Raw genomic sequence first — 60,948 nt, forward strand, 5'->3', positions numbered from 1 at the left:
CCCTATACAAGAAATATTTTGTAAGTGATTAATTTACATTGTCTTATATATTTGACTATTTTTGACTATGATTTGTGAGAATCAAAATCTGATAAAATATGACAGTTGGACAAGACAAAGGGCCAATTTTTTGTTACCATAAATTTATAAAGTCTATGCTACCCTTTAAAGAATATACTTGAGTGGTTATTACCTTGGAAAGTGCTTCTGTTTCTGCCAGATATGCTTTCCATCTAACCAGATTATCCAAATGGAGTTGGCTGAAGTAAATTCAAATGGTTTGTCTATACCCAGCAACTATTCTCCCTCACTGTCAGGCAAGATTAGCTGCTACCTCACCTCTACATCTTCAGTTTATAATATGACCCAGACTACGTGAATACAAGTAATTGTTATAACTATAATAATAACTTATTAAATTACTGAGCACTTACTATATTACTTGTCATGTTTTAGAAGTTTAACCTACATATAATCATAACAACAAATCCATGATTAAGTATAATTATTGTACCTCCTGTACATGTAAAAAATCTGAACCCCAGAGAAGTTTAAAATTTTCTGAAAATCTCAAGCTCATAAATGGCAGAGCCAGAGTACAGATCTCGACAGCTTGACTTCAGCGCATATATACTTAAGCAACACACTATGGCTATGGAACATGGAAGTGATGCTCAGAAATCAAAGAGAGGGTTTAATGATTGCTACCTATTCAAAGGTATGTCAATCAACATATTCTAACTGCTACTTTCATTGAACTTGGTGGCAGGAAGTTTCCTATCTCTTCCCATGAGCTGGAAAGAGTGAATTGAAGTCTACAAGGAACTGTACAATTCATCACATGACAAAAGATGATCTGTTATGAAAGAAGGAAACAAAATTGAAACAAATAATGAAATATATTAAAAACAGAGACAGAGGGAAGCTTTGAGAGAAATTATGAGCAATAAATAGTCATAATATAAACAAATCTATTTTTCAGCTCCTGAGCTAAACAGAGTTTTCATGGCCATTATGTGTCTACCTAAGATTTTAAATTTATTAAATAATTTTTTCTTAACCTGATTTTATTTTTAATATTTATCTGGTGACCAATATAATCTTATATAATACAATGGTCAAACCTTACCAAAGTTAGAGACACTAGTAAGAGAGAAAACAATACAATTAGCTAGTATTTGGATGGTTAAAGGCTTCCAAATCACAATGTTGGATAAATTAAGGTGGGCACAGAGGAGAGAGAATATTATTCCCAAACCAAATGTTGCTAGCTCCCTGTAAGAATATTGTATAGAAATATGCTTACATGCTACTTCCTTTTCTTTAAGTACTAACACTAATTATAAAAGTTCTACACTCATAAATTGTTCTTAAAGTTATAGTTTGTTGTATTATTATTTTTTATTTAAGGACCCATATATTAAGTTGCTCTAAAAATAAAAAAAATAGCAAAAATACTTTTACCATACTGATTTTCTACCTTGATGGCAAATATGTAATATGTTTTTAAAATTTTATATAGACTATTTGTAAATTGTGAGTTAAATTTCATGGTCAACATAAAAATTAACAACTTCTTCTTCCACATTGCTTAGCTCTTATTTTACTGTTTATTTTATGAGTTATTCCTTATTCAAGTAACTGAATTACCTCTTTGTTTCATTTTTAAAAAGCATATATGTGTATATATAGACATACACACAAATGCACAAATACGTATATACATATTTATACATGTGTGCATAGATACATATGTACATTTGAATCTAAGCCTGGTCCCTGATTGGGGCAGGTGCAAGAGGCAACTGATTAATATTACTCTCACACATCGATGTTTCTCTCCCTCTCTTCCTCCCTCCTTTCCCCTCTTTCTAAAAAGAAACAAATAAAATCTTAAAGTTATTTAAGAAGGATTTGCAATGTAAGGATTTTATACCCAAAATAGCATAAACAATTATAATTCTGGGAAGAAATAAAAGACAACAGAGAAGGTATTTTTAAAAATCATTCATTGGTTCTCTGTTTAAAACTGTGTATGTTTCAGTTATAAATTACAGCCAGAGAAATGTTTTTGAGGAGCGTAACTTTCTTACAACATCATTAAATGCTTGTTTCACCTGCTGGTTCCTTAAGGTGTAAATAAACGGATTCAGCATAGGAGCAACAGAGGTATTGAGCACAGCTATTCCTTTTGTCAAAGCAACCCCTTCCTTTGCTGATGTTTTCACATACATGAAGATGCAGCTTCCATAAGAGATAGAGACAACAATCATATGGGAGGAACAGGTTGAAAAGGCCTTTTTTCTTTGTTGACCTGAGGGGATTCTCAAAATTGTTCTGAGGATGTAAGAATAGGAAAGAATTATTAATGTCAAAGTGGACATAAGAGTAAGCACAGCTAAAACAAAGCACATGAGCTCTAAAGTACTTGTGTCCGTGCAAGAAATTTGCAGTACAGGAGCAGAATCACAGGTGAAGTGATCGATGATATTGGAGTCACAGAAATCCAGCTGTAGGCCCATGGTCAGTGGTGGAAAGACGACCAAGAAACCAGCCAGCCAAGAGCTGCCTACCAGCTGGTAGCAGATCTTGTTACTCATAATGGTTGTGTAATGTAGGGGTTTGCAGATAGCTACGTAACGATCATAGGACATAGAAGCCAAAAGAAAAAACTCTGTTGAACCGAGGAGGATATAGAAAAATAGCTGAGATGCGCAAGCATTATAGGAAATAGATTTGTCTCCACTTAGGATGCTGATCAAAAACCTAGGATTACAGACGGAAGTAAATGAAATTTCTAAAAAGGAGAAATTCCTGAGGAAAAAATACATAGGGGTCTTCAGGTGGGAATCCAGCAAGGTAAGAATGATGATAGTAAGATTTCCAGTGACACTCAGTACATACATGAGTAGTAAAAAGAAGAAAATCACGACCTGTACATCTGGGTTATCAGTCAGACCCAGGAGGATGAAATCTGTCAAGGATGTTCGATTTTTCATTTCTGTGGTTGATTTTTCAGAAATCTTACTGTCAAAATCAAGAAAGACAAACATAAATCAGTTTGACAAGCGTAAATATCTGCACCTATTTTTTAAGTAATGATTGCATTTTCATAAGAAGTACCTGAGGCTTAAAAAAATTCTTTCTGTACTTTCTATATAATCCCCATTTTCCCCAATTCTATTATACATTTTGTGGGTGTATCTTCTGTGCTTAATTTCAGTTGTATTACTCTGAATAATATCCTCTGATTTCTTGCTGCATGTTTACTCTGCTTCTGTTGCTTACAACCATTACATGGGAAATGTATTGATTAAACATAAACTCTTTTCATGCTTCATTGTTTAGCTAAAATGTGGAGGACCTGATGCTTTTCTTGTCTTTTTTTCCAGGCATGATTCCTACTGAATATAGACATCAGTACTCAACCGACCCTAAATAATATTTTTCAGTGAACTTCTAAATGTTTTTTTGAGGAGCAGTAAATATTTATTTATTTATTGCCCTTTTCTTTCTAAAAAATCAGAAACCAAGTCATTCTAACATTATATAATAAATTTTTATTTATATTAAACAGGGGTTTATATAAATACTACTTATATTTTTCAATTCACTACACATTTTATTTCCAGATATCAATGAACAATCTAAATGCCTCTTTTTATTCTTGATTTTCTAAAAAAAGATGTCTTTCCATGAAAATTCAGTTGACTAAGTTTTTTACTTTGTTTTAAAGTTTCCTATAAAATAGTTTTTAAAAATATAGTTAACAGTTGAGCATCAATCTGTTCACTAAATATGTTAGTGAAGTTTAGAATTACTTGCATATAAAGTTTAGATATGAAATATGCACTTTACAATGCCATTTAGAACTATCTTGGATACCCCACCAGGAATCTGCATCAGGTCTTTCTGAAGTGTAAATGTATCAAGGAAACCATGTCATGTTCCACATATTTCTGTTAGAGAAATCACTATTTTTTCATTTTTTAATTTCAGTTAATTGATACAACTAATGAATATATATTGTACATAGTATATATATTATATATAGAAAAGAGAGAGAAATGAAGTACAAGTGGAATCAATGCTATATAATGAAATACCAAATAAAAATAAACTGAAAACACATATGTTGTCAAAAGTTTGATGAATGGTATTAAATACTGAATGCAAACTAATGTGCTCAATATCTTAAATCAAAAGACAAGCGGTAGGCTACCACTTCATGGGGAATACCATTTTCCCTCGCATCCCAGGAAGCTCTATTTTTTTCTCATAAAAACCTTGATGTTCTCTCTCAAAACATCTCATGAAACAGTTTCCTCGTTTTTCCTCACCATTGTCCTGAATCCAAAATCCTGAAATATCCCACCTTCCTCCTTAACACAAAATCTTCAGATAAACTTTTGAAATAAAACAAATTTAGAATGATTTGTTGACAACCTGATATTTCACAGAAGATCACTTCCATTTATTTTTCCCAGGCAAAAAGTAAACCTAGCAGCTTTATTGTGCTTTCTACACTTTTTAAATTTTTTTGCTTCAGAAATATTCTTTGAGACTAAGTCGTAATGACCTTTGGGAACATAGTATCAGGGCACTGATGAATCATGCACACGCACACAAAACCTTTGGCAAGTATATCTTAATTGGTTTATTATGAGATCTATGTCCCAGGAGAAGTTTGAGGAAGTTATCCAGCAGAATGATGGCCAGATATTTCGAACTGGGGGTGCTTAGGAAAAATAAACCAACATTTAAAAATGTTCATATTCCTTTGGCTCATGTATCATTCTTAAAACCCTGGGCAATCAGTTTAAAATATGAAAGACAAAACAGGTAGAGGACTAGTAAGGAAAAAATATCTGATTTCACTGTCTATGAAACATTTAAAGTTATTGAAGACACTTGAGATATCTTATTCCAGGTAAAATTTTCTTAGGAAGTATTTCTTTATCAGTTAAGCTATATAACTAGTATACATCTAAATTTAAGAAGGATCTCAAATTTCACCTTTATGTTTCTATATAATTTTCAACAGTAGCATAAACCCACTATATGTTTTAATAATGTGTACCAAATCTATTCTTTACTAATAAGGAAATTAACCACAGTTCATTTATAGTGAATAAATTCAATGCTAAAGATATAACTTCTTTGAAAAAGCATCTTATTGTGAATTCATTATAAATGAACACTAGGATATTTAAATTACTTTTGTATAACCATTATGGTACTTCAAAAACAGAGGTTTAGTTAATAATTGAATTATTAGAGCCTTTATTGCTATATATAATTTTAGAAAATTACAATGTGTATCTTCTCATTTTAAAGTTGTCTTCAAATGTCTTTATACACAATATATAAAATTTATATATGTATACAATAAATAAAATTTTAAGCACTTGATACCTTAAAGGAAATCTTCATTTTAAGCAATAGGTAATCATTTGATATTAACATATGCATTTTTAGCATTGATATTTTTTATTGAATTTATCAAGATGACACTGGCTGATAAAACCATACAGCTTTCAGGTGTACAGCTCTCTAACCCATCATTGAATATTGCATCATGCATTCACTTCCCAGAGTCAACTCTCTTTCTGCCACCATTTATCCACCTCTCCACACCGCCTTTCTCTCTCTCACTGTACTGTTGTTAGTGTCTGTGTTTTTGGTTGGTCTGTTCAATGTATCTATGATTCTGTTTCTATTTTGTTAGTTTTTTTATTCATTAGATACCACATATAAGTGGAATCATGGTATTTGTTTTTCTTTGACTGGCTTATTTCACTTAACACAAGGTTCTCCAGGTCCATTCACACTGTCCCAAAAAGTAAGATTTCCTTTTTTCTAATGGTGGAACAGTACTTCATTGTGTATATGTTCCACAGCTTTTGATCCATTCATCTCCTGATGGACACTTGGGCTGCTCCTAAATCTTGGCTATTGTAAATATTGATAACATTGCAATGAATGTAGTGGTGCGTATATTTTTTCAAATTAGTGCTTCAGATTTCTTTGGATGTATTCTCAGAAGGAATCTCTGGGTTCAGAACAGATCCATTTTTAATTTTTGGAGGAAACTCCATATTGTTTTTCACACTGGCTCCACCTGTCTGCATTCCCACCAACAGTGTACTATGGTTCCCTTTTCTCTATAACCATTCCAGCACTTGTTGTTTGCTGATTTGTTTATGATGGCCATTCTGAGCAGTGTGAAGTGGTATCTCATTGTGGTCTTAATTAACATCCCTCTGATGGCTAGAGATGGTGAACATTCTTTCATATGCCTCTGGGCCCTCTGTATGTCCACCTTGGAGAAGTGTCTGTTCAGGTCCTTTCCCTGTTTTTTAATTGGGTTGTTTGTCTTCCTAGAATGGAATTGTGTAAGTTCTTTATATATTTTGGAGATTATTTCCTTGTCTGAGGTATCATTTGCAAATATATTTCGCGTAGGGTTGGTTCCCTTTTCATTTTATTGCTGTTTTCTTTAGCCACGCAGAAGCTTTTTATTTTGATGAAGTCCCATTTGTTTATTCTTTCCTTTATGTCTCTTGCTCCAGGGGACATATTGGTGAAACTATTGCTGTGTGGAATATCTGAGACTTTCCTGCCTATGTTCTCTGATGTGGATCCTGGCCAGCAGAATCCTGTGTTGTGGTGGCAATAGACAAATTCACATGTACTACCTAGTCCTGTGGAGGAAAAAGGATGGTGCGGCCACTCTTTCAAGAGGAGAGTGCCTCTGAGCACCTTGGCCACTCTCTCAAGAGGAGAGCAACCCGACCCTTGCCTTGACAGGCTTTTACTGCTTTTCTGGGCACATTACATTGAGGATGATCCTTATTTACTACGCACAGGTTGACTTTAGGCAGTTACAGAAAACAAAGGAGAGGGTGTTGCTAAGTTCATAAAAGAGGAAGGATATTTGCAAATGTAAAGGGAAAAGTGGTTAAGCTGGTTGCACTTGTCCTTGGAAGGTTTAGCATAGATTTTAGGAAGTTACTTTAAAGATATGCAGTAAACATTTGCTGCCTCAATTCAGGGTGATGGAGTTTTAGCAAGAGCAAGCCTCGTAGTGGTCTAGGTAAAATGCAGACCTGATTCCCCACGGGAGAACCTACCTGTGGGTGTGGGTCCTGCCCACTGAACCTCTCTCCCCACTGGCTTTTCCGAGTGGAGGCTGGGCCACATTTCCCATACTTGGAACAGTTCCTCATAGTTCTCCTCTAGGACTTTTATGGTGTCACGACTTATATTTAAGTCTTTTGTCCACCTTGAATTTATTTTTGTGTATGGCATAAGTTGGTGATCAAGTTTCATTTTTTTGCATGTAACTGTCCAGATCTCCCAACACCATTTGTTGAAAAGGCTATTTTTTATTTCACTTTAAGCTTCTGCCCCCTTTGTCAGATATTAATTGACCATAGAGACGTAGGTTTATTTCTGGGCTCTATATTCTGTTCCATTTTTCTATGTGTCTGTTCTTATGCCAGTACCATACTGTTTTAATTACAGTGAGCTTGTAATATAGTTTGATACCAGGAATTGTGGTCCCTCCTGCTTTGTTCATTCTCAAAATTACTGCAGATATTCTGGGTCATTTATGGCTCCATATAAATTTTTGAAATATTTGTTCTATATGTGTGAAATATATCATTGGTATTTTAATAGATAATATTATTAAACAACAATAATATAATTGGTGTTAAATCTTTAAATTGCTTTGGGTAGTATGGGCATTTTGATTATGTTAATTCTTCCAATCCATGAACACAGTATACGCTTCCATTTATTTGTGTCTTCCTTAATTTCTTTCTTCAGTGTTCTGTAGTTTTCTGACTACAGGTCTTTTACCTCCTTGGTAAGATTTATTTATTATTATTATTTTTTAGTTTAAATATATTTATTGGTTATGCTATTACAGTTGTCCCATTCCCCCCCCTCACTTCACTCCATCCTGTCCACCCCCTCCCTCCCACATTCCCCCACTATAGTTCATGTCCATGGGTCATACTTATAAGTTCTTTGGCTTCTACATTTCCTACACTATTCTTACCCTCCCCCTGTCTATTTTCCACCTATCATGTATGCTACTTATTCTCTGTACCTTTCCCTCCACTGTCCCCATCCTGCTCCCCTATTGATAACCCTCCATGTGATCTCCATTTCTGTGGTTCTGTTCCTGTTCTAGTTGTTTGCTTAGTTTGCTTTTGTTTTTGTTTTAGGTGTGGTTGTTAATAACTGTGAGTTTGCTGTCATTTTTACTGTTCATATTTTTTATCTTCTTTTTCTTAGATTAGTCCCTTTAACATTGCATATAATATCTCCTTGGTAAGATTTATTCATAGGTACTTTATTTATCTTGTTGCTATATCAAATGGGATTTTTTTCCTGATATCTGATTCTGATATTTTGTTGTTGGTGTACAAAAATGCCTTCCATTTCTGAATATTGACTTTAAATCCTGCTGTTCTGCCAAATTTACTTATTAGATCAAGGAGTTTTTTGGTGGAGTCTATACAACCTTCTATGTGCACTATCATAACATCTGCAAACAGTGACAGTTTTACTTCCTCATTTCCAGTTTGGATACTTTTTATTTCTTTTTCCTGTCTGATTGCTGTAACTAGGACTTCCAATATATGTTGAATGGAAATGGCCTTTTCCTGCTCTTAGTGGGAAAGGTTTTAGTTTTGCCTCTTAAGTATGAGTTGGCTGTAGGTTTCTCATATATGGGCATTATTATGTTGAGGTATGCTCTTTCTATTCCCACTTTGCTGTGTGTTTTTAGCATAAATGGATGCTGTACCTTCTCAAATGTTTTTTCCACATGTATTGATATGATCATGTGATTTTTGTCTTTGCTGTTGTTGATATGATGTATTATGTTTATTGATTTGCGAATATTGTACCATCCTTGCATCCCTGGGATGAATCCCACTTGGTCATGGTGGATGATCTTTTTAATGTATTGCTGGATGCGGTTTGCCAATATTTTGTTGAGAATTTTAGCGTCTATGTTCATCAGCGATATTGGCCTGAAGTTTTCTTTCTTCTTTGTGTCTTTATCTGGTTTTGGGATTAGGATGATGCTGGCTTCATAAAACGAGTTTGGGAGTCTTCCATCAGTTTGGATTTTTTCGAATAGTCTGTGAAGGATAGGGGTTAGGTCTTCCTTAAATGCTTTGTAGAATTCTCCTGGGAAACCATCTGGTCCAGGGCTTTTGTGTGTTGGGAGTTTTTTGATGACTGCTTGAATTTCGTCTGCTGTTATTGGTCTGTTCAGGCTTTCTGCTTCTTCTTCATTCAGTTTTGGAAGATTGTTTTTTTCTAGAAATGTGTCCATTTCACCTAGGTTTGGAAATTTCTTGGCATATAGTTTTTTGTAGTAATTTCTTACACTCCTTTGTATTTCTGTGGTATCAGTTGTAATCTCTCCTCTGTCATTTCTGATTGTGTTTATTTGTGTCCCCTCTCTTTTTCTTGATGAGTCTGCTTAAAGGCTTGTTGATATTCTTTATCTTTTCAAAGAAGCAGCTTCTGGATTTACTGATTCCTTGAATTGCTCTTTTAATCTCTATGCTATTTAATTCTGCTCTGACCTTGGTTATTTCCTTCCTTCTACTTGCTCTGGGCTGTCTTTGTTCTTGTAGATGTAGGATTAGGTTATTTATGTGAAATGTTTCTATCATTTTTGGTAAGCCAGTATTGCTATGCACTTCCCTCTCAGGACTACCTTTGCTGTGTCCCATAAGTTATGGAGTCTTGTGTGTTCATTTTCATTTGTTTCCAAAACCTCTTTGATTTCCTCCTTGATCTCATTATTAATCCATTCATTGTTTGATAGCATGCTGTTCAATCTCCATGAATTTGAGTGTTTTCCTTGAGGTTGGTTTCTAGTTTCAGGTTCTTAGTGTATGAGAAAATGCTTGATATATTTCAATTTTCTTGAATTTGTTGAGGCTTGTTTCATATTTGTATGATATGTCTATCTTTGAAAGTGTTCTATGTGCATTTGAAAAGAATGTGTATTTTGCTTCTTTGGGATGAAAAGTTCTATGTATATCTGTTAAGTCATTTGATCTAGGGCATTGGTCAATGCTGCAATCTATCTATTTTTGACAGTGGGGTGTTAAAATCCCCTAGTATAAGTGTGTTGCTGTCTACATATTTTTTGAAGTCCTCCAAGATTTTGCTTATGTGTCTGGGGGGCTCCTATGTTGGGTGCATATATGTTTACTATGTTTATGTCTTCTTGATGGATTATTCCCTTGAGTAGTATGAAGTGTACTTCAGCGTCTCTTTTCATGTCCTTTGTTTTAAAGTCTATTTTGTCTGATATAAGTATTGCCACACCAGCTTTTTTTTTTTTTTCACCTGTGCATTTGCTTGGTATATTTTTTTTCCAACCCTTCACTTTCAGTCTGTGTAGGTCTGTTTTCTGAGGTGGGTCTCTTGTAGGAAGTATATGTATGGGTCATGTTTTTTATCCATTCAGCTACCCTATGTCTTTTGATTAGAACATTTAATCCATTAACATTTAAGGTTATTATTGCTAGGTTCTTATTCATTTTTCCCCATTTGTACCTGTGTTCCTCTGTCTCTCACTCTTTTCCTTCCTCTTCATATAGCAGTGACTTTAGCATATCTTGCAGTGCTGGTTTGGTGGCAGAGTATTCTTTCATCCTTCTTTTGTCTGGGAAACTCCTTATTTCACCATCCATTGCAATTGAGAGACTTGATGGGTAGAGTAGTCTTGGTTGCCCACCTTTGCTTTTCATTAGTTGGAATATTTTTTGCCATGCTCACCTGGCTTGATGTGTCTCTGTTGAGAAATCAGCTGTTAGTAACAGGGTGCAGCTGGGGCCCTCCCAAAACAGAGATTTGTAGTGGTGTCCAGAACTCAGAGTGTCCAGGAAATATTAAAAATATAGAATGTCCTCATCCTAGAAGTCTGAACTGGGTGATGGGACACATGGAGCAGGGCCATTGAGTTATTTAGCATATCAACAGTTTTGTAAATAACCTCTAGAATGGTCATTTAATATATCTATAACTTTTGACCGGTTTCATGGATACGTTAAATGGCTGTGGCTGTGCTTTGAGCCAGGGAGATGGGAGTGACTTCCATCCAGGATGTAACTGGGAGGCAACTCCCCCTGGTTTTAGCACCTGCATGAGAGCTTGGAGATGGTTGGCTTCATGCCATGGGGCCACACTTGTGTGTATTTACTATGGTAGCACAGAAAAGCTGGAAAAATATGGGATGCTGGCAGGTGTAGTCGATGTAGAAGGAGTCAGAAATAGGGATGCAGAGGAAGATTGGCGACAGGGTTTAAATCCAGGCGCAGCAGCCATGCAGGTTGGAACCACGAGGCTTTGGTGCTCTCTTTGCCACACAGCTTAGAAAGCCAGGAAGCAAGATGTAGCAGCGATGCAGAGCTATCTCTTAGCAGTGTGGAAGAATGCAGGAGATACTTTGTAGGAAGGAAAGGGGAAAAGGACTCTTGCTGGTGGGCCATGAGGGGGTGCCACGTGGGTTTGGATTAAGAACTAGAGATTCTGGCAACACAGCTGATGGTGCTGGGAACCGTGGGAGGGCTGCCAGCTGAGCATGGATTACTGGTAAGGAGTGGGAGGCAGCAGAGACTTGGACTTCTTTGTTTTCTTGAGATAAGGTACCCCAGGCTGGGCAAAGGGGCAGAGAAGGAAGGACTGTGGGTGTTTTAAGGGACTTTGGGATTTGAACAAAGACATTAAGTCATTACTCTAAGTTGTATAAGTTTTGAATAAATAGTTCCTTTCCTTTTCACCAATCTCTGGCATTAAGAGCTATAATTCCCTGGTAGTGAGCAAGGGGAACCTAGTACAGGGGGGCCCTGGGAGAAGGGGAGATTCATTTGGTAATAGTATATGGTCTCCCCCTCTGGTCAATTCTGTAACATTATCAGAGCTCCTTTGTATGTTACCTTTTTTTCCCCCCTTTGGTACTTTGTCTTTAAGGCTTGGCATTTTAATTATGATGTGTCTTGCAGTAGCCGTGTTTTGGTTCATCTTGATTGGGACCCTGTGTCCTTCCTGAACTTGTGTGTTCTTTCCCCTCTCCAAGATCAGAACGTTTTCTGTCATTATTTTTTCAAACAGAATTTCTATCCCTTGCTCCTTTTCTTCTCCTGATATTCCTATGATTTGAATGTTTTTGAATTTCATGTTGTCTTGTAGTTCCCTTAAGCTATCTTCATATTTTTTGAGTCCTTTTTCATGCAGCTGCTCTACTTTGGTATTTCTTTCTACCTTGTCTTCTAGTTCACAGATTTGGTCCCCTGCTTCATCCAGCCTGCTTGTAATTCCTTCTAGTGTGTTTTTTATTTCAGAAATTGTGTTCTTCATTTCTTCCTGGTTCTTGTTTATAGTTTCTATTTCCTTTTTCATACTGTAGTAATTCTCACTCAGTTCCTTGTAGTTGTCTGTGAGATATTTAAGAATCCTTTTAACCATCCTTTTGAATTCTGTATCTATAGAATTGAATTCTATATCTGATAGCTATATTCTATATCTGAATTCTATATCTGAGAGTTTGGATGCCTCCATTTCATTTAGCTCTTTCAGTAGGGAGCCTTCCTTTCCTTTCAATTGCAGGTTCTTTCTTTTTCTCCCCATTTTAGGGTGACTCTTGTTGTTTGTTTCTCCATTTCTGATGCTGTGCTTTTCTTGCTGTCTTCATAGGGTGAACTTCTATGGTAGGAGTTCTATGAGACTCAGTGGTGTGGTCTTTTTGATCTCCTTGTGTGGATGCTCTAGGGCTGTCCTTTTTGCTGTTTAAGAGGGCTGTATTGTTGTACTTGGGTTTTACACATCAGTGGCTTCTTTTTCGGTGGGTTCTCCTCTCCATTGGGTTTACTGCTATTCACAACTCCCACCTTGTCTTGTATGTGATCTAAGGCAGGGTGAAGGTAGAGTGGATTATGACAGTGGGAGAGTATTCTATGGGATTAAAAGTACCAACAAGTAGAAAACAGGAGATCATTTGGAGAAGCACAGCAATAACCATGATATTTCACCCAAGTAGCCACTTTTTATAAAAGGTGAAAAAGAGATAAGACTCTTGTTAGAGGGGAAAAAGAATGTGACTCCAGAAAGCAGAGCACTTATGCTAGGTTAGATGGTGAGGTATAGGGAGAGTAAGGGATAGCAACTTGGCGTAGTATGGAAGAGAATGAAGTTAACCACACAGTAATAAAGCTCAGGAAGATAGTTAAATGGACCAAGACTAGGGAAGTGTCCTGTGTGGGAATGTAAACAACAATAATATGGAATGAAATATATGATCTGAATAAAAAGAATAAGAAATAAAAGACCAAGGGTAATGTGTTACTGGAATATGAGTAAAGTGAAGGAAGAGAATTTAAAATGCAATACGAAAGGGAGAATAAAGAGAACCAGTCAAACAATGAAATCAAACAACAACAAAAAAGAAAAGTAAATGGAAGGAAGAGAATAAAAAATAAAATAATTATAATAAATCATAATAATATAAAAAAATAAAATGCCAGTTCTGTAGGAAAGCAAAGTGAATTTTGTGCCAGCTGTGGGTGTTAGCCTTCTGATCTCTCTCTGAATCTGTCTTTGATCTTTTTACGGCTCCAGGTCCTATTGTCTTACACTTGGAAGAAAAAAGGGAAAAAAAGCAAAAAAGCCTCTTGTTGACTTTGAACCAAACTAGGGGCTTCTGCTGGTCTTCCTGGATGCTGCAGGCAGAAAGGGGCTAGGCTTGGTTTTTCTTTCCCTTTCCTGTGGTTCTGTGTTGGGGATCTGTCTGGGCTCCAATATTCACAGGTGTCCAGACTCCTGCCCAAGCCCTCAGAGTGCTGCGTGGCCCCCACTGTCCATATATGCCAGGCTGGTGCCTTTAATCCACCTCATTGTGCCACCCCTTGATTAGTTCATGAGGTGCATCAAGTGGGAGCAACTCGCACCCCTCCTCCCTCTTTGCTGTTCTGGCCACTGCACATTAGAGTTCCTTAAACAGCGGCTGAGAGTCTTTTTTTGAGCAAATTCCCTTTGATTGGGCCAAGACAGCCCCACTTTCTGACCAGTCCTGAGACTATTTGGGCCAGCGTTTGTTGCAGTCCAACTTTTCTCCCATCTCCAGGTGTCACCTGACTCCCCAATTTCTCTGATACTGTCCCAGCTAACAACCACAGTCCCAGCTGGGGAACACTACCTCTGTGTGTTTCCCAGTGTGTCTTTATCCCTCCCAGTGACTTTAAGCATCGAGGTGACTCCTGGTGTGGGACTGACTTCCCTGCCCTGGGAGGGAAGAGAGCTGTGAAGTTATAATCGCTGATCTGGCTCTCCTCCGAAGCTCTTGCAGCAGCCGCCATCCCTGGTGCCAGGCCAGAGACCCCAGTAGTCATTGCCCTGGCCAGGGTCCCTGGGACTAACTTACTATTCCTAAACAATCTCCTTATCGTCTGTTTTGCAACGTCCTCTGCAATCTTTAGCTTCCAAATATCTTATAAACTGGGATTCCATTGGCTGTTCACTCTGTTCTTCAGAAGATTGGGTAGGCGTCCCAGTTGGGTGCACAAGCCAGTGGGTTCAGCTCCCACCTACCTCACTGCCATCTTGCATTCCCCAGATTCTATTGTGAACACTTTAATAGTTTCTGTGATGCTTAAGACTAGAAAACCTTTCTTAACTCCTCCTGATCATTTAAAATGATAACCCACACCAATGTTTCACAAAGTTATAGGATTACAGACTCTGTTGTTAAGTATTAAAACCCAAAACATGTATAAAGCTCAAAGCCTAGCCCATAGAATTTATGAAGGTTTTTAATTACATCTGCAGGGTGTTCTGGTTAGTGAACTCTGATATACTTTAGTAAACTAGTTTGTGGAAGCTCTCACACACATATAAATAGTTTGTGTATCTTGAAAGCACAACTCTTAGAACTTTGTTTATTTTTAGTACTTCCTTCCATAGTTAAAATGTGTATTGAGATTATTTGTTGCCTTAGGAATATTTGCTAATTAATGCTACATCCTAAAAATTTAAAAATGTTTTATATAATTGCGTATAAAACATAATTGCATTAGTATCACACAATTATACAATATTACTGTTTTGTCATTACTTCAAATATTATGAATTGATAAGATTTATGGTTGTCTCACATTTTTATATTGTAATTGCAAAAGCTTCTTCCTTTAATTAATTAACCTTTGCATCAAACATACTATTTTCTTTATTTTTGTTAATTTCCATATATCTTTACTTTCTTTGTTTTCACACACTGAATTTTTCTTTTTTAACTATTAGGGTTTTGAATTTTACCTTAACATCAATATTCTCAGTTCTACTAATTTAATAGAGAGGGCACTTAGGGTGATTGTTTGAAAACATCAGGCAGATGACTTGTCTATTTGAGTACCAATGAATGTTTTCTCTGGTCCTTATGTTCATGTTAAATAGCCTGTAAAAATTCTGCACTGATTTCAGTAACTTCATGGCCCGAGTCTTTATGATTTCCGACTTCTATTTCTGATAATATGCTGTGTCTAAAAATGTCACTGCATGCAGGGTAAAAGCAATCATCCCTAATAACCTTATAGCCCTCTTGTGAGTGCTATAAACTCCGGGACCACTGTAGCCTCTCATAATTCCAGTTTATTGTTTAATAGAACATGTATAACCTGAAAATATCTAGATAAATATTTCTGGTGGAGCAGAGTTTGTGGGAAAGTACCTGACAGCTTAAAATTACCCATTTTCATATTCATTGATAATTATTCATCAATTATTTATTTCCCTGTACAGCTCCTGAATGTCTGATTCAACAGAATGAGAGTCAGTCCATTGCCAGACATTGTCATAAAATATAGTGCTCTAAGTATTCCATTCATTAGCTCTGGGTTGCCAGCATTTTATTTTGGATCACTGATTTTGATGTAAGATTTAAATAGGTTATCTGGAATTTGCTATTCATATTTTGAGATTAAAGACCAGTACTTAGTTAAAGTCACACCTCACAATCTCCTTATGTTTTACCTGTGTAAAATAGATGGCTATATAGACTTGGGAAAATTTCATAAATGAAAAAAGATAAAGAAGACAGAAAAATACATTTGAATATAGAAAAATGAAATTAAAAAAGAACTATAAAATGACTTTGAAGTTTTTCACCACCCAATATTATTTGCTTAAAGTATTTTATTCTTTTCATAACATTTACCACCATTAATATACCAGTAATTAACTGATTAATATATGTCCCCTCACAATGGCTAAAACTTTTGCATGCTTTGTTCCCTTTATATTCCTACCACCTAGAACAATGATTTGTACTTATGTGTGGTTTATTTGTGGTTTACAGATTTTATAATAGTTAGTGTTGTTTGGTATTATCTTTTTGGTGAAATCCTCAGGGGCCTATGTCACCTGCTGGTTCCTTAAAGTATAAATAAAAGGATTCAGCATGGGAGCAGCAGAGGGATTAGGTACCGCTATGCCTTGGCTCAAAGCCACATATTCTTTGGCAGATGTTTTTACATGTCTCCCACAAGAAATGGAAATTCCCATGAGAAATGGGAACCAGCCCTGGCTGGTGTGGCTCAGTGGATTGAGCGAGGCCTAAGAACCAAAGGGTCTCCGGTTCAATTCCCAGTCAGGGCACATGCCTGAGTTGCAGGCCAGACCCCCAGTAGGGGGTGCATGAGAGGCATTCACACCTTGATGTTTCTCTTCCTTTCTTTCTCCCTCCCCTTCCCTCTCTCTAAAAATGAATAAATAAAATCTCTATTTTTTAAATCTTTTCTTTACCTTTTAAAAAATTTTATTGTGGTTCAAGTACAGTTGTCTGCCTTTTCCCCCCACTGGTTCCCACCCACCCCAGCCATCTCCACCTCCCTCCCCTGAATCCACACCCCCTTGGTTTTATCCATGTGTCCATTATATTTATTCCTGAAAACCCTTCACCTTCCCCCGCCCTATTATTCCCTCCCATCTCCCTTGTGGTTACTGTCTGTTTGTTCTTCATTTCAATGTTCTCGTTATTATTGCTGGCTTGTTTATTTTGTTAATTTGGTTCCACTTAAAGGCGAGATCCTATGGTATTTGTCTTTCACTGCCTGGCTTATTTCACTTAGCATAATGCTTTCCAGTTCCATCCATGCTGTCAGAAAGGGTAGAAGTTCCTTCTTTCTTTCTGCTGCATAGAATTCCATTGTGTAAACATAACATAGTTTTTTGATCCATTCATTTACTGATGGGCACCTAGGTTGCTTCCAGCACTTGGCTATTGTAAATTGTGCTGCTATGAACATTGGGTGCATAGGTTCTTTTGGATTGGTGTTTCAGGGTTAGGATATAATCCTAGCAATGGAATTGCCCGGTCAAAAGGCAGATCCATTTTCAGTTTTCTGAGGAAATTCCATACTGTTTTCCATAGGGGTTGCACCAGTCTACAATCCCATCAACAGTGCAACTAGGGTTCCCTTTTCTCCACAACCTCTCCAACACTTGTTGTTTGTTGCTTTGGTATGATGGTCATCTGATTGGGTGTGAGGTGGTATGTCATTGTGGTTTTAATTTGCATCTCTCTGATAGCCAGTGATACTGAGCATCTTTTCATATGTCTCTAGGCCCTCTGTATGTCCTCCTTGGAGAAGTGTCTGTTCAAGTCCTTTGCCCATTTTTTAATTGGGTTGTTTGTCTTCTTAGAATGGAGATGTGTGAGTTCTTTATATATGTTGGAGCTTAAACCCTTGTCTGAGGTATCATTGGCAAATATGTTTTCCTGTACAGTTGGTTCTCTTTTTATTTTGATACTGTTTTCTTCAGTCATGCAGAAGCTTTTTATTTTGATGAGATCCCATTTGTTTATTCTTTCCTTTATGTCCCTTGCTCCAGGGGACATATCAGTGAAAATACTGCTGCGTGAAATATCTGAGATTTTCCTACCTATGTTCTCCTCTATGACTTTAATGGTGCACCAACTTATATTTAAGCCTTTTGTCCACCTTGAATTTATTTTTGTGTATGGTGTAAGTTAGTGCTCGAGTTTCATTTTTTTGCATGTAGCTGTCCAGCTCTCCCAACACCATTTGTTGAAGAGGCTATTTTTACTCCATTTTATACTGCTGCCCCCTTTGCTGAAAATTCATTAGATATTTGGGTTTATTTCTGGGCTCTCTTGAACCAGCACCTTTTGCTTTGTGGGACAACACCCAATCAACTTAGCCACAGTGATCAGAGCTTTGCCATTTATTTTAAGACATTGTAACTATATTCATTGTTGAGATTAGGCACTTTTTTTCCATGTAATGTGTATTTTCTAGTTTTGTATAAGGATAATTCTCCTCAGAGGATAAGTTAGAAAATATTCTCTATTCTAATATATTCTGGGATAGTGTACAATTATTAGTTTAGTTTTCTGAAAGAATAGTATTTACCAGTGAATGCAGAGTTTTCTTTGTAAAATATTTATTAATTTTAAGTTTAATTTCTGTAATAGACATAGGGCTATCATATCTATTCTTTGAGTGAGCTTTTATTGTTTATGTCTTTCAAAGAATTTTTCATATTATTTATTTATTTTTAATTAATTAGCATAACGTTGTTCAAAAATCTCCATGTTATCCATTTAATTACTGTGGAATATCAGTGGTATAACCTTGGCCATCCCTGATACTGGTAATTTCTATTTTCTCTGTATTTTGTATCATCAGTCTGGCTAAAAATTTATCATATTTAGGGTATTTTTAAGTGGCCAGATTTGGTTTAATTGATATTTTAAAATGTATTTTTCTGACTTTTATTTCATTAATTTCCCCATTAGTCTTTATTATTCCCTTTCACATTTTGTGTGATACTGGACAGAATAAATACCCTGTTGTTGTTTGGTGCAATATTCTGAAAATGTCAATTAGATCAATTTGGTTCATTCTGTTGTTGAAGTCTTCCATATCCTTACTTGCTATTTTTATAATTTTTTCTATAAGCTATTGAGTGTATTGACACATCTGACTATAGTTGTGCATTTGCATGCCAAGCTGAACTACATAGTGTTAAATTCAACTACATTTGTCAAATTGTGGTTGGTTTTGGATATGCAATTGTTAAAAATCAATGAAATAATTTTGTAGAAATCTATTGGATATATAAAATTTATAATGAATTTTATTGTATATTTTATTTGTAAATTATATTTTGAATTTTATAGAATGTGTATGTATATCTTTCTGACAACTGGTTGGTACGCACTTACTAGCTCACTATTTCTCTCTGCCCATATGCACTGAAGGACTTGGACTTTACCGAGCACTACATTGCTTGAGTCATGTCTTCATCAATAGATGCACAGCAAGTATTTGGATTTACATAGATTCTCCCAAGCAACAACTGAAAAATGAAAACCCTTATAAAGCAAAGAGAGAAAATAAAATAAAATTCTGTTATAGCCAGAAAAGTCACATGTAAAAGAGAGTCTATTTTGCTTCTCAACTCTCACTGAAGTTGAGCAAATCAAGTTGAGCAAAATCCTTTTTGCAAGCAGATGTAGTAAATGATTTTGCTAAGATAGAAAAATGTAAATATCATGTGGGTGTTTTAGATATTAATACTCTGCAATAGTTTGTTAATTTTTACCTGCTTTTGATTAAGTAGGACCCTGTTTCTATTAGCACTTGTTAGAAGAAGCCATTTTTAATGGTAAAAAAAGCATTCCCACCAACAGTGCACTAGGGTTCCCTTTTCTCCACATCCTCTCCAACATTTGTTTGTGGATTTGTTTATGCTGGCCACTCTGACTGATGTGAGATGGTACCTCATTGTGGTTTTAATTTGCATCTCTCTGATGGCTAGTGAGGCTGAGCATCTTTTCATATGTGTCTGGGCCCTCTGTATGTCTTCCTTGGAGAAGTGTCTGTTCAAGTCCTTTGCCCATTTTTTAATTGGGTTGTTTGTCTTCCTGGAGTGGAGTCGTTTGAGTTCTTTATATATTTTGGAGATCAGGCCCTTGTCTGAGGTATCATTGGCAAATATGTTTTCCCATACTGTTGGTTCTCTTTGTAATTTGGTGCTATTTTCTTTAGCCATACAGAAGCTTTTTATTTTGATGAGGTCCCATTTGTTTATTCTTTCCTTTATATCCCTTGCTTTAGGGGATATGTCTGTGAGGATGTTGCTGCGTGGAATGTCTGAGATTTTCCTGCCAATGTTTTCCTCAAGGACTTTTATGGTGTTACAACTTATATTTAAGTTTTTTATCCATCTTGACTTTATTTTTGTGTATGGCATAAGTTGGTGATCAAGTTTCATTTTTTTGCACGTAGCTGTCCAGATCTCCCAACACCATCTGTTGAAGAGGCTGTTTTTGCTCCATTTTATGCTCCTGCCTCCTTTGTCAAATATTAATTGATCATATAGACTTGAGTTTATTTCTGGGCTCTCTATTCTGTTCCATTGGTCTATGTGCCTGTTTTTATGCCAGTACCAGGCTGTTTTGATTACAGTGGCCTTGTAATACAGTTTGATATCAGGTATTGTGATCCCTCCTGCTTTGTTTTTCTTTCTCAAAATTGCTGGGTCGTTTATGGTTCCATATAAATTTCTGAAATGTTCACTCTATATCTGTGAAATATGTCATGGGTACTCTAATAGGGATTGCATTGAATCTATAAATTGCTTTGGGTAGTATGGCCATTTTGATGATGATAATTCTTCCAATCCATGAACATGGTACATGCTTCCATTTGTTTGCGTCTTTCTTAATTACTTTCTTCAGTGTTGTGTAGTTTTCTGAGTACAGGTCTTTTGCCTCCTTGGTTAGGTTTATTCCTAGGTACTTTATTTTTCTTGTTGCTATATCAAATGGGATTTTTTTCCTGATTTCTGTTTCTGCAGTTTCATTGTTGGTATACAGGAATGCCTTTGATTTCTGAGTATTGACTGTGTATCCAGCTGTTTTGCCAAATTCATTTATTAGGTCGAGTAGTTTTTTGGTGGAGTCTATAGGATTTTCCATGTACACTATCATGTCATCTGCAAACAGTGACAGTTTCATTTCCTCCTTTCCAATTTGGATGCCTTTTATTGCTTTTTCTTGTCTGATTGCTGTGGCTAGGACTTCCAATACTATGTTGAATAGAAGTGGTGAGAGAGGGCATCCTTGTCTTGTTCCAGATCTTAGTGGGAAAGCTCTAAGTTTTTGTCCATTGAGTATGATGTTGGCTGTAGGTCTCTCATATATGGCCTTTATATGTTGAGGAATGCTCCCTCTATTCCCACTGTGCTGAGTGTTTTTATGAGAAATAGGTGTTGTACCTTCTCAAATGTTTTTTCCACATGTATTGATATGATCATGTGATTTTTGTCTTTGCTGTTGTTGATATGATGTATTATGTTTATTGATTTGCGAATATTGTACCATGCTTGCATCCCTGGGATGAATCCCACTTGGTCATGGTGGATGATCTTTTTAATGTATTGCTGGATGCGGTTTGCCAATATTTTGTTGAGAATTTTAGCGTCTATGTTCATCAGCGATATTGGCCTGAAGTTTTCTTTCTTCTTGGTGTCTTTATCTGGTTTTGGGATTAGGATGATGCTGGCTTCATAAAAAGAGTTTGGGAGTCTTCCATCCGTTTGGATTTTTTCAAATAGTCTGTGAAAGATAGGGGTTAGGTCTTCCTTAAATGCTTTGTAGAATTCTCTTGGGAAACCATCTGGTCCATGGCTTTTGTGTGTTGGGAGTTTTTTGATGACTGCTTCAATTACCTGTGCTGTTATTGGTCTCTTCAGGTTTTTTGCTTCTTCTTCATTCAGTTTTGGAAGATTATATTTTTCTAGAAATGTGTCCATTTCACCTAGGTTTTCAAATTTTTTGGCATACAGTTCTTTGTAGTAATTTCTTACACTCCTTTGTATTTCTGTGGTATCAGTTGTAATCTCTCCTCTTTCACATCTGATTGTGTTTATTTGGGTCCTCTCTCGTTTTTTCTTGATGAGCCTACTTAAAGGCTTGTCAATTTTGTTTATCTTTTCAACGAACCAGCTCCTGGATTCATTGATCCTTACAATTGTGCTTGTAGTCTCTATGTCATTTAGTTCTGCTCTGATCTTGGTTATTTCCTTCCTTCTGCTTGCTCTGGGCTGTCTTTGTTGTTGTTCCTCCAGTTCTTGTAGGCATAGGGTTAGGTAGTTTGTTTGAACTGTTTCTAACTTCTTGAGGTAGGCCTGTATTGCTATGAACTTCCCTCTCAGGACTGCCTTAGCTGTGTCCCATAGGTTTTGGGTTGTTGTGAGTTCGTTTTCATTTGTTTCCAGAAATTTTTTGATTTCTTCCCTAATCTCGTTCTTGACCCATTCGTTGTTTAATAGCATGCTATTCAGTCTCCATGATTTTGAGTGTTTTGGGTTTTTTCCTTTGGGGTTGGTTTCTAGTTTCAACCCCTTGTGGTCAGAGAAAATGCTTGATATGATTTCCATTTTCTTGAATTTGTTGAGGCTTGCTTTGTGTTCTATCATGTGGTCTATCTTTGAAAAAGTTCCATGTACACTTGAAAAGAATGTGTATTTTGCTTCTTTGGGATGAAAAGCTCTATATATCAGTTAAGTCCATTTCCTCTAGGGTATTGTTAAGTGACACAATATCTTTGTTGATATTTTGTTTGGAAGACCTGTCCATTTTTGACAGTGGGGTGTTAAAGTCCCCTACTATAATTGTGTTGCTGTCAATATCTTTCTTGAAGTCCTCCAAGATTTTCTTTATGTATTTGGGTGCTCCTATGTTGGGTGCATATATATTTACAATGTTTATGTCTTCTTGGTGGATTCTTCCTTTGAGTATTATGAAGTGACCTTCTGGGTCTCTCTTTATGGCCCTTCTTTGGAAGTCTATTTTGTCTGATATGAGTATTGCTACCCCTGCTTTTTTTTCCTGTCCGTTTGCTTGGAAAATTTGTTTCCAGCCCTTCACTTTCAGTCTGTGTAAGTCTTTTGTCCTGAGATGGGTCTCTTGTAGGCAGCATATGTGTGGGTCATGTTTTCTTATCCATTCAGCTATTCTATGTCTTTTGATTGGAGCATTTAATCCATTTACGTTTAAGGTTATTATCGATAGGTAGTTATTCATTGCCTTTATTCCTACCTGTGTTCCTCTGTCTTTCTCTTTTCCTTCCTTTCCTTAAAGCAGTCCCTTTAGCATCTCTTGCAGAGCTGGTTTGGTGGAAGTATATTCTCTCAGACTTCTTTTGTCTGGTAAACTCTTTATTTGGCCTTCTATCTTGATTGAGAGTCTTAATGGGTAAAGTAGTCTTGGTTGCAGGCCTCTGGTTCTCAGTACTTGGAATATTTTTTGCCATTCTCTTCTGGCTTGGAGCGTTTCCATTGAGAAGTCAGTTGCTAACCTTATTGGGGCTCCCTTGTATGTTACTTCCTTTTTCTCCCTTGCTGCCTTTAAGATCCTCTCTTTGTCTTGGAATTTTGCCATTTTAAATATGATGTGTCTTGCAGTGGGCCTCTTTGGGTTCCTCTTGCTTGGGACTCTCTGTGTTTCCTGGATTTGGGTGACTTTTTCTCTCCTCAGATTAGGGAAATTTTCCATCATTACTTTTTCAAACAGGTTTTCTATCCCTTGCTCTTCTTCTTCTCCTTCTGGTATTCCTATTATACGGATATTGTTACGTTTCATGTTGTCCTGCATTTCCCTTATTGCCTCTTCATTCTTTCTGGGCCTCTTTTCCTTTTCTTGCTCTTTCTGGGTGTTTTTTTCTACTCTGTCCTCCAGCTCGCTGATCCGATCCTCTGCTTCATCAAGTCTGCTTTTCATTCCTTCTCCTGTGTTCTTCAGTTCAGAAATTGTATTCTTCATTTCCTCTTGGCTCTTGTTGATAGTTTCTGTTTTGTTTTTCATGTTGATATAGTTTGCAGTGAGTTCATTGTAGTTTCCCTGTAGTTTCTGGTAGTTCTCTTTGAGCTCAGTGAGCTTCCTGATGACCATTGCTTTGAATTCAGTATCTGATAGTTGACTTGCCTCTTTTTCAGTTAGCATTCTTTCTGAGGCTTCCTCTTTTCCTTTCATTTGGGGATTGTTTCTTTGTCTTCCCATTGTTTGTGAGACTGTTCTTGTTAGCCTCTGCTTCTTAAATTGCTCTATTCTAACTCCCTGGGTTTATGGTATGAACTTCTATGGTAGAATGCCAATGGGATTCAGTGGTGCTGTCTCCTTAATCTCTTGTGGTCACTGGTATTGAGCTGACATTTATGGGTGGAACATGGTCTAACTCTGGTCTTTTCAGAGCTCCAGGTTTTATTGTCTCACCTGTAGGAAAAAGAGAAAGAAGGGGCGGGAAAAGGAGAATGGAAGGAGGGTAAAAGGGAATGGAAAAGGAAAGGAAGGAAGGAAGAAGGAATGAAAAAGATTGGGGGAAAGATAAGAAGGAATTTTAACACAAATTAAAACCAAAAAATAAATAAAAGAAGGCAGGAAGAAAGAATAAAAAAGGTAAAGGATGGAAGGAAGAAGGAATACAAAAAGAAAGAAGGACAGAAAGGAAGAAGGAATTTAGGGGGAAAGGAGAAAAAAAAAAAGTCTTTTGCTGGCTTTAATCCGGTCAGGTGAGTTCTGGTGGTCTTCCTGTCTGTGAAATGGCAGGGGGTGGTTTTAGGGATTGGTTTAACTTTTCTCCCTTTCTGAGTCACACTCTTCGCTGTTGTCAGCCTTCAGTCCAGTTCCTCAGGGTCCTTCTGCTCCCCATTAGGCCTTTAGTTCACCAGTTGTGCTGTCCTTGAGTTGCACCAATTAGGGGCAACTCACACTCCACCTTCTTGCTCTTTGCTGTCTTAGATGCTAGGGGCTGTCAGTGCTCCTTTGGGGTAGGTCAGCCCCCTACTGGGTCAAGTCTTTCTGGGGAATGCAGTCTCCCCTAGCCCTGCAGCTCCCCTGTGCTGGGCATTCTGCCATCTTCCTAGAGAGCCAGTAGGCCCTGCAGGGCTCTGTGCTCAGGGGCTAGGTAGGAATTTTTCAGAACCTGTGCTTTTAGGTGTGGTCGCCCACAGGCAGCCAGGGCATTGATCGGGTTGCGCGGCCCATCCATTGCTTTGGGTCTGTTGTGGGTGGCAGCCAGCCACTGATCCTGTTGCTCACCCAGTCGAGGTTTCTGGTGTGGGTGCCAAGCTGGGGTTTTAGGTGTGCACTCCAACCCAGGTGCTTTGTGTCTGTGCGCCCAGGCAGCCGGGCCACTTATCAGGGCAAGCACCCCCTCACCCAGGGTTTCAGGTGTTGGCCCCAGGCCCCTGATTGGGGTACGCACCCACTGAGGCACTTGGGGTCTGGTGCCCAGGCAGCTGGGCCGCTTATCAGGGCTTGTGCTCACCCGGGGTTTCAGGTGTGGGCCCCTAGACCGCTAATCTGGGTGCATGCCAGCCGGGCTTCAGGTGAGCGCTGGGGCTGCTTTTCCATGCTCACAGTCCAGGGGCTGAGGGGAGAGGGGCGACAGAGGCCGTGGCTGCTGCGGAGAGTTCTCTAGCTAGCCGCTGAGTGCCTCTCTTTTCTCTTTTTTCTTTTGGAGAAATTCTTCCTATTCAAGCCCCCTTGGTCCAAACAAGCACCTGGCCTCTCACACAGCCCAGCCTGGCTCTCTCCCAAGAATCCTGCAGCAGACCCTGCACCCAGGCCGGGGCTTCAGCCGCCCTGGTCCCCACGCAGGTCCCGGGGACCTTATTGTCCTTAAGCACTCTTCTTACCATCAGATCTTTCAATGTCCTCTATCTTTGGTCTCCGATCTTCATATATGCTGGAATACCGTTGGCTGTTCGCTCTGTTCATCAGATCAGCTAGGTGTTTCACTGCTGCTGAGGGGAAGTGGACTCTGCTCCCACCTATCTCGCCGCCATCTTCCCCCAATCTCCAGTAACCATGTTTAGAGCACTCACAAGACATCACCCTCCAGGACCACTGTAGCCTCTCATAATTTCAGTTTATTGTTTAATAGAACGTGTGTAATCTGTAAATATCTAGATAAATATTTCTGATGGAGCAGAGTTTGTGGGAAAGTACCTGACAGATTAAAATTACCCATTTTCATATTCATTGATAATTATTCATCAATTATTTATTTCCCTGTACAGCTCCTGAATGTCTGATTCAACAGAATGAGAGTCAGTCCATTGCCAGACATTGTCATAAAATATAGTGCTCTAAGTATTCCATTCATTAGCTCTGGGTTGCCAGCATTTTATTTCGGATCACTGAGTTTGATGTAAGATTTAAATAGGTTATGTGGAATTTGCTATTCATATTTTGAGATTAAAGACCAGTACTTAGTAGGGGGTTCGTGAGAGGCATCCATGCATTGATGTTTCTCTTCTTCTCTTTCTCCCTCCCTTAATCCTCTCTCTAAAAATGAATCAATAAAATCTTAAAAAAAAAAGAAATGGATTCCATAATCATATGAGAAGCACAAGCAGAAAAGGACTTTTTCCTTTGCCGAGCAGAGGGCATCTTCAGAATTGTTCAAAGGATGATTGTCTAAGAGAGAATCACCATGGCCAAAGTTACCATGAGTGTGAATACTGCTAAGAAAAATGTCATAATCTGTAGAAATTTTGTGGAAGCAATTAGCAGCATAGGAAAAAAGTCACAAGTGAAGTGGTCAATAATATTTGACTCACAGAAATCCAGCTGGAGGCCCATACTCACAGAGGGACAGACAATGAGGAAAGCAGCCAGCCAGGAGCTAATTTCAAGTTGATTACAGACTTTGTTACTCATGATAGTTATGTAATGTAGAGGTTTGCAGATAGCCACATAACAATTATAAGACATTACAGCCAGAAGACAAAAATCTGTGGAGCCCAGAAGCATTAAAAAAAAATTGTGTCGCACGAGCATTATGGGAAGTAGTTATGTCTCTTGTAGTGATACTGACCAGAAACCTGGAAATGCAGACAGTTGTGAATAGAATTTCTAAGAAAGAGTAATTCCTGAGGGAGAAATACATGGGAATTATTGTTAACATGATGATGGTCATGTCTCCAGTCACACTGAACAAGTAGATGAACAGCAGAAGGAAGAACATCACTGCTAAGTTTTGTAACTAAGTCCCAGAAGAATGAATTTGCTTACTGATGTCTTCTTTGGCATGGTTAAATTCTTCAGTCTGTAGGTTAAGATAACCATGGATATCAACTCCTGATATGATCTTTTTTTCCCATAGATGATAAATTTTAATTGGCTTCATTTCAAAACTTTATTTTGTCTCCATTTTTCCCCACCACAGCCCCCCACCCCACCCATCCCTGCCTCTTACCCTTGAATCTACCCCCTTTGGCTTTGTCCATGTGTCCTTTATACATGTTCCTTGATAGCCCTTCCCCTATTTTCCTCCATTATCCCTCTCCCCACTCTCCTCTGTTTACTGTCATTTTGTTCTTTATTTCAACGTCTCTGGTTATATTTTGCCTGCTTGTTTGTTTTGTTGCTTAGGTTCCACTTATAGGTGACATCATATGGTATCGGTGATTTCAGATATATTTGTAGTGTTCTTATTCAGCACAACGAACAATAAAATATGCATTAACAAAATGTGACAACATAGTTATTCATCAAATTTGCAAATCCATATCAGCAATTAATTTGCTTTATATTACTAATAAATCTTAGATTTTAATCACAGCTTTTATAATTCTGATATATATAAATATATGTATATTTCTCACCTGAGGATATATTCATTGGTTTTTAGAGAGATAGGAAGTGAAAGAGAGAGAGAGAGACATTGATAAGTTGCCTCCTATATGTACCCCAATGGGGGATTAAACCTGCAACCTAGGTATGTGCCCTGACCAGGGCCCCTGTTACATATTTTTGATTACTTACTTACTTAATGCAGATAAAGTCTCCCTTCTTTAAAATGATGATTTGAAGAAATATTTGAAAAATGCTTAAGGAAGAGATAATTTTTGATCAGTCATTTCTTCTGCTTCATGCAAATTCTAATATTATAGATAGAATACTATATTCTGTCAGGATGGGCAGGGATATCCTCCTGGCAACTTAAGCCCGCCCTTTATCCTATCAAAGAGGTCAGAATGTCAGGATGGGCGGGTATATCCACCTGGCAGCCTGAGCCCGAGGGGAAACACCAATGATGGACTGCAGCTTTCTTCCAGGAGACCAATCCCTAGCCCCTGAGGGGAGCCAATCAGAATTTAGTGCAAAAACCCCCAACATATTCCTTGCTTCTGCATGACTTCCTCGGCCCCTCCGTGGGACTGGAGAATCTCGCGGGGTCGCAAACCTCAGTAAAGCTCTGTACTGCCTAATTTTGTGGCTGATTGGCATTTCTTCCTCAGCAGAGCCTAAGAAAACCTTTCATATTCCTCAAATACCTAATGCCTAAAGTGTGTTGCCAAAATTAATTGCATTATAGATGCACTATATTTTTTTGTCTCCAGGGAGATTTGTATAATGTTTCCCTTAATCAACAAACCTAATCAACAAAACAAATACACAAAAAGCAAAATAGAACCAAAGACATGGAAATAAAGAGCAAACTGACATTGCCCAGAGGGGCATGGTGGGGGGGATAAAGGGGAAAAGAAGGGGAAGAGTCATCAAGGAATATGTATAAAGGACACACGGACAAAGACAACGGGGGAGGAGGACATTGAATGTGGGAAGTGCGGGTGGGTAAGGTGGAAGAGAGTAATGGGGGGAAAATGAGGACAACTGAATTTGAACAGCAATAATAAAGAAAATAAAGACAGAAAGAAATCGAACAAGATACAAATGAAAAACAAAAATTAAAACAATTAGAGAAAATCATCTTTAACATTATACTCAAAACTTCTTACAGTGTGTCTATTTTTTTTTTTGATAAAATGTTTTTAGAAAACCTATATTTTAAGCAATACCAGCAAAATCATAAAATGCATGATCTTTAAATTCCAAACCAAAATATTTTTGGAAGTGTGCTCATTATATTTCACAGATTGAATTTTTTGATTGAGACATGGATAGTTTATGACAAGGGGGATGTTGAACAAATCTTTAATTTTTAAATCATGAGTGTACAAAAGTGAATTAGTTTTATAAAATAAGTAAAAATGAAGGAATCATTTCTTATCTAAAACATTAACATAAAAATATTTTTTATTTAAGAAAAATATTTAAGTGTAAACTATGACTCAAATCAATCAGGGACTATTATAAAAATGACTATGTTTTCTGTTAACCCACATTTTAATTTATCTTCTAAATCATATAACTACCACAATTCCTCTCTTTGAAATGCATCATGAGGGAATTTTGTCAATTCTTGCATTATTTGCTCTCCCTATAGCTTCCTAAATTTATCAGAGCTGAGCTCATAAATGTATCTCACTTACTTCAGGAAGGAATCAGGTAGCATTTTTTTTTGTGCCTAACCAAGCTGTTAACAGCAGCTTTTCCACATGAATAGCTAGTCTTGGCTCATGCCTTACAACTTCCTAAATCCTCCCAAACAAGTAACAGCTGGTCTCAGTGAACCCCAAACTCCCTCACCTCTTGCTAAATGGCCCCAGATTCAACACTTGGCAACAGCCAGCTTAGGTGCACAGCTTTGCTTCACCTGGGAAACTCCAAGTCCAGCATGAGTAGCAGCCATCTTAGATTGCTTTATTGCCCATGCAGAGTGGCCCTGGGCATAAAAAGGTGGGGGCTGACCTAGGCTTGCACCACCTGGGAAAGCCCTGAGCCTGGACACCCAGTGGAGAGCTACAGACCACACTGGAGCACCATTACTCTGTCCCCACACAGCTGATCTGCCACAGAAGGTGGAGGTTGGTGGTCAGTGGTAACAACCAGTCCTTGGAGCTGACTGGTCTGGGTAAAGCTCTCCAATTGACCTGCCAGCAGCCACCAAGGCTCAACAAGAGGAGGATGTACTCAGCCCACATGAGGGCACACCTCAAGTACCCTGCTTGGGTGATAGAAGAGGCCAGGCCACTGGATCCAACAGGACACCTACTATATTAGGCCATGCTACCAAGACAGGGAATGATAGCAGCTCTACCTACTACACAGAAACAAACACAAGGAGGCTGCCAAAAAGAGGAGACAAAGAAACATAGCCCAAATGAAAAAATCAGATCAAAACTCCAGAAAAAGAAGTAAACCAAATGGAAGTAAATAATCTATCAGATGCAGAGTTCAAAATACTGGTTACAAGGGTGCTCAAGGAACTTAGTGAGGACATAAAAAAGACAGCATAAAAAAGAACCAGTCAGAAACAAAGCACACACTAGTTGAAATAAGGAACAATTTACAGGAAAGAACAATAGAATGGATGAAGCCGAGAATCAAATCAATGATTTGGGACATAAGGAAGCAAAAAACAACCAAACAGAAACATGAAGAAGAAAAAAGAATCCAAAAACAAAAACAAAACCTGAGGATAGTGTCAGCAGCCTCTGGGACAACTTCGAGCATTCCAATATTTACATCCTAGGGGTGGCCAGAAGGAGAAAAGAACAAGAAACTGGAAATCTGTTTGCAAAAATAGTGAAAGAAAACTTCCCTAATTTGGTGAAGGAAATAGACATGCAAGTCCAGAGAATCCCAAACAAGATGGATGCAAAGAGGCACACTCCAAGACACATAATTTAAATGCCAAAGTTTAAAGATAAAGAGAGAATCTTAAAAGCAGCAAGAGAAAGGAAGTTTTTCTTTGTTTTTCTTGTTTGTTCGTTCATTTGTTGCTTTCAGTTATATCCCACACGTGAGTGAAATCATATGGTTTTTTTATGTTTTTTGTCTGACTTATTTTGCTTAGAATGATATTCTCAAGATTTACTGCAAACAGCAGCTCCAGCAAGGGGTTGATATTCAAAATATAATTAGAACTCACAGGACTCAACATGAAAAAAACCGAAGAATCCAATTAAAAAATGGCAGAGAATCTGAACCGACAGTTCTCCCAAGAAGACATACAAATGGCCATGAGATATAAGAAAAATGCTCAGCTTCACTAGCTATTAGGGAAATGCAAATCAAAACTACAATGAGAAACCACCTCACACCAGTTACAAGGCAAGTAATGACACTGTTGGAGAGGTTGTGGAGGAAAAGGACCCTCATTCACTGTTGAGATGTAAACTGGTACAGCCACTATGGAAAACAGTATGGCGGTTCATCAGAAAATTAAGAATAGAATTACCATATGAACCAGCAATCCCTATTCTGGTTATCTACCCCAAAATTTTGAAAACATTTATTTGCAATGATATGTACACCCCTACATTCATTACAGCATTATTCACAATGGTCCAGATATGGAAACAAAAGAAGTGTCCCTTGGTAGATGATTGGATAAAGAAAAGGTGGTACATAAATACAGTGGAATACTACTCAGTCATAAGCAAAGATGAAATACTGCCATTTGTGACAATATGAATAGATCTTGAGAATATCCTGATTTTTTGGATGTCTTTTGGTATTTGCTGCTAATTAGATACCCTTGCTGGAAGGTTTTTGTTTATTGTCAAATATACATGTTAGATGTTTTCAGTTTTTTCTCTGCAACTATTGAGATAAGCTCCATTTGACAAAAATTAGTTAAAAGTTTTATATATTATTATACTTTGGCCATTTATTTTATTAATTTTTAAAAGATTTTCTTTATTTATTTTAGAGAGAGCAGAAGGGAGGAATAAAGAGAGGGAGGGAAACATCAGTATGGGAGAGAAACATCAACTGGTTGCCTCTCATATGCTCCCTAAGTGGGTACTGAACCCACAACCCTGTTCCCTGACCACCAATTGAACAAGCAACCTTTTTTTCTTCTTCTCTAATTTTATTGTTATTCAAGTACAGTTCTCTGCCTTTCCCCCTCCCAGCTTAACCCCCAGCCCTCCCCACCTCCTTCCCATTACACCATCCCACCCTACCCCCTGTTATTGTCCATGTGTCCTTTATAGTTGTTCCTACAAACCCTTCCCCTTTTTACCCTGAAATTCCCTCCCCTCTCCCCTCTGGTCACTTTTGGCCTCTTCTCAATTTCAGTGTCTTTGGTTATATTTTGCTTGCTTCTGTGTTTAGTTGGTTAGGTTCCTGTTAAAGGTGAGATCAAATGGTATTTGTCTTTCACCACCTGGCTTATTTCACTTAGCATAATGCTCTCCAGTTCCATCCATGTTGTTAGAAAGGGTAGGAGCTCCTTTTTTCTTTCTGCTGCATAGAATTCCATTGTGTAAATGTACCATAGTTTTTTGATCCATTCATTTACTGATGGGCACCTAAGTTGCTTCCAGCACTTGGCTATTGTAAATTGTGCTGCTATGAACATTGGAGTGCATAGATTCTTTTGGATTGGTGTTTCAGGGCTCTTAGGATATAATCCTAACAGTGGAATTACCAGGTCAAAAGGCAGATCCATTTTTAGTTTTCTGAGGAAATTCCATACTGTTTTCCATAGGGGTTGCACCAGTCTACAATCTCAGCAACAGTGCAGTAGGGTGCCCTTTTCTCCACAACCTCTCCAACACTTGCTTGTTGCTTTGGTATGATGGTCATCTGATTGGGTGTGAGGTGGTATGTCATTGTGGTTTTAATTTGCATCTCTCTGATAGCTAGTGATACTGAGCATCTTTTCATATGTCTCTAGGCCCTCTGTATGTCCTCCTTGGAGAAGTGTCTGTTCAAGTCCTTTGCCCATTTTTAATTGGGTTGTTTGTCTTCCTGGAGTGGAGTCAAGTGAGTTCTTCAAATATTTTGGAGATTAAACCCATGTCTGAGGTATCATTGGCAAGTATGTTTTCCCGTACAGTTGGTTCTCTTTTTATTTTAATACTGTTTTCTTCAGTCATGCAGAAGCTTTTTATTTTGATGAGATCCCATTTGTTTATTCTTTCCTTTATGTCCCTTGCTCCAGGGGACATATCAGTGAAAATACTTCTGTGTGAAATATCTGAGATTTTCCTGCCTATGATTTCTTCTATGACTTTAATGGTGTCAAAACTTATATTTAAGCCTTTTGTCCACTTCAATTTATTTTTGTGTATGGTATAAGTTGGTGCTCGAGTCATTTTTTTTGCATGTAGCTGTCCATCTCTCCCAACACCATTTGTTGAAGAGGCTATTTTTACTCCATTTTATACTGCTGCCCCTTTGTCAAAAATTAATTGACCATAGAGACTTGGATTTATTTTGGGGCTCTGTTGAACCAGCAACCTTTTGCTTTGTGGGACAATACCCAATCAATTTAGCCACAGTGATCAGAGCTTTGCCATTTATTTTAAGACATTGTAACTGTATTCATTGTCGAGATTAGGCACTTTTTTCCATATAATGTGTATTTTATAGTTTTGTGATAAGGATAATTCTTCTCATAGGATAAAATAGAAAATATTCTCTATTCCAATATATTCTGGGATAGTGTTAGTGTTAAACTAATAAACAATTATTAGTGTAGCTTTCTGAAAGAATAGCATTTACCAGTGAATGCAGAGTTTTCTTTGTCAAATATTTTTTTTAATTTTAAGTTTAATATCTACAATAGATATAGGCCTATCATATCTATTTTTTGAGTGAGCTTTTATTGTTTATGTCTTTCAAAGAATTTTTCATATTATTTATTTATTTTTAATTAATTAGCATAGCATTGTTCAAAAATCTCCATGTTATCCATTTAATTACTGTGAAATATCAGTGGTATAACCTTGGCCATCCCTGATACTGGTAATTTCTATTTTCTCTGTATTTTGTATCATCAGTCTGGCTAAAAATTTATCAAATTTATGGTATTCTTAAGTGGCCAGATTTGGTTTAATTGATATTTTAAAATGTATTTTTCTGACTTTTATTTCATTAATTTCCCCATTAGTCTTTATTATTCCCTTTCACATTTTGTGTGATACTGGACAGAATAAATACCCTGTTGTTGTTTGGTGCAATATTCTGAAAATGTCAATTAGATCAATTTGGTTCATTCTGTTGTTGAAGTCTTCCATATCCTTACCTGCTATTTTTATAATTTTTTCTATAAGCTATTGAGTGTATTGACACATCTGACTATAGTTGTGCATTTGCATGCCAAGCTGAACTACATAGTGTTAAATTCAACTACATTTGTCAAATTGTGGTTGGTTTTGGATATGCAATTGTTAAAAATCAATGAAATAATTTTGTAGAAATCTATTGGATATATAAAATTTATAATGAATTTTATTGCATACTTTATTTGTAAATTATATTTTGAATTTTATAGAATATGTATGTATATCTTTCTGATAACTGGTTGTACGCACTTACTAGCTCACTATTTCTCTCTGCCCATATGCACTGAAGGACCTGGACTTTACTGAGCACTACATTGCTTGAGTCATGTCTTCATCAATAGATGCACAGCAAGCATTTGGATTTACATAGATTCTCCCAAGCAACAACTGAAAAATGAAAAGCCTTATAAAGCAAAGAGAGAAAATAAAATAAAATTCTGTTATAGCCAGAAAAGTCACATGTAAAAGAGAGTCTATTTTGCTTCTCAACTCTCATTGAAGTTGAGCAAATCAAGTTGAGCAAAATCCTTTTTGCAAGCAGATGTAGTAAATGATTTGCTAAGATAGAAAAATGTAAATATCATGTGGGTGTTTTAGATATTAATACTCTGCAATAGTTTGTTAATTTTTACCTGCTTTTGATTAAGTAGGACCCTGTGTCTATTAGCACTTGTTAGAAGAAGCCATTTTTAATGGTAAAAAAAGAGAATCCAAGCACTGAGAATTTAGATGAATATTAGGAAAAGTGTCCTGATGGTAAATTAAATGATCTTTTGTGTTCATGCATCACTTGTGAAAGAAGATGGGAAAGAGGCAGATGGATGAACATTAAATGAAGGTTTATTTTTAGAAGTGTAGATCTATAATTAAGTACTTACAGAAAAAAATTGGGTAAAGGTTTGAACAGAGCAAACATAAGTAAAACCACAATCTCCAATGTTAACAAGAATTCTGGAAAAGATATATTTTTAAAAATACTGTAACCATACAGACACTGAAAAGCATTTTAGGGTATCATCAATATACCAGAAAATGGAAGAACTATCTGGGAGATAGAGAGCATAATGTTTTAATTACCAAAAGTGTCAAAAGGGAGGATATTGGATCTTAGGAAACCAAAGACATGCCAGGTTATTCCCAAGGGAAACCTTAGATGTGCTCTAGGCTCAGCATCAACAAATAAAAAGAAAGTAATAGGTTATGGACTGATAGGTTCATAATCATCAGTGTTGTTTATTAAAGATGCTTTGTGGTGAGAGCATTGGGGTCTTACAGAAATATCAATGCCATACATGTAGTAACATTGAAATTTTATCTGAAAAACATTAAACAAGATATGTTATAATATTAAAGGATGGAAGTGGCAATGAAGATATAACACCTATAGCCCAAGTAGCATAAACATTCATAATGTAAAAACTAAAGGAAGGAGATACAAGGACAAATAGAATGACATTAGAAGTAGGAGACTTTTCCTCACGGAAAATCTCATTTTAATACTCTGTGCATATCCACTGGAATAAATAACTTTTCAGAATTCCTTGATGATAACTTTTATTTAGCTTTTGATTAGTGTCCGAAGGGAAAGTTCTTTGATGATTTTTTAAACTAAATTCTGGCATTCTTTGGAAATGGCCTTCTCATTTATGGAACATCAAATTACTCATGCTCAGAAAATTTTCAGGGCATGTAAATTTAAAAAGATAGTTGAAAATGGTGGAAAGAAGGGACTAGTCAAAAGACATCTATGAATGACCCATGGACATGGAGAACAGTGTGGAGATTGATGGTGGGAGCAGGGGGTAGGCTGGGGACAGGAGGGCAAAGGGGCAAAAATTGGGACAATTGTAATAGAATAACAATTACAATCTGAATAAAGATAGTTGAGCTAAGAGAGGTCAAAATGATATAAATGAAGAAAAAACTTGAAAGAAAAGGCAGTAGAGTACAGTAATGGATGGAGAGATATATTAATGTTTATTTTATGTAAGGCACAAGGTTCCATTTAAATAAAGTTCAGGCCTTAAATTTCTTTTTTTTTTTCAGGGACCAACTATACACACTTTATTTTATTGTTTTCATTTTAGGTCTTTAAAATTTTTTTTTATTATTTATTGGTTTTGAGTTACAGTTGTCCCACCTTTTTCCCCATTCCTCACCCATACTCCATCCCCCACTCCCACAGTCACCCCCTGCCTTTGTCCATGTCCATGAGCCCTCTATTCATGTTCCTTGACTTGCCCCTTCCCCTTCTTTCCCCACTTAGCCCTCTCCCCCCTTCCCTCTGGTTGTTCTGTATTTCCAAGTCTCTGGTTCTATTTTGCTCATTTGTTTTTTGGTTGATTAGGTTCCTCTTATAGGTGAGATCATACGGTATTTGTCTTTGTGATAAAAATTCATTTGAGAAGCATTTTTTTTACCAAGTTCTTAAAGGACTGCTTTACCTGTTGGTTTCTCAAGGAGTAAATAAATGGATTTAGCATTGGGGCAACAGAAGTATTGAGCACAGCTATACCTTTGGTCAAAGCCACTCCCTCTTTTGCTGAAGTTTTGACGTACATGAAAATGCAACTTCCGTAAGAAATAGAGACCACAATCACGTGTGAGGAACAAGTGGAAAAGGCCTTTCTTCTTTGCTCAGCAGAAGGGATTCTCAGAATTGTTTTAAGGATGAATGCATAGGAAAGAATCACTAATGTTAAGGTTACCATAAGTGTGAATAGTGCCAGAAAAAATCCCATGAGCTCTAGGAATGCTGTGTCTGTTTAGGAGATCAGTAGCATAGGAGAAGAGTCACAGGTGAAGTGGTCAATGATGTTGGAGTCGCAGAAATCCAGCTGAAGTCCCATGATCACAGGTGGAAAAATAATGAGAAATCCAGCCAGCCAAGAACGGATCACGAGCTGGTTGCAGGTTCTGCTATTCATTATTACGGTGTAATGCAGTGGCCTACAGATAGCCACGTACCGATCGTAGGACATAGCAGTCAAAAGGAAAAATTCTGTTGAACCAAGGAGAATGAAGAAAAACACCTGGGCCATGCAGGAATTATAGGAAATGGTCATGTCCCCTGTTACAATACTTACCAGGAATCTAGGAATGCAAACTGTTGTGAATAAGACTTCTAGGAAAGAGAAATTCCTAAGGAAAAAGTACATGGGGGTTTTGAGGTGCATATCCATCAGAGTAAGGGTGATAATTGTCATGTTTCCAGTTATACTCAGTATATATGTGAAGAGCAGAAATAGAAAAATCAAAACATTTAGCTGTGGGTCATCTGTTAATCCCAGAAGAATGAACTCTTTCACAGATGTTTGATTTTTCATTTCTTATTGCTGCCTTCTTCCACGTCTGTCAATGCATACAAGAAACAATGGCGTAGTGTGTGCATGATTACTTTTCTTTAAAATCAACTCTGCTGGCTTAAGAAATACATAATGGAATGGGCCAATAAGTTAGCTGCCAAGTTCTACTGAATTATGAAAATATATGTGAGCCGGGATAAAAACAGTTATACATAACATCTACCTTGTATATCACTACTTATTTAATATTGAGTCACTTGATAGGTCTAATAAATGCATCTGTATTAGAAATATATACTTGTCAGATTGCTGAAGATGGCGGCAACATAGGTGAGAGCGGAGTCCACTTCCCCTCAACGCCAGGGAAATACCTAGCTGATCTGAGGAGCAGAGCGAACAGCCAACAGTATTCCAGCATATACGAAGATCAGAGACCAAAGATAGAGGACACTGAAAGATCTGACGGTAAGAAGAGTGCTCAAGGACAATAAGGTCCACGGGACCCAGGACCGCGCGGTACAAGGGCGGCAGAAGCGACAGCCCTGGCGCAGGGGCTCCTGCAGGAGTCTTGGGAGAGGGCCAGGTTGCGCTGTGAGCAGCCAGGTGCTTGATTAGACCAGGGGGGCTTGAAAAGGAGGAATTTCTCAAAAAGAAAAAGAAAATAGAGACACTCAGGGGCTAATTAGAGAACTCTCGGTAGTAGCCGAGGCCCCTGGCGCCCCTCCCCCTCCACCCCTGGACTGCTACACTCACCTGAGGTCCGGTCTCGCGCGCGAGCAGATTAGTGAACGGGACCCACACTTGAAACCCCGGAGGGGCGCCCACACCTGAAACCTCCGAGATAATTTGGAGCAGAGACTAGCTGCTCCACCCACAGGCCCAAAACCTCGGAACCCAGTGCCGCGTGGTTCAGTCCCAGGGCGGCCCCGCCCGCCCGAGAGACTCAAGCCCCGGGCGGCTGGATCCGGCCCCCAAGCACAGAGCCTGTGGCTAAGCGGGCTGCGCGCGCTCACCAAGCACAGGGCCGGCTGGGTGCCTGTTTTCTAAATACAAAGCTGCTGGCGAGTGTCCTAACCCCAAGGCGGCTGAATCCGCCACCTGCGCGCCAGCCTTCCAAGCCCTGGTGGCTCGATTGGTCCGCCGGCTGCGCGCTCAGGGCACAAAATAACGTCACAGACCCAAAGCGGCTGGATTCCCCTGCTGCGCACGCACGCGTCACAAGCCAAAGCGGCTGGATTGGCTGATCAACGGACTGATTGACTGCCAGGGACCACACCTACAAAACAGCGAAGAGTGTGACCCAGGAAGAGAGAAAAGTGAAACCAATCCTTCCAACCACCCCCTCCAGTTGCACAGACAGGACTCCAGCAGAAATAACCTGACCGGTTTAAAGCCAACAGAAGATTTTTTTTTTTTTTATCCTTTTTCTTTTTTTTCCTTTCCCCCTGAATTCCTTCTTCCTCTCTCTTTTTTTCTTTTTTTTCATTCCTTCTTCCTCCCATCCTTTACCATTTTTATGTCTTCTTCCTGCCTTCTTTTATCTATTTCTATGTTTTAATTTTTGCTAAAATTCCTTCTTATCTTGCCTCCGATCTTTCTTTATTCCTTCTTCCCTCCTTCCTTCCTTTCCTCCTTTCCTATTTCCTTTTTCCCTCCTTCCCATCTTTGTTTTGGTTTGTTTTGTGTGTGTGTGTGGTTTTTTTTTTTTTTTTCTTTTCTTTTGCCCCCCCTTTCTCTTTTTCCCACAGGTGAGACAACAAAACCTGGAGTGCTGAAAAGACTAGAGTTAGACCGTGTTAAACACATAAACGTCAGCTCAAGACCAGTGAGCACAGGAGAGTAAGGAGACAGCACCACCGAATCCCATTGGCATTCTACCATAGAAGTTCATATCATAAATCCAGGGAGTCAGAACAAAGCAATTTAAGACGCAGAGGCCAACAAGAAGAGCCTCACAAACAATGGGAAGACAAAGAAACAATTCCCAAATGAAAGGAAAGGAGGAAGCCTCAGAAAGAATACTAACCGAAAAAGAGGCAAGTCAACTATCAGATACTGAGTTCAAAGCAATGGTCATCAGGAAACTCACTGAGCTCTCTGAGCTCAAAGAGAACTACCAGAAACTACAAGGAAACTACAATGAACTCACTGCAAACTATATCAACATGAAAAAGGAAATAGAAAATATCAACAAGAGCCAAGAGGAAATGAAGAATACAATTTCTGAATTGAAGAACACAGTAGAAGGAATTAAAAGCAGACTTGACGAAGCAGAGGATCGGATCAGTGAGCTGGAGGACAAAGTAGAAAAAAACACCCAGAAGGAGCAAGAAAAGGAAAAGAGGCTCAGAAAGAATGAAGAGGCAATAAGGGAAATGCAGGACAACATGAAACGTAACAATATCCGTATAATAGGAATACCAGAAGGAGAAGAAGAAGAGCAAGGGATAGAAAACCTGTTTGAAAAAGTAATGATGGAAAATTTCCCTAATCTGAGAAGAGAAAAAGTCACCCAAATCCAGGAATCACAGAGAGTCCCAAACAAGAGGAACCCAAAGAGACCCACTGCAAGACACATCATAATTAAAATGGCAAATTTCCAAGACAAAGAGAGGATCTTAAAGGCAGCAAGGGAGAAAAAGGAAGTAACATACAAGGGAGCCCCAATAAGGTTAGCAACTGACTTCTCAATGGAAACGCTCCAAGCCAGAAGAGAATGGCAAAAAATATTCCAAGTACTGAGAACCAGAGGCCTGCAACCAAGACTACTTTACCCAGCAAGGCTCTCAATCAAGATAGAAGACCAAATAAAGAGTTTCCCAGACAAAAGAAGTCTAAAAGAATACAGCTCCACCAAACCAGCTCTGCAAGAGATGCTAAAGGGACTGCTTTAAGGAAAGGAAGGAAAAGAGAAAGACAGAGGAACACAGGTAGGAAATAATGGCAATGAATAACTACCTATCGATAATAACCTTAAACGTAAATGGATTAAATGCTCCAATCAAAAGACATAGAACAGCTGAATGGATAAGAAAACATGACCCACACATATGCTGCCTACAAGAAACCCATCTCAGGACAAAAGACTTACACAGACTGAAAGTGAAGGGCTGGAAACAAATCTTCCAAGCAAATGGACAGGAAAAAAAAGCAGGGGTAGCAATACTCATATCTGACAAAATAGACTTCCAAAGAAGGGCCATAAAGAGAGACCCAGAAGGTCACTTCATAATACTCAAAGGAAGAATCCACCAAGAAGACATAAACATTGTAAATATTTATGCACCCAACATAGGAGCACCCAAATACATAAAGAAAATCTTGGAGGACTTCAAGAAAGATATTGACAGCAACACAATTATAGTAGGGGATTTTAACACCCCACTATCAAAAATGGACAGGTCTTCCAAACAAAAGATCAACAAAGATATTGTGTCACTTAACAATACCTTAGAGGAAATGGACTTAACTGATATATACAGAGCTTTTCATCCCAAAGAAGCAAAATACACGTTCTTTTCAAGTGTCCATGGAACTTTTTCAAAGATAGACCACATGATAGGACACAAAGCAAGCCTCAACAAATTCAAGAAAATTGAAATCATATCAAGCATCTTCTCTGACCACAAGGGTCTGAAACTAGAAACCAACCCCAAGGGTAAAAACCCAAAACACTCAAAAGCATGGAGACTGAATAGCATGCTATTAAACAATGAATGGGTCAAGAATGAGATTAGGGAAGAAATCAAAAACTTCCTGGAAACAAATGAAAACGAACTCACAACAACCCAAAACCTATGGGACACAGCAAAGGCAGTCCTGAGAGGGAAGTTCATAGCAATACAGGCCTACCTTAAGAAGTTAGAAACAGTTCACACAAACAACCTAACCCTACGCCTACAAGAACTGGAGGAACAACAACAAAGACAGCCCAGAGCAAGCAGAAGGAAGGAAATAACCAAAATCAGAGCAGAACTAAATGACATAGAGTCTAAAAGCACAATTGTAAGGATCAATGAATCCAGGAGCTGGTTCTTTGAAAAGATAAACAAAATCGACAAGCCTTTAAGTAGGCTCATCAAGAAAAAAAGAGAGAGGATCCAAATAAACAGAATTAGAAATGAAAGTGGAGAGATTACAACTGATACCACAGAAATACAAAGGATCGTAAGAAATTACTATGAAGACCTGTATGCTAAGAAATTTGAAAACCTAGATGAAATGGACACATTTCTAGAAAAATATAATCTTCCAAAACTGAATGAAGAAGAAGCAGAAAACCTGAACAGACCAATATCAGCAAAGGAAATTGAAGAAGTCATCAAGAAACTCCCATCACACAAAAGCCCTGGACCAGATGGTTTCACAGGAGATTTCTACAAAGCATTTAAGGAAGAACTAACCCCTATCCTTCACAGACTATTCGAAAAAATCCAAACTGATGGAAGACTCCCAAACTCTTTTTATGAAGCCAACATCATCCTAATCCCAAAACCAGATAAAGACACAACGAAGAAAGAAAACTTCAGGCCAATATCGCTGATGAACATAGACGCTAAAATTCTCAACAAAATATTAGCAAACCGCATCCAGCAATATATTAAAAAGATCATCCACCATGACCAAGTGGGATTCATCCCAGGGATGCAAGGATGGTACAATATTCGCAAATCAATAAACATAATACATCACATCAACAACAGCAAAGACAAAAATCACATGATCATATCAATAGATGCGGAAAAAGCATTTGATAAGATACAGCACCCATTTCTGATAAAAACACTCAGCAAAGTGGGAATAAAGGGAGCAGTCCTCAACATAATTAAGGCCATATATGAGAGACCTACAGCCAACATCACACTCAATGGACAAAAACTTAGAGCTTTCCCACTAAGATCAGGAACTAGACAAGGATGCCCTCTCTCACCACTCCTATTCAACATAGTATTGGAAGTCCTAGCCACAGCAATCAGACAAGAAAAAGCAATAAAAGGCATCCAAATTGGAAAGGAGGAAATGAAACTGTCACTGTTTGCAGACGACATGATAGTGTACATGGAAAACCCTATAGACTCCACTCAAAAACTACTCGACCTAATAAATGAATTTGGCAAAACAGCTGGATACAGAGTCAATACCCAGAAATCAAAGGCATTCCTGTACACCAGCAACGAAACTGCAGAAACAGAAATCAGGAAAAAAATCCCATTCGATATAGCAACAAGAAAAATAAAGTACCTAGGAATAAACCTAACCAAGGAGGTAAAAGACCTGTACTCAGAAAACTACACAACACTGAAGAAAGAAATTAAGGAAGATACAAACAAATGGAAGCATGTACCATGTTCATGGATTGGAAGAATCAACATTATCAAAATGGCCATACTACCCAAAGCAATTTATAGATTCAATGCAATCCCTATTAGAGTACCCATGACATATTTCACAGATATAGAACAAACATTGCAGAAATTCATATGGAACCATAAACGACCTCGAATAGCTGCAGCAATTTTGAGAAAGAAAAACAAAGCAGGAGGGATCACAATACCTGATATCAAACTGTATTACAAGGCCACTGTAATCAAAACAGCCTGGTACTGGCATAAAAACAGGCACATAGACCAATGGAACAGAATAGAGAGCCCAGAAATAAACTCAAGTCTATACGATCAATTAATATTTGACAAAGGAGGCAGGAGCATAAAATGGAGCAAAAACAGCCTCTTCAACAGATGGTGTTGGGAGATCTGGACAGCTACGTGCAAAAAAATGAAACTCGATCACCAACTTACGCCATACACGAAAATAAACTCAAGATGGATAAAAGACTTAAATATAAGCCGTAACACCATAAAAGTCCTTGAGGAAAACATTGGCAGGAAAATCTCAGACATTCCACGCAGCAACATCCTCACAGACACATCCCCTAAAGCAAGGGATATAAAGGAAAGAATAAACAAATGGGACCTCATCAGAATAAAAAGCTTCTGCATGGCTAAAGAAAACAGCACCAAATTACAAAGAGTACCAACAGTATGGGAAAACATATTTGCCAACGATACCTCAGACAAGGGCCTGATTTCCAAAATATATAAAGAACTCACTCGACTCCACTCCAGGAAGACAAACAACCCAATTAAAAAATGGGCAAAGGACTTGAACAGACACTTCTCCAAGGAAGACATACAGAGGGCCCAGAGACATATGAAAAGATGCTCAGCATCACTAGCCATCAGAGAGATGTAAATTAAAACCACAATGAGGTATCATCTCACACCAGTCAGAATGGCCAACATAAACAAATCCACAAACAAATGTTGGAGAGGATGTGGAGAAAAGGGAACCCTTGTGCACTGTTGGTGGGAATGCAGACTGGTGAGGCCACTGTGGAAAACAATATGGAATTTCCTCAGAAAACTAAAAATGGAACTGCCCTTTGACCCAGTAATTCCGCTGCTGGGATTATACCCTAAGAACACTGAAACACCAATCCAAAAGAATCTGTGCACCCCAATGTTCATAGCAGCACAATTTACAATAGCCAAGTACTGGAAGCAACCGAAGTGCCCATCAGCAAACGAGTGGATCCAAAAACTATGGTATATTTACACAATGGAATTCTACGCAGCAGAGAGAAAGAAGGAGCTTATACCCTTTGCAACAGCATGGATGAAACTGGAGAGCATTATGCTAAGTGAAATAAGCCAGGAAGTGAGGGACAAGTACCATATGATCTCACCTTTAACTGGAACATAAGCAATAGAAGAAAAAAGCAAACAAAATATAACCAGAGACATTGAAGTTAAGAACAATCTAACAATAGCCAGGGCGGGGGTGGGGGGTGGGGGCGCGGATAGTGGGAAGAGGGTATTACAGGAACTACTATAAAGGACACATGGACAAAACCAAGGGGGAGGGTGGAGAGGGGGGAGGGAGGTGGGTTCACCTGGGGTGGGGTAGAGGGATGGGGAGAAAAGGCATACAACTGTAATTGCATAACAATTAAAAAAAAAAAAAAAAAGAAATATATACTTGTCAAATATGTTTTCTGTTCTTTAAAAAATTATTCATATGAATATGAAACTTGGGTATAAAATATAAAATAATATTTTATTTTTATTAGAATATTTTTACCAATGTCCACATGTTCTAATGATTCTCTGAATATAAAACATTTTGAAGTCTGTTTTTTTAGTTATTTGCCACAATTTTTTTCAGGATATTTCATGTCAGCACTGCCTATAGAGAGAATTAGTAACTTAACAAAGGAATCATTGCCTAAAAAACTAATACACCCATTTATTTATATGTATATATTCCTAAACAAACAAACAGAATGTAAAGTTTTTTCTTTTTGAATTAAATAATAATCTATTGCTTTTTAGAAGGGATTCTAACAATCAAACTTAATTGATCTATGTTATAAGCTGATTAGAAAATGGAAGAAATAAGTGAGGTGAGAAATGAAAAATATACTTACAATAATATAATCCCATGTGGTAGCAATTTGACTGCGGAAACCAAAGTACTCTGTTGCCTTTCTTTAACTGTCAGTGTTTGATGCTACAAAATAAGCATCAAACACTGATAATTAAATTAAGGCAATAGAATATTTGAAGTCTATGAAGACTTCACAACTTGTTTCTGCCTTTGATTTTCTTATGTAATAACATACTTTTGTAGTGTGTAGGTAGAATTTGCTGGGATGACACGGGTTACATAGAGTGAGATGAGGCACGCAGGGGAATAAGTCCAGTACAAAATTCTTGAAGTAAGGAGGCCCAGGTAGAAAGATGACATATTCCCAGTTGTTGGTAGAAGGTGCTACATCCAGAGTGCAAGCAAAGTATTCAAGAGATCCTGCAACTTGTGATGAAGGAAAGAGTTGGGGACATGGTGGCAAAAGCTCTATGGGTAGTCCCAAGTAGTCAATGTATATTAAGTCTCAAAGACTGAGATTAAGGTAGGTTTGCAAGATTTTTCCTTGTGTAACTGTGGCCCTTGTACTAAGTCATTTAGGAGCAAAGCTAGAGTCTTGGAAATGGGCGAGGGAAGCAGAAAATAGAGCCCTGTCTTAAGTTTTGAACAGGTGACAGCTGAATCAGAGACTAAATTTTCTTGGAATGTGGGTAACACTCCCCCCAAAACTAAATACATAAAAGAAAAAGAAAAAGAAAGTGAGGAAGAAACAGGAAAATGGGGGATTGTGAAAATAGCAGTGAAGTAGATAAACAAAGGTGAGAAAGTTTTGTATTTTTCTGGTTAGGTAAAGGTCTTTGTTCATAAGACAAGAGCTCAAAACCATGAGTGAAAAGCAAGAAATAACAGCTATGGAAAAGAGGTGAGCTGCATGGCATAGGAGTAAAAGTTTGTGAGAAAGAAAATGCTCAAAATGTAAAGAACTATCTCCAGTTGCACAATCCAAAGCCAGACATTTAGTTATCTCCTGTTTTGTAAAATTTACATAAAAATAACATCCTAATCTTAGATGTTAGGAAAATCTTACTTGGCTCTCAGTAGCTTTAGTAAAAGGATGATGGGTTATAATTATTTTTTTACATTCTTTACCTTCCAGCAGGAAGACTTGGTTTTCTAACTATTGTTTCCAAAACGGACTGGTTTTATATTTTTTTTCCTAAAAATAGTGACAGGGGACTCTTGCAGAAAAACAGAGGTAAAATGTCTCAGGAGAGGAATGGCACAAATGAGTGCCCTCCAGATTTTGTTGAATAATTTTAATTAGGTACCCTTGGGAAGTGGGTTTTTAAAAAACATTTAACATGAGAGATATACAATGCAAAGAACTGTGAAGATTTTAATTTCAGCAACTTAGACCACTGGGCCACTCCACCAAACCCCAAACCTCACAAAAATAACATACAGACACACCCACCCACACAAACTACAGACCAATATCTCAGATGAATGTAGATGCAGAAATCCTAAACTAAATACTAGCAAATGGAATACAACAATACATTAAAAATTACACATGATGATTGTGGGTCAGGGTTGTCAAGGAACACGTATAAAGGACACATGGACAAGGCCAAAGGGGGTGGGATTGGGAGGGGCTGGAATGGCTGGGGCAGGGGGCGAGTGGTGGGGTGAAAATAGAGTAAACTGTATTTGAACAAGAATAAAAAAAATAAATGCAATTGACTAAAAAATATTTATACATCATGATCAAATTCCAGGGGCACAAGAATGGCTCAAAATATACAAACAAATCAATATAACATATTATATTAACAAAATAAAAGATAAAAATCATACATCCTTATCAATACATACAGAAAAAAATTCGATAAGATACATCATCCATTTATGATTAAAACACTCAGTAACTTGGGTATAGAAGGAACTCACCTCAACTTAATGAGGCCCTATATGACAAACCCTAAGCTATCTTCAGTGGTGAAAAACTGAAAGGTTTTTCTCTAAGATAAGATACAAGACAAGGATGCCCACTCTTACACTCTTATCTAACATAGAACTGGAAGCCCTAGCCAGGGCAATCAGGCAAGAGAAAGAAATAAAAGTCATCCAAATTGGAAATGAAGAAGTAAAAGTGTCACTTTTTGCAGATGAAATGATTATTTTGATAGAAAACCCTACTGACTGAACCAAAATACTATTAGAAACAATAAAAAATACAGTAAATTTGAAGGATGCAGCAATGTACAAAAATCCACTACTTTTCTATATACTAACAATGTACCTTCAGAAAAAGAAATGAAAAAAATTTTCTTCTGCAATTTCAACCCAAAGAATAAAATACCTAGGAATAAACTTAACAAAGGATATGAAGGACCTATATACTGAAAACTACAAAGCACTAGTAAAAGAGATTGAGATAGAAACCAGGAAATAGACAGACATTCCATGTTCATGGACTGGAAGAATCAATGTACTTATATTAGCCAAAGGAATATACATATTTAATACAATCCACATGAAATTCTCAAACTTATTTTTAAAAGAAATATAACAAAAAATCATCAGATTTGTATGGAACCACAAAAGACCTCAAAAAGCCAAAGCAATCCTGAGAAAAAAGAACAAAGCCAGAGGTATCACACTACCTCACTTCAAATTATACTACAGAGCTACAATAATCACAACAGCATGGTATTGGCAGAAAAACAGACACACAGACCAATGGAATAGAATTGAGAACCCAGAAATAAAACCACATGTTTATGGGCAAATAATTTTCAACAAAGGAACCAAAAACATACAATGGGAAAAAGCAAGCCTCTTCAATAAATGGTGCTGGAAAAATTGTGAAGCCACATGCAAAAGAATAAAAGTAGACTACCATTTGTCCCCATGTACAAAAATTAATTCTAATGAGATCAAAGACCTAAATATAAGATCTGAAACAGTAAATTACATAAAAGAAAACATTGGTATCTCTCATTATTTTTGTAATTTTCCTGGGAAGAAGCTTGATCCACCAATAAAATCACATGTATTTTATTTGAATAACTGTAAATAAATATGGGAAATTTTTTTCTAAGGAAAATCAAAGGGAAAAAAAGTCCCTGGAGAGAGAAATAGCTGAGGGATGCACACTGTACTTAAGCAGAACCATTTTAGTTAGATGGCCTTGGGCGACATTACTTGAGGTGGCTAAGAACAATTAAATATTAATGAAGGGACTCTATTTTAGCTCATGGATGTAGAAACACCATATGATCTTACTCATATGTGGTATCTGAAGAAGAAAATAAACTGATGAACAAATTAAAACCAGAGGCATGGAATCGACTTACAGATGTCAGAGGGGAGTGAGTGGGGGGCACTGGAAGAGATTAGCCAAAGAGTGCATGTGCGTAAATGCATAGCCTGTGAACACAGACAACAATGTGGTGAAGACGAGGTGGGAGGATGTGGGGGGAGGTGGAGAGGCTGTGTGGAGGGAAGCAAAGGGGGGAAAACGGGGGTCATCTCTAATAGTGTAAACAAATAAAATGGTTAAAAATTTAAAAAGATGGAAAAGTGTCCACTTTTATTACAACATAAAACAACTGTTAAACTACAAAGTAAGCTTGTAAATGATTGAGCATTCAGGTAGAGATTTTATTTATTTTTACTTATTTTTTATTGTTGTTCAATTTCAGTTGTCCCCATTTTCTCCCCCATTACTCTCCCCAGCCCCACTCACCCCCACCTCCCACATTCAATCCTTGTCCCCATTGTTTTTTCTGTGGGTCCTTTATACATTTCCTTGATGACCCTTCCCCATCTTTTCCCCCTTATCCCCCTCTCCTCCCCTCCACCCCAGTTACTGTCAGTTTGTCCTTTATTTTTATATCTCCAGTTCTACTGTGCTCGCCTGTTTGTTTTGTTGATTTTCTAACTGATTACTGTATGCTAAGTATGGCTAGCAAGAGAGCATGTTGCCATTAGCAGTTACAAACAAAAGGTTTTTGAACTCTCTTCTGTCTGCTTTCTGTAGGAAGCCCACCAGGGGGAATCCTGAGCCAGCACTCTCCATGGTGTGATTTTAAGTGTGTTCCACATATAAGTTATGTCATACAGTGTTTCTCTTACTCTGGCTTATTTCACGTAGCATAAAACCCTCCAGATTCGTCCATGCTGTTGCAGGATTCCTTTTCTTTCTTTTTTTACTTTTTATGGCTGAATAAGATTCCATCAATCTTTGGTTGTTTCCACATCCTGGTTACTGTGAAAATGCTGCAGTGAACATGGGAGGGCAGTGATTGCTTCCGGATACTGATTTCATTTCCTTCAGATATATTTCCAGTAGTGCAATTGCTACATTATGTAATAGTTCCATTAAAAAATTTGAAAGGAACCCCCATACAGTTTTCCAGAGTGGCTGTGCTAATTCACATTCCCACCAACAGCGTACAAGGTTTTGTTCTTCACCTCCTCAAACACTTGTCCTCATTGGTAATTTTGGTAACAGTGATTCTAACACATGCGAGGTGATGCCTCCTTGTGGTTTTGGTTTACATTATTCTTTTCTATGTTTTAAGACGTAATATTCTATTTAGCACCCATGAACCCTTTGGTCAGATGATTAGTGATTTTCAGCACCTTTTCATGTAACTGTTGGCCATTCACGACTTCTTTGAAAAAAATGTCCCTGTAGGTCCTTTACCTCATAATGTATCTTTATTATCATTTAATGACAATAGGATCAGTAGTGGTGGGTTCTTTTTCATTTCTGATTAATTTGTGTCTTCTTGTTTTCTTTTTTGTTTAACAAGACTGTAGATTTGTCAATATTAATAATTTTTTCCTTTGACTTAAGGGTGTTAGTTATATTAATTTTTATTTATTTTCTGTTTCCTGTATTGTTTCTTTCTGCCTTAAATGGCTCTTCTCTATAGTTTCTAAGTATATATAATTTGTCTGAAATTAATATTGCTACTCTAGCTTTCTTTTGGCTAGTGTTAGCAGGATATAGCCTTTCCTTTCCCTTGCTTTTAGCCTAAGAGAATCTTTATATTTAAATTCAGGTTCTTCCATTCCATACTGATTTTTGTTTTCTTAATTTTCTGTGTCAATCTGTCTTTTAATTTGTGTAGTTATTTAATTCAGAGTTAAAATAATCGTTGAGATAGCTGAGCTCATATCTATTGTTTGTTGATATTTATTAATTTATTCTTTGCCCCTTTTTCTGTTTTTACTTGAAAATTTATATAATTCTATTTTATTTCCCCTATTAGTGTATAAATTATAGTCTTTAAAAATTTTAAATTATTGCTCTAGAGTTTATAGTATTTATTTTTATACTAGTCTATGTCAACCTTCAAATAACACTATATATTTTCCTGTATTGGGTGGTACCTTAGAGCACTCTCCAGAGTATGAGACTGACGTGCTGCCCAGTGCACTGAGAGGCAACTTCCTTAGAGTAGTCTCAGTTACTGCATCCCATCCTTGTGACACTGACATCATTCATTTCATATATCAATATCTTCTACCCAATACAGTGATATTAACGATTTGAACAAACATTTAACTTTTAGTTAATTAAGATAAAAATGATTTTATTTTAATCTTAGTTTTTTCTTCTTCAATGTTCCTCCTTTCTTATGGGGTTTGGACATATTTTTTGCAGGTCAAGTCTGCTGGTGCTGAATTCACTGTTTCTCTTTGTCTGATAAAGTCCTTTTACTCCACTTTTGAAAGATAATTTAACTGGATATATGTAGCTTAGTGGTTTTTCTCTTTGAACACTTTAGATATTTCATTCTAGTTTCCTCTTGCTTGCATATTTTCTGATTAAAAGTATGTTGTAATTTTAACCTTGCTTCTCTCGGGAAAGCTGTATTTTCCTCCCTCTGCTTTATTTGTTGCTTTTCTTTCTTTTTTTATGTGTTTTGAATATGGTATAGTTTTTTTTCTTTTTGCTATTTATCCCTCTTGGTGTTCTCTAATTTCTTGTATCTGTTTTTTTTTTTTTTGGTTTCAGTCATTAATTTTAGAAAATTCTACAGCCATTATTTCTTCAAATACACATACTTCCTTTTCACTCTTATCTCTCTGTTCTGTTTCTGGCATTCCAATTATTGTTATTTTATACAGTTTGGAATTGTCCCATAATCTTTAGGTGCAGTGCTCTGTTGCTACTTCATTCTTTTTTCCCTTCCCATTTGTTTGATAAGTTCCTACTGAGCTATCTTCAAGATCACTGGTTATTTCCTCTGCCATGTCCAATATATTTCTATACTAATGTGCCTATCAAAGGCATTCTTGTTTAATTGAACTTATAGGGGTGGAATTTGTTCACCAGATCATACAGGTTGCAAGTGTACAATCCAAAACATCATCATCTGCACCCTGGATGGTGCTCACATAGCCCCAAGCAAAGTCTTTTTTCTTCCCCATTTCACTCCCTCACTTTGTTCACCTCCACCTACTCCTCATCTCCCTTTCCCTCTGGCTATTACACTGTGTCTATGTGTGTCATGTATATATATTTGTTTAATCCCTTCCCCTTGTTCCTTCCATGTTCCCAACCCTTCTCGCCTTTGACAGGCGTCAGTCTGTTTCATGTGTGCATGCCTTTTTCCCCCTATTTTGTTTGTAAGTTATGTTCATTAGATTCCACAGATAGGTGAGATCATATGGCATTTGTCTTTCTCTTACTGGCTTATTTTATTTGGCATAATAACCTCTAGGTCCATCAGTGGTGTTGCAAAACATAAGTTTTCCCCTTTTTATGGCCACATAGTATTCCATTATGTAAATGTGCCACAGCTATTGTATCCACTCATCTACTGATGGGCACTTGGGCTGTTTCCAGATCTTGGCTATTGTAAATAATGTTACAGTGAACATAAGGGTGCATATATTCTTTCAAATTAGTGTTTCCAGTTTCTTTGGACATAATCCCAGGAGTGGAATCACAGGGTCAAAATGCATTTCCGTCTTTAATTTTTTGAGGAGACTCCACAATGGCCTCTTAGCAGGACAGGCAGTGTGTCAGTCTAATGATCAAAGTCATTCTTTTTTTTTTTTTTAGTTGGTGTTTTTGATTTCTAGCATTTCCTTTCAATTTTTCTTATAGTTTCCATTTCTCTAATTATACTAGTCATCTATTATTGCATGCTGTTAACTTTAAAAAATTTGGGGGTGATATTGGTTAATACAATTTTATAGGTTTCAAATGTAGAATTCTGTGATACATCATCTATATATTGCACTGTGTGTCCACCACCCAAAGTCAAATCTCCGTCACCATGTATTTGACTCCCTTTGCCCTTTACTACTCTCCAACCCTCCTCCCTCTTGTTACCACCATACTGTGTCTGTGGCTGAGGTTTTGTTCATTTTTTTTGTTTGTTTGTTCATTTGTTGCTTTCAGTTTTATATCCTGTGTATGAGTGGAACCATATGGCTCTTGACATTTTCTGTCTGACTTATTTAGCTTACATGTTGTCAAGATCCACCCATGTTAACACATATGGCAGTTAACATTCTATATTACATATAGTTCAGTTCAATTCCCTCTTAGATATTGCTAACATTTGTGTTACACCTGGCTCTGGTTCTAGTGCTTGCTTCATCTCTTCAGATGACGACTCATTGTTGTCGTTATTTTGTTTTTGCCTTTTGTCATTCCTTATAATGTTTTTGTTGAAAGCAGGACAAGTATTATGCACTAGATAATAGAAACTGGTGCAGCCACTGTGAAAACAGTGTGGAATTTCCTCAAAAACTAAAAATGGATCTGCCTTTTGGCCCGGCAATTCCACTGCTGGGATCATACCCTAAGAGCCCTGAAACACCAATCCAAAAGAACCTATGTACCCCAATGTTCATGACAGCACAATTTACAATAGCCAAGTGCTGGAAACAGCCTCAGTGCCCATCAGTAAATGAGTGGATCAAAAAACTGTGGTACATTTGCACAATGCAATGCCACACAGCAGAAAGAGAGAAGGAGCCTCTACTCTTCACAACAGCATGGATGGAACTGGAGAGCATTATGCCAAGTGAAAGAAGCCAGGTGGTGAAAGACAAATACTGTATGATCTCACCTGTAAGTGGAACCTAATCAACAAAACAAACAAGCAAGCAAAATATAACCAAAGACATAGAAATAAAGAACAAATTGACAGTAACCAGAGGGGTGGAGGAAGGGATATTGGGGGGAGAACAAGGGGAAGGGTCATCAAGGAACATGTGTAAAGGACATATGGATAAAGCCAAAGGGAGGTAGGACTGAGGGTGGGAGGTAGGGAAGAGTTAGGTTATGGGGGGCAGTGGAGGTGGGGAAATGGAGACAACTGCACTTGAGCAATAATAAAAAGGGGAAATAAATAAATAAATAAAATCTTTAAAATTAAAGTTAGAAAAGAAAACAAATGAACCATTTCGAGGGGAATGTTGATAGTGGGGGAGGTTGTGCACATTGTAGGGGGCAGGGAGTATGAAGGAATCTCTGTTTCTTTGCCTCAATTTTTCTGGGAACTTCAAGCTACTTTAAAAATAAAGTCCTATTTTTCCAAATTATTAAAAAGTATTAGATCACTCAAATATATAGTCAATGAATTTCTTTTCTTTTTTAATAACCTTTATTACACATGTTCCATTACCACTTAGTCTCCTCCTATGCGTTTTAGTAATCTCTTTAGTAAAATATGAAAGGAGGATTTTTAAAATTTCATTTTTATTGTATTTTTTCCATTACCATTTATACCTCTTATAGCTTCTTCTACTTCCACCCACCCTCCTCCACCTCCACAATCAACAACCAAATATGCTAAAAAAGCTATTCACATAGTTCCTAACTAATGCATATTTTTGAACAGTAATTTTTTTCATGAGGAGCGTTCCTTAATAGTATGTTTTCCCACACAGGGGGATTATCATTTGGCTGTCCAGTTCAAATTATTATTTAAAGCAAAAATTAATATTCCTTCTGTGCTCCTAGGCAATTTGTCCCCTGCCTTTTTGTCTCCTTTCTCAAAGTGGAACTGTTTAAAATTTCAGTTTAAGGAGAGATTGAAGATAGAATTAGGAAAGGACTGTATTTAAAAATTTCTCTTAGGAAAATGGAGACAACTGTACTTAAACAACAATAAAAAACCATTTAAAACAATAAAAAATTCCCTTGGCATTGTATAAATTAATGACAAAAAATAACTGAGTATTATGAAAGCAAATGGATAAAATAAAAGGTAGTTATAGAGAATTGTCAAATGCCACCATCACTCATGAGTTATAAAGTTGTTGCTAAATTCAAAAAATGTGGTTTACATTTTATAGAAATACATGTAAGGAGACTGTCTTAGAAAATGGTACAAGCTTTTTCTTACATAGAGGGATTTGAGATTTAAGTTCAGGAAATCTGGCTGAGACCAAGGCAGAAATGTGATGGACAGTACGAAGTAACTGGTGTCTTCCTTTCTTATTCCAATTATCTATTGACTTTGTTCATTTTCCTTTGGAATAATTTTACATTCAGACAAAAGCTAAGGATTTCCAAAATTCTCTGATTGCTTGATTGCTACTGAGATTTTATGATCAATAACTCTTCATGATTATAACTTTTCCTTCAGCCAATCATCACAAGTTACTGAAATGAGACCAAGGTACTCAATTGTCCACAAATGATTGTTATCCAGTTGAGAGCATTCTGTAATATCCAGGATTCGAGGAAGTCCCCATGGTAATATGAGTTAATGATGCTCAAACTTACAATAATATTAAAAACCTTTATTCTAAATAATCATTTAACTTTATGTTTGCCCAAATCAACTTTAAAGATGATTATTTACCAATTAAAAGAAATGACTTTATGTCTTCTACAATCACAGTATAATGTGGCAGTAATTGCCATGTCATTAAAAGAAGGTTATAGAACAAATATATTTTGTGCAATCGTTACATACTTGTAATTTTCCCTGTTGTCAAAGGAAAACTATTTTTGAAATTTTACCATGTGACATTAAATATTGTATGCTTTTTGAAACCCTCTCAAAACATGACCTCCAAAATACTCATATATCTGATATGTTTCTCACCAAACCTCACATTTGCAAACAATTGTTTCACAACACTTTAACATAGTATTTCACTTTAAAGCATAATAATATTCCTTTTGTCAAGTTCTATAGTAGTTTTCATATGTGTACACAAATGGACTTAGAATATGAGAATTAACTACTTTAAATACATTTCTATTGATCAACAAGATCGACTTTCTCTTACCCTCTTATTTTCCTCTTTCTCTCCTGTCTACCTACATACCCACTTATCACACGTATCATACATGTAGTGTACCTTCATTTAGTTAACATTTGCATGTTGCTCTCCCACACTCTTGATTTTCACTTTGCATTTGTATACTTGCTATAATCTTACAAAAGCAAACGTGTACTGTTTCATTTATTTATGGAAAACTCCAATAAATAATTCATAATGAAATAAAATTGTTTGTAGCTTTTCATTTTGTGGTAGTATTACCTTATATCTGAAAAAAATATAACCCATTCCTTGAAAGTACAATGGTAAGAAAGAGGTGAATGCTTAAGGGTGCACTTGTCAATGAGCAATAAGAGAAAGAATTTCTACTGTGGGTTGGGAAATATGTAGAGCCCTTCACATTAAGCTATATATCAGAAGAACAATCTGAAAATCAACAAAGTCAAAATACAGTTACCCTCTGTCTAGTTAGAATTCTACCTACTGTGTCAAGACAACCATTTTTTTTTTAATTCATTAGAGTTTTGAGGGACTCATTAACTACAGGAACTAGACTTGAACTTCAGTGAGGGAGGCAGAACCATCTGTGAAAGGGACAGTGGAAATATAAAGACAGTGTTGTAGCTTTGCTAATAAAGGAAAACTGAGGCAAAAGTAATTTACATATTATCATTTCTAGGATAATCCCTGGAATGAATGTCTCACACCATTTCAGGTCCTGAGTTTGTTGTTTATTCATGTCAGTAAAAGGAGCATTTTTTTTGTATCAGCTGAAAAAGTCTGAATACAAAGTGAATTTTATCAAAGTAACTTAATTTGCCTTTGTAGACCATAGTTTATCTTCTCAATCATGATGGGCAGATATGGGGAAATCTGTGGTTAAAAATATCTATTATCTTAGGGAATATTAGCAAAGAAAAATAAGGTACATTTTGTATTCTCCATTGCACTGAAACTTTGCAATTTTTTAAAAGGAAAACCAAAACAAAAATCAATATAACCTCAATTCTTGTTTTGATACCACATTTAATTTTTTTTTTAGTTTTTCTAATGTTTTAACTACATTGTATTAATGAATGCAAGTAGACATTTTAATAATTTTAAAAACTATGTAAAATGGTTTTTGAGATACAGAAGAATGCATTTGAGAGATTTCTATCAATATTTATTTCACATACATTTTATATTTATATGAGGTTTTTAGTGTCTTTATACAATATTATGTTTTGAATTAATTCATAATCTACTGTGATATGAGAGGTTATTTACTTACCTGATATTTAGTTACACAGGTTATGAATTTACCATCATCTATTATAACTTTAAACACTTAGGACCCATAGAAAAACAGGCATTGGCTGGATATAAACATATCTGATGGAAAGGCAGAAGTGAGGTGTTTAAATAATTTATCTGGAGAAGAACAGAAAGTTTCTATTCAACAGTGCCTTCAGCAGTACACATTTCACATAATCACTTTCATTTATTTGAAAAAAAGACCATTCTCCGGACCGTGTTCTTGAAGGTTTGCTTCACTTGCTTATTTCTTAGTGTGTATATGAAAGGATTCAAGAGAGGAGCCACTGAGGTATTGAGCACGGCTACTCCTTTGCTTAAAGTCACCCTCTCCCTTGCAGAAGGCTTTATGTACATGAAAATGCAGCTACCATAAGTGAGGGAGACAACTATCACATGGGAGGAACAAGTGGAAAAAGCTTTCCTCCTTTGACCCATGGAAGGAATTCTCAGAATTGTCCGGATAATAAGTGTGTAGGAAAAAGTAACTAGTGTTAAGGAGACCATGATGGTTACAATGGCTAAAACAAATGCCATGAGTTCTAGAAAGTGAGTGTTTGTGCAAGAAAGCTGCAGAACTGGAGAAGAGTCACAGAGAAAATGATCAATTATATTGGAGGCACAGAAATCCAACTGCAGTAGCAGAATTATTGGTGGACAGATGATCAGCAACCCTGTAAACCAGGAGCTAAAGACGAAAAGGGTGCAGACCCTGCTGCTCATGATGGCGGTGTAATGCAGAGGCTTGCAGATGGCCAGGTAGCGGTCGTAGGACATGGCGGCCAGAAAGTAAAATTCTGTCACCCCAAACAAAATGAAAAAGAAAAGCTGAGCCACACAGCCATTATAGGAAATGGTTCTGTCTCCTGTCCCAATAGTGACAAGGAATCTGGGAATGCAGACTGACGTGAGCAATATTTCTAGGACTGAGAAATTTCGAAGGAAGAAATACATTGGAGTCTGTAGATGCGGATCTGAAAGGGTGAGGACGATAATGATGAGGTTCCCGGTCACACTTAGCATGTAGTTAATGAGAAGAAATGTGAAAAGTACAACCTGCCACTTTGGGTCGTTAGTCAATCCAAGAAGAATAAACTCTGTTACTTCTGTGTAATTTCTCATGATTTTCCTTTATTTTCAATGATGTACTGTGTTTTAGCTGTAAAATAGGTGAAGAAATAAGAAAGCTGTACACCAACAAACACACACATGTACACATACTTTTCATTTTTATTTATTTTCTTTTTTCCCTTTTCATTTATATTTTATTGATTATGCTACTACTGTTGTCCTGGTTTTCCCCCCTTTGCCCTTCTCCACCCAGTGCTCTTTATTCCCTGAGACAAAACCCACTATTGTTAATGGGTCATGTATGTAAGTTCTTTGGCTACTCCATTTCCTATACTGTACATTCTATCCCCACAGCTATTCTGTAAGTACCTATTTGTGCTTCTTAACCCCCTCACCACTTCACCCGTTCTCCCCCTTCCCCTCCTATCTGGCAACCTTCTGGTCACTAACTTCTTTTCTATTTCTTTTGAGAGACCCCCTTTGCTTTTTTTAAAAAAGATTTTATTTCTTTATAGGGAGAGGTGAAGGGAGGGAGAAAGGGAGAGAAACATCCATGTGTGGTTGCCTCTCCTGCACCCCCTACTGGGGATCTGGTCTGCAACCCAGGCATTAGCCCTGAGTAGGATTTGAACTGGCGACACTTAGGTTGTCAGGCTGGCACCCAATCCACTGAGTCACACTACTTTTTAAAAAAATCAGTGCTGCCCTGACTGGTGTGGCTCAGTTGGTTGGGCATAGTTCCACTAACTGAGAGGTCGAGGGCTCCATTCTAGTCAGGGCAGTAGCGTGGGTTGTGGTCTACTCCCAGTCCAGGTGTGTATAAGAGGTAGCCAATTGATGTTTCTCTCGCACATCCTTATTTCTTTTCCTCTCTTTCTCTCTCCCTTTCACTTTCTCTAAAAAGACATAAATTAAAAAAAATCATTGCTGCCTTTTTCTTTTAGAGAAAGATGACTGTGTAGTATATAGAAACAAAATATTTTTTAAAATTCTGTTTTGTGTTATGGCATATATTAAGTCATTATTCCTATAGTTTCTTTATTCTATTGTCACATATTTCTGTATAAATATCTATTCTCTGAACATTTTGATATATTCCTTAAAATAAAGAAACAAAAGGGGTTATTACCCTTCTCAAATAAAACTCTGAGAGCATTTCCAGCATACCACAATAGTCTTTGTAGATATGTATTTTTTGTTGCTCTCTATGTACTTTTTCAATTTTGCTATTTTGAATAAGCATTCCTTCTTTTTCTCTATTCGACCTTTTACAGTCTGCGAAGACAACAGAGTTGCCCATCTGGTACAGTAATGTGTTCCTGATATAGTGTACAGAGGGATTTAATTAATGGGAGGGTACCCAATCTAATTCCAATATCTGCAAGGTATTCTAATTTTAATTAAAAGTCTGTTTTAATGGCTTTTTGTAAGATTGTACATATATTCTTGAGTGTTGTTTTATTCAGTGCTTACTTATCACGATCTGCTCCTGATACTAAAGCAGAAGTTTTACTTAAGTCCTAATTTTATTTTTGTAAACTGCAAGTGTTCTTTATATTTCTAAAATGATATATCACTCTCCCACAATATTGCCTATGCTTTTCTTGAGGAATGATAAAAGGAAATGGTTCAACATTAAAGTTAAGTTTGGGGGAGGCAAATACTATTGCTTTTTCTTTTTCTTTTCCATTTGTGGCTTATTAAAAATAATTAAAGATAATTATTTTTTAAAAACAGGAGAAAGACAAATTTTAAAATGTTTGCGTGGAATATTCACATATACATGATACCATGAAAATTCCCAAGACACAGAAGCAACAATAGGTATATATAACTTTTTTGGATAAAGGAGAAGGGAGGTAGAAGATGGGGTATTCAATTTCAGGAGTGAGAATGGGTGATTTACAGGTAGTTGGGGGAGAGTGGAATACATATGATGATTCTTGATGTAATGCAAGATTCGCTTAATTGTGTTTCCTGTTTTAAATTGTTATTTTCCACCAAAGCTTTAGATGTATTGTCATCTAAGATCATTTTAAAAATTACTCAAGTTTTCAGATATCCTGCCTGTCTGCAATGTCTTATTTGTTTTCTATATTCTTCAGAGGTTTCAGAGCTTTCAAAAAGAATAATATTTTCTCAGGATTAGCCAATTAATAATATGTTAATGAACTTACTAAACATTTGTATCTACACAGTTTATGGAGGGGTATATTTCTACACTCAGTCATTCGTTGTGTTTGTGGTCCTAAGATGTGCATTGTTTCTATCTTTTCCCTTTGTATGATGGGTGCTAGCCTTTACTGTCTGCGAAATTCACATTGTGAATAACTAAGACATAAAATATATCTTCTTAGTGTTAAGCACACCAATTAAAATGTTTGGAATCTTGTATAAAAATGTCTCTTACATGGGATATAAAACAAACTCATAGACACAGACAACAGTATGGTGGTAACCACTGAAGGAAGGGAGTTGGGGAGGATAGTAAAGGGGCCCAATATATGGTGATGGAAGATGATTTGACTTTGGGTGGTGGGCACAAAATGCAATATACAGGTCATGTATCATAGAAATATACACTTGAAAGCATACGATCTTATGAACCAATGTCACTTCCAAATAAATTTTTTAAAATGGTTACATGGTGTCTTGAATTTATTATTTTAAAGTGGTATTAGAGATACCTAGATAAGAGCACAAAATTCATGTAGTGTTGTCAATGACAAAGTATTTATGTCACAATGAACAACAATGTCCTGTGAAACAAGTAAATTATAGTAGTTGTAAATTGACTAATTTTTTGTAGCTCATAAAAATTATATGGTTGAGTTTGATTTATATTTATTGTTGCACATATGTGAGGTTACTTGTATAAACCATAAATATACTCTTCTAAAGCAAAAATATATTCCTGAAAGACAGTATCAAAGATGTACTTACGTTTTTGGTAAATATGACTGGTTTGTGCCAATACCATTAAAAATGGTTTCTTTGATTTATTTAAGCTAAGTGATTTTGGATTTCTCAAAAGCCTTTGCCGTGCTTCTGTTCTGTCATTTTATGTTTGTAATCAGATATCCAAAATATTGATAATAAAAATAATTCCAAGAGCTCTCCAAGAATGTTAACAGAAAAGGGCATACATAAACCCATTTCTCTATGTAAATCCAAATTTCTCTCAGGACCTGGGCTGCCAGAATATCCTACCTATGCAATTTCAGGACGTATAGTGTGAAATAAGCTATAGTTAACATGAGAGCATATGTCACATCTTTCCAAGCTTGGCGGGCAAGATGGTGTGATCTTTTGTGTGGAAATAATGTTTTCCAGGCTAACCATAATTTCATCTGCTTCTTTTACAATGGACTCAGGGGGATCAGCTGATGAATAAACAAAAGCCACCACAGAGCCGGGGATCTCAAGACACTCAGTGTTAAACAATATCCAGATTAGTATGTCATTTAGAATAGAATGTATAATAGGTAGTGGCCTCAGTTCAGAGCAAAACAATGTATAG

The 60,948-nt window shown here is 37.1% G+C and overlaps 3 protein-coding genes across 4 annotated transcripts; all 3 read right to left on the reverse strand.

Moving 5' to 3' along the window:
* Nucleotides 1–1,944: 1,944 nt before the first annotated feature.
* LOC112319020 (olfactory receptor 6C76) lies at nt 1,945–4,514 on the reverse strand. 2 transcript variants are annotated; one of them, XM_045184686.1, is made up of 2 exons: nt 4,447–4,514; nt 1,945–3,027 (listed from the first exon to the last, which is right to left on the reverse strand). In XM_045184686.1, the coding sequence occupies exon 2, from the start codon at nt 2,997–2,999 to the stop codon at nt 2,052–2,054; it is 948 nt and encodes a 315-aa protein (XP_045040621.1). In that variant the 5' UTR covers nt 3,000–3,027; nt 4,447–4,514; the 3' UTR covers nt 1,945–2,051. The 2 variants fall into 2 exon arrangements, with proteins under 2 accessions (XP_045040621.1, XP_045040620.1); XM_045184685.1 differs by having other exon boundaries at nt 4,341–4,507.
* A 31,782-nt stretch (nt 4,515–36,296) lies between these two features.
* LOC112321479 (olfactory receptor 6C76-like) lies at nt 36,297–37,397 on the reverse strand. Its single transcript, XM_024579269.3, is given in 1 exon segment — nt 36,297–37,397. A coding segment is annotated over 1 exon segment (930 nt). The 5' UTR covers nt 37,383–37,397; the 3' UTR covers nt 36,297–36,452.
* An 18,826-nt stretch (nt 37,398–56,223) lies between these two features.
* Nucleotides 56,224–60,643, reverse strand: LOC128780460 (olfactory receptor 6C75). Its single transcript, XM_053920613.1, has 2 exons — nt 60,372–60,643; nt 56,224–57,516 (listed from the first exon to the last, which is right to left on the reverse strand). The coding sequence occupies exon 2, from the start codon at nt 57,477–57,479 to the stop codon at nt 56,541–56,543; it is 939 nt and encodes a 312-aa protein (XP_053776588.1). The 5' UTR covers nt 57,480–57,516; nt 60,372–60,643; the 3' UTR covers nt 56,224–56,540.
* Between the last annotated feature and the right edge of the window lie 305 nt (nt 60,644–60,948).

The sequence above is a fragment of the Desmodus rotundus genome, chromosome 3, assembly GCF_022682495.2.
Source record: "Desmodus rotundus isolate HL8 chromosome 3, HLdesRot8A.1, whole genome shotgun sequence".
Classification (NCBI taxonomy): Eukaryota; Metazoa; Chordata; class Mammalia; order Chiroptera; family Phyllostomidae; genus Desmodus; species Desmodus rotundus.

Coding starts and splice junctions, on each gene's coding strand:
- LOC112319020 (XM_045184685.1), bottom strand. CDS start 4,474: ATGGAAGTGATCTTCTGTGAAATATCAGGTTGTCAACAAATCATTCTA. Junction 3,028..4,340: donor ATTTTGGATTCAGGACAATG/GTGAGGAAAAAC, acceptor TGATTTTGACAG/TAAGATTTCTGAAAAATCAA.
- LOC128780460 (XM_053920613.1), bottom strand. CDS start 57,479: ATGAGAAATTACACAGAAGTAACAGAGTTTATTCTTCTTGGATTGACT.